Here is a 72,089-nt window from a genome sequence, read left to right on the forward strand (position 1 = left end):
CTGATTCACCTGTAGTGTACAGCATGGTCCTCCAAGCAATGTTAAAACCATGGTACCCCCCCCCCCCAAAGTTCTGTGCTGCTGCAATATGTCGATGATTTGTTACTGTGTAGCATGTCAGCGGAGGCCAGCATTCAGGATGATTTATCACTGTTATAATGATTGTCAGGATGTGGTCACAAAGTGACACTTAAGAAAATGCAATGGTGTAAAATGCAGGTTGAATACTTGGGCTTTGTCCTCACAAAAGGTGAAAGGAGAATCAGCGCAGAAAGAGTCCAGTCTATTGCGGGTTTGGTCACCCCGCACACCAGGAAAGAAATGTTGTCTTTCCTTGGTATGATAAACTACTGTAGACAATGGATTCCTGATTGCTCCTACTATGACAATGTTTTGAGGCAAGCCACTCTGGACGAAAATCCAGATTTGATTAAAAGGTCTTCTGAAATGTACAATGCATTTGATTATCTGAAATGTTCACTCATGTCAAGTCCAGGGCTGGGCCTCCCTGACTATAATATGCCCTTCTACATGTTTGCACACTAAAATTGTAAACCCATGGCGGGTGTATTGACACAAGAAAACGGAGGCAAGTTGCGTCCTTGTGCATTTTTCTCAAAGGTAATGCCCACCCCTGTTCAAGGGATGCCGGCATGTCTGTGTTCTCTTGCAGCCTGTGCTATGATGGTAGAGTTGACAACTTCTTTCACAATGTGACATTACACCATTTTGCACACCACTCATGATGTTGTGGGCCTACTCAAGGGCATCCACACTCAATACAGCAGGCAGCTGAGCTCATTGCACTCACTAGGGCATGTATTCTACATACTGATAGTAGGTACACACATGGGGTAGTGTGGGACCATGGTATGATTTGGCAGAGGAGAGGATTCACGGCAGCAGATGGTAAGGATCATGTCTGTGGCAAAACCAACCTTGCCACTGGGTTTAGGAGAGGCCTGTTTAAAAGCGTCTTGCCTCAGGATTATGGCCCATACTAACTTTTAAACCCCTGAACCTATTCAAGTGAATTTTGGATAGGTTTGTCCCCAAGTTATACTGGTTAAATTGATGTAAGTTATATGTATGGACAATGTAAACTCACAAAGTTGTAACAATTTATAATAAGTGTAACTTGTCAGCTTTGCTGATAGTTGAGTGGATAGACAGAGGGGAGGAAAATGCTGGGTGTGTCTCTATTGTCCCATTGTGTGTTTAAATGGTGATGTCTGTCCTGTTGTCTCCACATGTGTATTGGCGATTTCCCTTTGTCCTGAGAGATAATTGGATTGCTCCTCGGTTGTCTCCAGGACAGAGAGGAGGAAACCATGATGCATTGTGGGGATGTGTTGTATCTGTCCTGTGTCGCAGTCTCCCTTCTGGTCCTCTAGGGGGCGTGAACGATTGGTTGCTGTACTTACATTGTATGTGTTGTAATATACTGATAGGTTGTATTTCAAAACCCTGTGGGCAGTACTATGTTTGTGGTTTGTGAATAAAACAGGCTGTACTTGAAGTACAGTCAGTTCGTGTTTTACCCTCAAGGTGGAGCTTGGTCTCGTTATTGGGGGGAGGGGAAAGAGCGGTACAGGTACCGTAACAACTGGTGGCAAGCGACGGGATGATCCTCAGCGCCCAAAGAGACCACTACAACCAGGATCAAATGGAATTACAATACCAAAACCTGAGAAGAGCTACCCTAAAAGATTTATTAGAGCAAAGAGGCGGACAGGCCAGTAACCTCAGGAAGAGGGACATTATTGCGTTATTGCTGGAAATGGATGGAGTACCAGCGGCAGAGGGAACCAATGGACCCAGCACAGCTGACAGAAGCCCCGAGGAGGCAAGCTTTGACCGGGCGGTAAGAATCAGGCTGGCTCATTATGGTCCCAACCCATCTGCAGAGATCATCACCCAGGTCATGGCCGCTGTGGAGGCCAACCTGCTACGCCAAAACGGGGCTGCAGCAGCCCCAGTCACAGCACACCCGGAGGAAAGAAAGAAAGTGCCGTTTACTGCATTTAAAGCCTTCAGTGAGACAGAAGGAGAGATTGATGGGTACCTTGCTGATTTTGAGCGGCAATGTGCCCTGCACAAGGTACCCCTGGAAGACTGGGGTACTATATTGTCCGGCAAGTTATCCGGCCGGGCCAGCAAGGCTTTTCGGGCCATCCCTGATGAGGAGATCGGGGATTATGTGGCTGTCAGGGAAGCTTTACTCTCCCAGTATGCCGTTACACCCGAAGCATACCGGAGGAGGTTCCAAGACACTGTTAAAACAGCTGGGGACTCTTTCGTTGAATGGGCCTATAAGGTGCACCGCACAGCCGCCCACTGGATGGCGGGGTGCCAGGCTGGGTCCGGAGAAGAGGTGCTACAGATGTTTCTATTGGAACATTGTTTTGACAAATTACCAGCAGGGGTCAGAGAGTGGGTAAGGGACCAGTGTAGCGGATTGTATTTAGCCTGGCCTGTTTGGATCATGTAGGACGAAATTCGGTTGATTGTATGGCTATGTATTGTAAACTGTAATGTTTACTGTGTTGGATGCATTGCTTTTCCTGTGCCTCCTCCCCTCCCCCTTTTTCTTTCCTGTCCCATTCTTTTCCCAGCAGGGTGTGGTCTCAGGGACACTGGGAGACCAGTAATCTAGCTGTTCTGTCCCTCCTCCATCTCCCATCAGCCCTTGCTATTGTCTGTACCCACCCTTCCTTGTACCATGGTCATCTATGTGCCCCATTGTATGTAAATAAGGCTGTTGGGGGGTTTAAAGTGTGTGCCATGTCCAAATAAAGTTAGTTCTGCTCCTGATGCTGTGTGTCGTCCAGTCATTGGGATTGCTGTTGGGATATTATTGGACTATTTTGCCTGCTGGAATTACTACCCTAGGATTTATGATACTTGTTCCTGAGCCTCACTGGGATCTTAGGTGGAGATTGGCTGTGGAATATCAGCTCTCCGCTACATTGGTTGGCAGCGCTGGGATCCAGACTCACAGAGGAACAAGGATTAATGGAGATTGATTACTCCACTTTAAAACGATCCACACTTAAAGATCTTCTGGAAGCAAGAGGTATTTCAGCCAGCAACAAAACAAAGGCAACACTTATCTCTGAAATAATGGCAGAAATCCGAACAGAGGATGATTCGGTCACTGCACAGAGGAACGAGACAGACGGAACAGAGCAAGCAGAGTTTCAAAGGCAGCTCTTATTCAGATTGTCATTTTATGGGGAGAACCCACCAGTGGAAATTATCTCCAAGACAATGACAGAGGTTCAAGAATTTATAACGCGGCAAAGGAGACCACAAACACCAAGCCCAGCAGTGTCTATGGTGCAAGAGGGTAAGCCAAAAATTCCATACCAGGCATTTAAAATGTATGTAGAAGTGGAGGAAGATATAGATGCATTCCTCCAAGACTTTGAAAGACTATGCACGTTACATAAAATACATATGGAAGATTGGGTACCCATCTTAGCAGGACGGTTAACTGGGAGGGCAGCTGAAGCCTACCGTACGATACCAGATACGGAAATTAGGAATTACAGCCGTGTCAAAGAGGTTATCCTGGCCCGATATGCTATGACACCAGAGGCATACCGGAGACGGTTCAGGGAATTGAAAAAAGCTGAAAAAGACTCGCATGCAGAATGGGCTTGCCGTTTACAAAGGGCAGCCCTCGGATGGGTACAGGCGAACCAGGCACGGTCCATGGAGGACCTATTACAAATGCTGCTACTAGAACAGTTCTATGATGGGATACCCGCAGACCTGCAGTAATGGGTGAGAGACCGTAACCCCACGTCTATCACAGAAGCAGCTAAAAAGGCTGATGACTATTTGGATGCCCGCAGGCAGCACAAGCTCGTGGGTGTTAAACCAGCTGTGCGACCTCTAGGGGGAAACCAATTTTCAGCTAGCACCAACACACCACTGAGACCGCTACCCCCACCAGCTCCTACAGCGGCTCAACCGAGGTTTCGCCCACCCTCCTCTGTGCAATGCCACCAGTGCCAGAGGTGGGGACACTACAAGCGGGAATGCCCGGAGCTTAGAGACCGATCCACCTGGATTCGACCAGGACCACCACCGAGAGCAGCAGCACACCACTATCAGGAGGAGACACCCACCGCTTATGGCTCTGCAGTTCCAGTCACCACTATAGAACAGTGGGAAGTACTCCACGAAGCCAACCCACTACAAGCACAGGCGGATAATCGGCAGCACCACAGGCAAACAGTATACCTGGAGGGGAAACCTTTGCAGGGACTCAGAGATTCGGGAGCAACCATAACCTTGGTCCAAAGCCACTTGGTCGCGGACAAAGCTAAAACCAATAAGACTGTGGCTGTCAGGGTTGCTGGGGGAGCCGTATATCGGCTGAATACAGCAAGGGTTCATTTGCATTGGGGTGCGGGGTCAGGGACTGTGGAGGTGGGGTTGATGCCCCAATTACCCGCAGAGGTGATACTGGGAAATGATCTGGGAAAGCTCACATCTGCATTTGAGCCACAAACCACAACCACTGAGGAAGCACATCCAGTGGTCACCAGGCAACAGGCCCGCACCCAGGACTACAACACACTGCCAGAGGTCCAGGTAAGACAACCTTCCCCTTCCCTAGACTGTGTCCCTTGGGCCCCTCCTGACGAATTTGCGGCAGAGGTGATCACTGACCCTACTCTACAGGTATATAGAGACAAAGTCACCTCTGACCAACCGGGGGCGGAGGGGGAAAGATTTGTATGGGATAGGCAGCTATTATACAGGGAGTCAGACAAGCAGGTAGCTGGGTCAGACCCGATCATTATGAGACAGCTAGTTGTACCACAGAGGTACCGAGCCGAACTGCTCCGGATAGCGCACAATATTCCGTTATCCGGACATTTGGGGGTAAGTCGTACTAGATATCGGCTGACCCAAAGTTTCTTTTGGCCAGGAATTAGCCAGGGAGTACGCAAATATTGCAGCACCTGTGATACGTGCCAGAGGGTAGGGAAGAGGGGGGACCGGCGGAAAGCAAAGTTACACCCGCTACCTATAATTGAGGAACCGTTCCATAGACTAGCCGTAGATATAGTAGGTCCCCTCCGGAAACCTACCCCCTCTGGCAAGAGGTATATTTTGACGGTGGTGGATTACGCCACTCGCTACCCAGAGGCCGTAGCCTTGACAAACATCCACGCAGAAACCGTGGCAGAGGCCCTGATGCAGATTTTCTCCCGGATGGGATTACCCAGGGAGATCATCTCGGATCAGGGTACTCAATTCACTGCAGAGGTCACCCAGCACCTCTGGAAATTTTGCAAAATCAGACCTATAATCAGTGCCCCCTACCATCCTCAGACCAACGGGCTCTGCGAGCGGTTCAATGGCACCTTAAAACAAATGCTCCGAACCTTTGCTGAGACCCACCGAGACTGGGAACGATTCCTGCCTCACCTCCTCTTTGCTTACCGGGAGGTGCCGCAGGAATCCACAGGATTCTCCCCATTCGAATTGTTGTTCGGGAGGAGAGTAAGGGGACCGCTGGACCTAATTAGGGAGCATTGGGAGGGAGACAGGAGCACAGACGGCACCCCCATTGTACCATATGTGTTGGCGCTCCGAGATCGCTTGGAAGCTCTAACCAAGACGGTAAAGGAAAACCTCCAGGCGGCTCAGACGCGCCAGCGCACATGGTACGATCGGGGCGCCAGGGACCGTAGCTTCCAGGTTGGGCAGAAAGTTTTAATTTTGAAACCTGTCCGACATGATAAGTTACAGGCCGCCTGGCAAGGCCCTTATAAAGTAGTGGAACAGAGATGTGACACCACTTATATAATTGGCCCCTGCGCAGGGACCGGAGGGCGACGAATGCTCCATGTGAACATGATGAAGCCCTACCAGGAACGCTCAGAAGAGGTGACCGCTATTTGTGCACCCAGCTCTGAAGAGTTTGACAGTCTTCCCCTGCCGGATCTACTGGGGGACGGTCAGCTGTCTGGGGATTTAGAAGAAGTTGTACTGGGGGACCGGCTGAGCCCACAGGAACGTACCGAGGTACAACAGCTGCTAAGAGAGAAGCAGGAGACCTTCTCCAATGTGCCTGGGTACACTCCTCTGGCCACTCACAGAGTAGAAACCCCAGGGCAACTACCCATGCGCCAGACCCCGTACCGCATCCCTGAAGCGGTGCGAGAGAATATGCGTAAGAAGATCGACGAGATGCTCCAGCTTGGGGTGATTGAGCCCTCAGACAGCCCATGGGCATCTCCGGTAGTCCTCGTACCAAAGCGGGACGGTACAACCCGCTTCTGCGTAGACTACCGGAGGTTGAATGAAAAGACTGTATCAGACGCTTATCCGATGCCCAGGATAGATGAACTGCTAGACCGGATGGCCAGAGGCCAATACCTCACTACTATTGATCTGTGTAAGGGGTACTGGCAGATACCCCTGGCTCCGGACGCCATCCCTAAGTCAGCCTTTGTCACCCCATTCGGCCTATACCACTTTAAGGTTATGCCATTTGGGATGAAAAACGCTCCGGCTACGTTCCAGCGGATGGTGGACCGACTTCTAGATGGGTTCCAGGACTACACCTGTGCCTACCTCGACGATATTGCAATTTTTAGCAATACCTGGAAGGAGCACTTAACCCATATAGGAGCGGTTCTAGACAGGATTAGGGAGGCCGGTTTGACGTTGAAACCGGCCAAATGCAGTATAGGAATGGCCGAGGTACAGTACCTGGGCCATCGAGTGGGTTGTGGGAAACAGAAGCCAGAACCAGCCAAAGTAGAGGCTGTAGCCCAATGGCCTACCCCTAGAACTAAGACTCAGGTGTTGGCATTTCTAGGGACCGCAGGATATTACAGAAAGTTTGTCCCCAATTATAGCGCCCTGGCCAAACCCCTTACTGACCTGACCCGTAAGAACCTTCCCCGCCAAGTAACCTGGACCCCGGAGTGTGAGCAGGCCTTCCAACATCTGAAAAATGCACTTATTAATGCCCCTGTCTTGGCAGCTCCCAATCCAACTAAACGTTTTCTTGTTCACACAGACGCTTCTATGTTTGGATTGGGGGCAGTGCTGAGCCAAGTTGGGGCCGATGGCGGAGAACACCCCGTGGCTTACATCAGTCGCAAACTGTTACCCAGAGAAGTAAGCTACGCCGCCATCGAGAAGGAATGCCTGGCTGTGGTGTGGGCCCTAAAGAAGTTACAGCCGTATTTATATGGACAGGCTTTTTCCCTGCTCACGGATCACAACCCGTTAGTATGGCTGAACCGGGTGGCTGGGGACAATGCCAGGCTGCTGCGCTGGAGTTTGGCGCTGCAGCCTTTTGACTTTAATATTCAGTACCGCCCGGGCAAACAAAATGGAAACGCTGACGGGTTGTCGAGACAAACTGATTTGGAGAAATGATCCGTGAGCACCCCGGACATCCCCAAGCCGATCCGTGCTGGATCAGACTGTGTATGCCGGCTTGTGGGCAAGGGGGAGCAGTGTAGCGGATTGTATTTAGCCTGGCCTGTTTGGATCATGTAGGACGACATTCGGTTGATTGTATGGCTATGTATTGTAAACTGTAATGTTTACTGTGTTGGATGCATTGCTTTTCTGTGCCTCCTCCCCTCCCCCTTTTTTTTTCCTGTCCCATTCTTTTCCCAGCAGGGTGTGGTCTCAGGGACACTGGGAGACCAGTAATCTAGCTGTTCTGTCCCTCCTCCCTCTCCCATCAGCCCTTGCTATTGTCTGTCCCCACCCTTCCTTGTACCATGGTCATCTATGTGCCCCATTGTATGTAAATAAGGCTGTTGGGGGGTTTAAAGTGTGTGCCATGTCCAAATAAAGTTAGTTCTGCTCCTGATGCTGTGTGTCGTCCAGTCATTGGGATTGCTGTTGGGATATTATTGGACTATTTTGCCTGCTGGAATTACTACCCTAGGATTTATGATACTTGTTCCTGAGCCTCACTGGGATCTTAGGTGGAGATTGGCTGTGGAATATCAGCTCTCCGCTACAACCGTAAACCCTCCACCCTACATGAAGCAGCTCGCCTGGTGGATAAGTATACAGATGCCCGCAAACTGGACAGTTCAATCAGCAAGGCTCCCGCCAGAGTGGAATACAGGCCAGCAGCACCAACAGCAGCTACCATCTATCAGCCTCCAATGAATCGGCCATCAGCACCCCCTCCGTCTGCCCAGTATCAACAGCCACCCCGGTTTAACTCACGGGAGTACTCCCAACCCATTCGGTGCTACCTATGCAAGCAGCTAGGGCACAAGCAACCGGAGTGCCCGATGAACAGTGCCAACCAGAAGCAGTCCTGGAGGAGACCCGCAGGGGGCAATCCATGACCACCTCTCCCAGCAGCTCACTGTGTAGAGGAAGAGGAGTGCTGGGGCATCCTGCATGAGGCAGACCCCGTTCAGGCTGCCCACCGGGATAACAGACAGCACCACCGGCAATGTGTAAAGGTCAACGGGAAGGAGGTCAGTGGTCTACGGGATACCGGTGCAACCATGACTTTGCTCCAGAAGCACCTGGTATCCAGAGCCCAACATACCGGGGACACGGTCGCAGTGCGAGTAGCCGGGGTGCCGTGTTTCGTCTACCCGTTGCCCGGGTACATTTGGATTGGGGATTGCTGGACATGTAAATGTCGGGGTCATGAAGGATTTACCCGCAGATGTCCTCCTTGGCAATGACTTGGCGCCCCTCGTTTCAGCCTTCGCTCCCATGGGTCCTGCTGAAGTGGATGCGGTCACGACCCGTGCCCAGACCCGTGCCGCCGAGACCGGCCCACCTGCTGCTGAGACCCAGGTAAGACTCTCTACCCCAACTTGTACCTTAGATCAGACCCCCTCTCCCCAGCGGCAGCTTAACGCACCAGGGGGAGACAGTACTCCCCAGCGGCAGCTTAACGCACCAGATAGGACCGTGGTCTCTGCACTTACAGCACAGGGGGTAGGGACAGTCGGTCCTGTCCCCCAGCAACAGGGCTGTTTAGCCAAAGGGGAGACAGTCGGTTTCCCCCTCCAACAACCAGACTCCAACCAGGCTTCTTCCATGGTAGCGCTGGTACCAGGGCAGAGTACCGCTGATCCCTGCCCACAAAGCAACCTTCACTCCAAGCCAGGGAGCAACTCAGAGACCGGGAGTACCAGCTACCAATATAACCTTGGTGGATTCACTGGACAGAGACAGGCTACTAAATTCAACAGGTCCAGTATTTGGTTGTGGGTGGACTGCCAGACTAACTCAGGTACCGACCGGCCTGAGGTCAGGTATCTGGTTAGTCTTCCCTGGGAGGGGGAGATGTGTGGCGAAGCCAACCTCGCCACTTGGTTTTGGAGAGGCCTGTTTAAAAGCCTCTTGCCTCAGGATTATGGCCCATACTAACTTTTAAACCCCTGAACCTATTCCAGGGAATTTTGGATAGGTTTGTCCCCAAGTTATACTGGTTAAATTGATGTAAGTTATATGTATGGACAATGTAAACTCACAAAGTTGTAACAATTTATAATAAGTGTAACTTGTCAGCTTGGGAGATAGTTGAGTGGATAGACAGAGGGGAGGAAAATGCTGGATGTGTCTCTATTGTCCCATTGTGTGTTTAAATGGTGATGTCTGTCCTGTTGTCTCCACATGTGTATTGGCGATTTCCCTTTGTCCTGAGAGATTGTCCCTTTGGATTGTTCCTCGGTTGTCTCCAGGACAGAGAGGAGGAAACCATGATGCATTGTGGGGATTTGTTGTATCTGTTCTGTGTCGCAGTCTCCCTTCTGGTCCCCTAGGGGCGTGAACGATTGGTTGCTGTACTTACATTGTATATGTTGTAATATACTGATTGGTTGTATTTCAAAACCCTGTGGGCAGTACTATGTTTGTGGTTTGTGAATAAAAGAGGCTGTACTTGAAGTACAGTCAGTTCGTGTTTTACCCTCAAGGTGGAGCTTGGTCTCAAGGTGGAGGGGAAAGAGCGGTACAGGTACCGTAACAATGTCTCACAGGGCAATGCGCTGGCAGATGAGGTGGCGAAACGAGTGGCCAAATGCAACCTCACAGTTTTGTGTAACCATTGGGAGATGCCATGTCTGGCACCTCCAACCCCTGAGATGTTGCAAATGCTTACTGATCTTCAGTGGTATGCCACTGAACAGGAACAGTAAGACTGGTGTTATCCAGTATTGCAGAAAAATCCTAAGACAGGATTATTCTGCGAAGAGGGGAAGCTATGCATTCCCCAACACAGTGCTTCCATCTTAATAGCACATTTCCACGGAGTAGGACATAAACAGCATTGAGATACTCATGGGTAGGCCTTTCCCCACACCATGGGCAAGACGCCCCCTGGTAGTGCAGGAAGGGGACTTGGACCTGATCAGAGAGGAGTATGTTACTAATCTGATCAAGGTCCTCAGTAAAACTGAAGAAAAAGTTGCTTGTAAGTCTTCTTCTCTTTCACAGGAACCAACCCATCCATTCCGGGTAGGCGACCAGGTGATGATCAAGATCTTAAAGAAGGGAAAGGAACCAGGAAGCTTCACCTACGGACCACCCACCGAGGTAGTCGCGATCACCAGAACAGCAGTCCTCACTGAACAGTCGCCCACGTGGATCAACGCCACAAGGATTAAGTTGGTGAAGAAAAGAGAGGTGTTAACGGGGGCAGACAGCCCTGACCTCCAACAAGGCCCAGAGGTACTAAACGGAGGCAGACAGCCTTGACCTCGAAGAAGATACAGAAGAGGTACTAACGGAGGCAGACAGCCTTGACCCCCAACGAGATGACGAAGTCAGGAAAATTCCTTGAGATGGCTGAGATGCAGTGCCTTAATACTTGCAATTTTGTGTCTCCTACTTACTGTCCCACGACTGTGGAACAGACAGACATACTTGAAAACGGAATGCAGAGGGGAAGACAATCTGTGGAAGACAAAGGAGAACTTATAGCTGTACCTGGCCAAAACTCTGAACTTAACTGATTTCTGTCTCCGAACCACTTTATCTGCATCTAATATTTTGGAGACATGTCTGGAGGCAGTCCCCACCCCAGTATATGTATGGACGGGGCTCCTACGTTCCTAATGGAATGACACAGACTTGGAGGGTCACGATGTTAAATATGGATATGTAAATCCTTATCATGCTTGCTATAACTGTCCTACATATGAGACTCTGCAAAGTAATATGATAGAAATAATTACAGGTCTTGTTACAGCGGCAGAAATATGTTATAATTTCACCTGTGATGAGACACTATTGCCTCCCTGCATACAAGCAAAAATGCAGAACAAGAGTAAGCCAAGTATTTGTGATAGAGATCTAGGTAACTGTGAAAGGATAGTATCAGAAAAAAATATGCAATGTAATATTACAAAAACAGCACCATCCCTAGACAAACATGTACCTCTACTAACAGGATGGGTATTGACCTGTGGACATTCTAGTTACACGTACATACCGGCCAATATTACAGAGGGACCCTGTACAATAGCTAGGCTGACATTAGCAATGATACCACTATTCCCAGCAAAGCAGACACGACACACGAGAGACACTTCCCTATAGCTACCAGAAAATTGTGAATCTCCTCTCTAGAGCAGAATATATGGGTACCAGGGTTGGCCATATATAACCACAGGAAAATATCAAAACTTGCCTGTTTTATGGTAAAACAGATAAATGTCACTAGTGCAATTCTGCAGGATATGCTGTTAGATATACAATCATATAAAAAGGCTATCTTGCAGAATAGGGCAACTAGTGACTATTTATTGCTTCAACATGGTGTAGGATGCTCAGCGTTCGCAGGGATGTGTTGTTTCAATTTATCAGATCACTCCCGTGGAATAAAAGATAAAATAGGCCAACTAGAAGAGATGATTAAACATATAAAACAAGGTGTTGATCAAGGTTGGTGGGACTGGCTTTTTGGCTGGATACCTGACTTTGGTCAAATAAGGTATGTTTTAGGAGTGGCACTCGCCGTGGTCGCTGCAATAGTGTGTCTCTGCTGTTGTCTATAGTGTGTGCCCTCCCTTCTTGCTGTATGTAAAAATGTGGCCGAAAGAGGGGTACCCTCAACATTCCTCTATACTCCGGTAGAGGTAGAAGAGGTAAACACAACCCCAACAAAGCCTGAGTTTTTTTTTGTTTTTTCTCTTTGACGCACCACAGGTAGGGGGAGAGGGGAGGGGTTAGGGAATTGGGGTTGGGGGGGAATTGCATCCTTTTTTCTATTTGTAATGTTTTGATATATTAATTAATAAAGATAATCAATTTAAAAAACAAAACAAAAACAAAGCCTGAGGATTATACTCCTGAAGGGTATATGGAATGCCTAAAGGCTTACCAAGGGAGAACAGAGCAAGAACCATATAGTATAAGATATATATAGGTTCTAAAGAGGGGATTGATGGGGTATAAGTAACTCCATTTTGTCTTTAAGCAACGTGTATTATGATTACATCTGACCAGTACACTGTTTCAAGATCTCCCTTCCCCCTTTGGAATGTGAGAAACTTCCTGTGCGGTTTCAAGATACCCATACATTCCTAAAGTTTGTAGTTTGAACAAGTTTTACCTTATAGGGTCATCATGGCTCGAATGCATAGTAGCCGATGTGTCTATACCTGATTGGTCAAATGCTGTTACTATGAGTCATCTATTATGTTAATGCAGAGCTCATGTGTATACATACTATAGGTTGAAATAAATGCTAACATATGATTGGATGTAAAGAAAGTTCAACCCCCCCCCCCCCCCCCTTTATCAACTGTTTCCCCCCTGCAAATAAACCAGAGTGAATTGGAACAAAGCACGTGTTAGTCTTCATTCTTATTCACCCTCCTGGTACCAGTACAAGGCTTAATCCAAGCTTACTACCGAGGTCTTGTGTCAGGGACACAATAGGCAAGAGTCCATATTGCCTTACAGTCACCCTGCACCCTCATCTGTACTCTCCTTCTCTGTGGCCCATTGTCACCCTGCATCCTCACCTCTACTCCCCTTCTCTGTGGCACATTGTCACCCTGCATCCTCACCTCTACACCCTTCTCTGTGGCACATTGTCACCCTGCATCCTCACCTCTACACCCTTCTCTGTGGCACATTGTCACCCTGCATCCTCACCTCTACACCCTTCTCTGTGGCACATTGTCATCCTGCATCCTCACCTCTACACCCTTCTCTGTGGCACATTGTCACCCCGCATCCTCACCTCTACACCCTTCTCTGTGGCACATTGTCACCCTGCATCCTCACCTCTACACCCTTCTCTGTGGCACATTGTCACCCTGCATCCTCACCTCTACACCCTTCTCTGTGGCCCATTGTCACCCTGCATCCTCACCTCTACACCCTTCTCTGTGGCACATTGTCACCCTGCACCCTCACCTCTACACCCTTCTCTGTGGCACATTGTCACCCTGCATCCTCACCTCTACACCCTTCTCTGTGGCACATTGTCACCCTGCATCCTCACCTCTGCACCCTTCTCTGTGGCACATTGTCACCCTGCATCCTCACCTCTGCACCCTTCTCTGTGGCACATTGTCACCCTGCATCCTCACCTCTACACCCTTCACTGTGGCACATTGTCACCCTGCACCCTCACCTCTACTCTCCTTCTCTGTGGCACATTGTCACCCTGCATCCTCACCTCTACTCTCCTTCTCTGTGGCACATTGTCACCCTGCATCCTCACCTCTACTCTCCTTCTCTGTGGCACATTGTCACCCTGCACCCTCATCTGTACTCTCCTTCTCTGTGGCCCATTGTCACTCTGCATCCTCACCTCTGCACCCTTCTCTGTGGCACATTGTCACCCTGCACCCTCACCTCTACACCCTTCTCTGTGGCACATTGTCACCCTGCATCCTCACCTCTGCACCCTTCTCTGTGGCACATTGTCACCCTGCATCCTCACCTCTACACCCTTCTCTGTGGCACATTGTTACTCTGCACCCTCACCTCTACACCCTTCTCTGTGGCACATTGTCACCCTGCATCCTCACCTCTACACCCTTCTCTGTGGCACATTGTCACCCTGCATCCTCACCTCTACACCCTTCTCTGTGGCACATTGTTACTCTGCACCCTCACCTCTACACCCTTCTCTGTGGCACATTGTCACCCTGCATCCTCACCTCTGCACCCTTCTCTGTGGCACATTGTCACCCTGCATCCTCACCTCTACACCCTTCACTGTGGCACATTGTCACCCTGCATCCTCACCTCTACACCCTTCTCTGTGGCACATTGTCATCCTGCACCCCCTCACCTCTACACCCTTCTCTGTGGCACATTGTCACCCTGCATCCTCACCTCTGCACCCTTCTCTGTGGCACATTGTCACCCTGCACCCTCACCTCTACAACCCTTCTCTGTGGCACATTGTCACCCTGCACCCTCACCTCTAAACCCTTCTCTGTGGCACATTGTCACCCTGCATCCTCACCTCTACACCCTTCTCTGTGGCCCATTGTCACCCTGCATCCTCACCTCTACACCCTTCTCTGTGGCACATTGTCTCCCTGCATCCTCACCTCTACACCCTTCTCTGTGGCACATTGTCACCCTGCATCCTCACCTCTACACCCTTCTCTGTGGCACATTGTCACCCTGCATCCTCACCTCTGCACCCTTCTCTGTGGCACATTGTCACCCTGCATCCTCACCTCTACACCCTTCACTGTGGCACATTGTCACCCTGCATCCTCACCTCTACACCCTTCTCTGTGGCACATTGTCACTCTGCATCCTCACCTCTACACCCCATCTCTGTGGCACATTGTTACTCTGTATCCTCACCTCTACACCCTTCTCTGTGGCACATTGTCACCCTGCACCCTCACCTCTACACCCTTCTCTGTGGCACATTGTCATCCTGCATCCTCACCTCTACACCCTTCTCTGTGGCACATTGTCACCATGCATCCTCACCTCTACACCCTTCTCTGTGGCACATTGTCACTCTGCATCCTCACCTCTACACCCCATCTCTGTGGCACATTGTTACTCTGCATCCTCACCTCTACACCCTTCTCTGTGGCACATTGTTACTCTGCATCCTCACCTCTACACCCTTCTCTGTGGCACATTGTCACTCTGCATCCTCACCTCTACACCCTTCTCTGTGGCACATTGTCACCCTGCACCCTCACCTCTACACCCTTCTCTGTGGCACATTGTCATCCTGCATCCTCACCTCTACACCCTTCTCTGTGGCACATTGTCACTCTGCATCCTCACCTCTACACCCCATCTCTGTGGCACATTGTTACTCTGCATCCTCACCTCTACACCCTTCTCTGTGGCACATTGTCACTCTGCATCCTCACCTCTACACCCTTCTCTGTGGCACATTGTCACCCTGCACCCTCACCTCTACACCCTTCTCTGTGGCACATTGTCACCATGCATCCTCACCTCTACACCCTTCTCTGTGGCACATTGTTACTCTGCATCCTCACCTCTACACCCTTCTCTGTGGCACATTGTCACCATGCATCCTCACCTCTACACCCTTCTCTGTGGCACATTGTCACTCTGCATCCTCACCTCTACACCCTTCTCTGTGGCACATTGTCACCCTGCATCCTCACCTCTACACCCTTCTCTGTGGCAAATTGTCACCCTGCATCCTCACCTCTACACCCTTCTCTGTGGCACATTGTTATTCTGCATCCTCACCTCTACACCCTTCTCTGTGGCACATTGTCACCCTGCACCCTCACCTCTACACCCTTCTCTGTGGCACATTGTCACCCTGCATCCTCACCTCTACACCCTTCTCTGTGGCAAATTGTCACCCTGCATCCTCACCTCTACACCCTTCTCTGTGGCACATTGTCACTCTGCATCCTCACCTCTACACCCTTCTCTGTGGCACATTGTTATTCTGCATCCTCACCTCTACACCCTTCTCTGTGGCAAATTGTCACCCTGCATCCTCACCTCTACACCCTTCTCTGTGGCACATTGTTATTCTGCATCCTCACCTCTACACCCTTCTCTGTGGCACATTGTCACCCTGCACCCTCACCTCTAAACCCTTCTCTGTGGCACATTGTTACTCTGCATCCTCACCTCTACACCCTTCTCTGTGGCACATTGTCACTCTGCATCCTCACCTCTACACCCTTCTCTGTGGCACATTGTCACCATGCATCCTCACCTCTACACCCTTCTCTGTGGCACATTGTCACCCTGCATCCTCACCTCTACACCCTTCTCTGTGGCCCATTGTCACCCTGCATCCTCACCTCTACACCCTTCTCTGTGGCACATTGTCACCATGCATCCTCACCTCTACACCCTTCTCTGTGGCACATTGTCACTCTGCATCCTCACCTCTACACCCTTCTCTGTGGCACATTGTCACCATGCATCCCTACTCTACACCCTTCTCTGTGGCACATTGTCACCATGCATCCTCACCTCTACACCCTTCTCTGTGGCACATTGTTACCCTGCATCCTCATCTGTACTCTCCTTCTCTGTGGCACATTGTCACCATGCATCTGTAAGGTATGTAAAAAACTAGGCACCCCATAAAAATAAACTAATATAGATAACCTTTCCAGCTTCAACAAACACAGGAGACTGGCTGGAATAATTAGAAAATACAAATTCACGACATTTCTTTAAATAACCAGTAGATGGCAGCAGAGTGTTTAAAGCCTGAATAAAAGCACAGTTACTAATAACATAGGAACTTTAAAATACATATCTCTAGTTCCTAGGGGACAGGATAGACTGTTACCATCCTGCCTCTAAGGGTAATAAACAGGGTAAAATGGTTATATTCAGGTCCCTGTAATCAGCTACAGCTGCTGGCAATACAGTGTGAGTAGATAACACACTGCATAAATGTTAGTGAAGTACACAGACACGTCACACGGTACTAATGCATAGTGAATGAGATTGTTATAGGAGCTGATGCCCATATATATGATTATACTGCACTATTTGCTTATTGTGACGCAGGTTCAGTAATAACAGAGCTGCACATGATAATTATTATATCTTATAGGAAGGGTATAGCTGTTAATGTCAGTATTGAATAGATAGCTATACACTCACCTAAAGAATTATTAGGAACACCATTAATGCAATGATCTAGTCAACCAATCACATGGCAGTTGCTTCGATGCATGTAGGGTTGTGGTCCTGGTCAAGACAATCTCCTGAACTCCAAACTGAATGTCAGAATGGGAAAGAAAGGTGATTTAAGCATTTATGAGCGTGGCATGGTTGTTGGTGCCAGACGGGCCGGTCTGAGTATTTCACAATCTGCTCAGTTACTGGGATTTTCACGCACAACCATTTCTAGGGTTTACAAAGAATAGTGTGAAAAGGGAAAAACATCCAGTATGCGGCCGTCCTGTGGGCGAGAATGCCTTGTTGATGCTGGAGGTCAGAGGAGAATGGGCCAACTGATTCAAGCTGATAGAAGAGCAACGTTGACTGATTCAACCACTCGTTACAACCGAGGTCTGCAGCAAAGCATTTGTGAAGCCACAACACACACAACCTTGAGGTGGATGGGCTACAACAGCAGAAGACCCCACCGGGTACCACTCATCTCCACTACAAATAGGAAAAAGAGGCTACAATTTGCACGAGCTCACCAAAATTGGACTGTTGAAGACTGGAAAAATGTTGCCTGGTCTGATGAGTCTCGATTTCTGTTGAGACATTCAAATGGTAGAGTCCGAATTTGGCGTAAACAGAATGAGAACATGTATCCATCATGCCTTGTTACCACTGTGCAGGCTGGTGGTGGTGGTGTAATGGTGTGGGGGATGTTTTCTGGGCACACTTTAGTCCCCTTAGTGCCAATTGGCCATCGTTTAAATGCCATGGGCTACCTGAGCATTGTTTCTGACCATGTCCATCCCTTTATGACCACCATGTACCCATCCTCTGATGGCTACTTCCAGCAGGATAATGCACCATGTCACAAAGCTCGAATCATTTCAAATTGGTTTCTTGAACATGACAATGAGTTCACTGTACTAAAATGGCCCCACAGTCACCAGATCTCAACCCAGTAGAGCATCTTTGGGATGTGGTGGAACGGGAGCTTCGTGCCCTGGATGTGCATCCCTCAAATCTCCATCAACTGCAAGATGCTATCCTATCAATATGGGCCAACATTTCTAAAGATGCTACCAGCACCTTGTGGAATCAATGCCACGTAGAATTAAGGCAGTTCTGAAGGCAAAAGGGGGTCCAACACCGTATTAGTATGGTGGTCCTAATAATTCTTTAGGTGAGTGTATATTAATATGTGTTGACAGGATAGACTGTTACCATCCTGCCTCTTATGCTCAAGGTCATGTAATTTTGTCTTGCAGAAAATGTTCAATAAAAACACTTCTGGTTTCACCCAGCCCGTTTCCTTCGCACATTGGAATTATTAACCATACTTTCAGCATACGTGCAACAAAATTGGTGGCCCGTACGGGGAGCGGGTGAAGTAGATACGGTCCAGGAAGTGGAAAAATAGTGGTTATGCGAAGCTTAGAGGAGATATTAACCCTCACAGTACCGCCAGTGAACACCAATGGATCTAGAGAGACTGCAGGATGAAATCAGTGGACACCTGATCACCAATTCATCAAAGCCCCCAATGCCAGCATGGCGAAAGGAAAAAAACGGCGCCATTTTATGCGGATGATTAATGAGGTGATAGATGAACTGGTTGAAGCTGAATGTGAGGAAACGGTGACACCGTTTCTGCAAGCCACAAATAGATTCATCAGCGAGTTGGAGAAGAGGAGGGATAATGCGGAAGTCCCAAGCTTCAGTGAGGAAGACCCCCAACCAGGACAGCAATTGGCCGACTTAAAGCAACAGTATCACACTATGCAGGAGAAGTTCCAGGAAATTGGCAGAATAACTGAGGAACAGAATAAAGAGCTGGGTACCAAACATGACAGTTGTTCCTCAAGTGACAGTCAGCCAAAACCAGAGCCAGTTCCGCTTAGGCCTCATGCACACTACCGTTTTTTTTTACGGTCCGCAAAAACGGGGTCCGTAGGTCCGTGATCCGTGGGTCTTCCTTGATTTTTGGAGGATCCACGGACATTTCCGCCTGGCCGTGCGGAGCCAAACGGATCCGTCCTGAATTACAATGCAAGTCAATGGGGACGGCTCCGTTTGACGTTGACACAATATGGTGCAATTGCAAACGGATCCGTCCCCATTGACTTTCAATGTAAAGTCTGGAGTCTCTTTTATACCATCGGATCGGAGTTTTCTCCAATCCGATGGTATATTTTAACTTGAAGCGTCCCCATCACCATGGGAACACCTCTATGTTAGAATATACTGTCGGATATGAGTTACATCGTGAAAACTCATATCCGACAGTATATTCTAACACAGAGGCGTTCCCATGGTGATGGGGACGCTTCTAGTTAGAATATACTAAGAACTGTGTACATGACTTCCCCCTGCTGCCTGGCAGCCCCCGATCTCTTACAGGGGGCCGTGATCAGCACAATTAACCCCTCAGGTGCCGCACCTGAAGGGGTTAATTGTGCTGATCACGGACCCCTGTAAGAGATCAGGGGCTGCCAGGCAGCAGGGGGCAGACCCCCCCCTCCCCAGTTTGAATATCATTGGTGGCCAGTGTGCGGCCTCCCCCGGCCCCCCTCCCTCCCTCTATTGCATTATTAACATTGGTGGCAGTGTGCGCCCCTCCCTCCCTCTATGGCATTATTAACATAATGGGAGGGGGGCCGGGGGGATGCCGCACACTGGCCACCAATGATATTTAAACTGGGGAGGGGGGGGGGTCTGCCCCCTGCTGCCTGGCAGCCCCTGATCTCTTACAGGGGGCTATGATAGTACAATTAACCCCTTCAGGTGCCGCACCTGCCAGGCAGCAGGGGGCAGTCATGTACACAGTTCTTAGTATATTCTAACTAGAAGCGTCCCCATCACCATGGGAACGCTTCTGTGTTAGAATATACTGTCGGATCTGAGTTTTCACAAAGTGAAAACTCAGCTCTGAAAAAGCTTTTATGCAGACGGATCTTCGGATCCGTCTGTATGAAAGCAACCTACGGCCACGGATCACGGACACGGATGCCAATCTTGTGTGCATCCGTGTTCTTTCACGGACCCATTGACTTGAATGGGTCCGTGAACCGTTGTCCGTCAAAAAAATAGGACAGGTCATATTTTTTTGACGGACAGGATACACGGATCACGGCCTCGGCTGCAAAACGGTGCATTTTCCGATTTTTCCACGGACCCATTGAGAGTCAATGGGTCCGCGAAAAAAAATGGAAAACGGCACAACGGCCACGGATGCACACAACGGTCGTGTGCATGAGGCCTTATTCATTGTTTTTTGGGGGGAGGTGACTGAAAATGGCGAATTGTGTTTTTCCTTTTTTTTTCATTACGGCATTCACCATGCAGGAAAATATTATATTTTAATAGTTCAGACATTTTCAGATGCGGCGATACTAAATAGGTTTATTTTTTCTTGTTTATATATTTTTATATGTAAAATTGGGAAATTTAAATTATTAATATTTCGTTGGATTTTTTAAAACTTTTTTTAGTTTTTGCACAATAACCTTTAGCCCCCTTAGGGGGCTAGAACCTGGGATCTTTGATTCCCTGTCCCATTCACAATAATAGAGATCTATAATGGTAAATGGGACTCTGACACCGCTCCCTGCTGCGCTGTGTCTCGTGCACGGCGCAGTAGGGAGGTTACTATCACCGCTCTGGGAAGCCTCAGAAGGCGGTGATGGTAACCGATCAGACCCTCGCAATTCCACTGCGGGGGCTTCGATCGGAAGGCAGAGTTAGCCGCATCCCTCCGCCTTACCTCACAGATGCAGTGATCACTATTGAATGTGGCACCTGAAGGGTTAAATGATGGGTTATTATACAGCCAGCACCTACCATGTATGGAGCGGGCTCAGCACACATATACGACATTATGCATTAAGGGGTTAAAGGGAGGAGATAGAGTATAAGAGAACTACAACTCCCAGCATGTCCAGGCTATGTGTTTCAGAGGACATTACATGGAGGAGGTATAGGAGGAGAGAACTACAACTCCCAGCAAGTCCAGGCTATGTGATATCAAAGGACATTACATGGAGGAGGTATAAGAGGACTACAACTCCTAGCAAGTCCAGGCTATGTGATATCAGAGGACATTACATGGAGGAGGTATAAGAGGACTACAACTCCCAGCATGTCAGGGCTATGTGATATCAGAGGACATTACATGGAGAAGGTATGAGAGGAGAGAACTACAACTCCCAGAAAGTCCAGGCTATGTGATATCAGAGGACATTACATAGAGTAGGTATAAGAGGAGAGAACTACAACTCCCAGCATGTCCAGGCTATGTGATATCAGAGGACATTACATGGAGGAGGTATAGGAGGAGAGAACTACAACTCCCAGCATGTGCAGGCTATGTGATATCAGAGGACATTACATGGAGGAGGTATAAGAGGAGAGGACTACAACTCCCAGCATGTGCAGGCTATGTGATATCAGAGGGCATTACGTGGAGGAGGTATAAGAGGAGAGGACTACAACTCCCAGCATGTGCAGGCTATGTGATATCAGAGGACATTACATAGAGGAGGTATAAGAGGAGAGAACTACAACTCCCAGCATGTCCAGGCTATGTGTTATCAGAGGACATTACAGGGAAAAGGTATGAGGAGTACAACTCCCAACATGTCCAGGCTATGTGATATTAGAGGACATTACATGGAGTTGGTATAAGAGGACTACAACTCCCAGCATGTCCAGGCTATGTGATATCAGAGGACATTACATGGAGGAGGTATAAGAGGAGAGAACTACAACTCCCAGCATGTCCAGGCTATGTGATATCAGAGGACATTACATGGAGGAGGTATAAGAGGAGAGTACTACAACTCCCAGCATGTGCAGGCTATGTGATATCAGAGGGCATTACATGGAAGAGGTATGAGGAGAGAACTACAACTCCCAGCATGTCCAGGCTATGTGATATCAGAGGACATTACACGGAGGAGGTCTAAGAGGAGAGTACTACAACTCCCAGCATGTCCAGGCTATGTGATATCAGAGGACATTACATGGAGGAGGTATAAGAGGGGAGAACTACAACTCCCAGCATGTCCAGGCTATGTGATATCAGAGGACATTACATGGAAGAGGTATGAGGAGAGAACTACAACTCCCAGCATGTCCAGGCTATGTGATATCAGAGGACATTACATGGAGGAGGTATAAGAGGAGAGTACTACAACTCCCAGCATGTCCAGGCTATGTGATATCAGAGGACATTACATAGAGGAGGTATAAGAGGAGCGGACTACAACTCCCAACATGTCCAGGCTATGTGATATCAGAGGACATTACATGGAGTTGGTATAAGAGGACTACAACTCCCAACATGTCCAGGCTATGTGATATCAGAGGGCATTACATGGAGGAGGTATAAGAGGAGAGTACTACAACTCCCAGCATGTCCAGGCTATGTGATATCAAAAGATATTACAGGGAGAAAGTATAAGATGAGAGGACTACAACTCCCAGCATGACCAGGCTATGTGATATCAGAGGACATTACATGGAGTTGGTATAAGAGGACTACAACTCCCAACATGTCCAGGCTATGTGATATCAGAGGGCATTACATGGAGGTATAAGAGAGAACTACAACTCCCAGCATGTTCTGGCTATGTGATATCAGAGGACATTACATGGAGGAGGTATAAGAGGAGAGAACTACAACTCCCAGCATGTCCAGGCTATGTGATATCAGAGGACATTACATGGAGGAGGTATAAGAGGAGAGAACTACAACTCCCAGCATGTCCAGGCTATGTGATATCAGAGGACATTACATGGAGGAGGTGTAAGAGGAGAGAACTACAACTCCCAGCATGTCCAGGCTATGTGATATCAGAGGACATTACATGGAGGAGGTATAAGAGGAGAACTACAACTCTCAACATGTCTAGGCTATGTGATATCAGAGGACATTACATGGAGGAGGTATAGGAGGAGAGAACTACAACTCCCAGCATGTGCAGGCTATGTGATATCAGAGGACATTACATGGAGGAGGTATAAGAGGAGAGTACTACAACTCCCAGCATGTGCAGGCTATGTGATATCAGAGGGCATTACGTGGAGGAGGTATAGGAGGAGAGGACTATAACTCCCAGCATGTCCAGGGTATGTGATATCAAAAGACATTACAGGGAGAAAGTATAAGAGGAGAGGACTACAACTCCCAGCATGTCCAGGCTATGTGATATCAGAGGACATTACATGGAGTTGGTATAAGAGGACTATAACTCCCAACATGTCCAGGCTATTATGAGATGTCAGGGGACATTACAAAGAGGAGGTATAAAAGGAGCGGACTACAACTCCCAGCATGCCACCATTATTATGCGAGATCAGAGGACATTACATAGAGGAGGTAGAAGCGGAGAGGACTACAACTCCCAACATGTCCAGACTATTAAGTGGTATCAGAGGATGTTATAGGGAGGGGTTATGAGGAGAGAACTACAACTCTCAGCTTCCTCCATTCACACAACTGCTGACAATCAATAGAGGAAGGACCTGAACCTATTGACTCCATCCGCCCAGTCGCTCCGCCCCCTCGTGTCACATGATCATGACATCACCACAGGTCCTTCAGACACCACTTACACTTGTCCCTGCTGAACTCCGCCCCCTCAGACATCGATCACATGACGGTGACGTCACCACAGGTCCTTCAGCCGTTACACTATAAGGGGCAGAGAGCAGGTCTTGGTCAGGTAGGTGTGTCCGGCGCTCGTGTTCTCTGTTATCAGCCAGCAGGAGGTAGGTCGCGCATTCATGCAGAGTGCCCCCAGGCTACAGTCACAACTGCTATAAACACGCCAAATTAAAAAAACGCTGCTGTGTGTGAATACAGCCTTACACCATGCATCCCTTCTGTACTCCTCCCACATCCTGCTGGTAGTTATCCTTCTTATCACCATAGCAACCGTGTCACTCGGTGCTGGCATCACAGGGCGCAAAAGGGATGTCGAAGAGGTCACTACTGACCAGGGTATCTAAGGGGTTAAACTGCCGGGATTCTGCCCTCCTGTGGACGGTGGGGGTCCAGATTCTGCACCGGGAGAGATTTACTAAAGGGGTTGTGCTTAGGACAGGTCGCCAGCACCCCACCGATCAGCTGTACCAGGAGCCCGCAGCGCCGCGCAGTGCGATTACTGCTCAGCCGCCCCATTCAGTCGCTGCACATGTGTACACGTCTCATCCGCCCAGTGCAGACGCCTGTGCCTGACATGGGACTCTTAAAGGGGTGTCAGAGGTACAAAGCATTCGGGAAGTCTTTACACCCTCCCCGTGTCCAATCGCTCCTTGTGCCATCAGTTCCCCCATCAGTCTGCCCTCAGCCCCCAGAGTGAGAAAGGTTTACTGAGAAGGAAAACCTAAAATATTGTATTAACAGAAGTCTTCAGCCCCTTTACTCGGGACATAAGTCTTCAGCCCCTTTACTCGGGACATAAGTCTTCGGCCCCTTTACTCAGGACATAAGTCTTCGGCCCCTTTACTCAGGACATAAGTCTTCAGCCCCTTTACTCGGGACATAAGTCTTCGGCCCCTTTACTCAGGACATAAGTCTTCGGCCCCTTTACTCGGGACATAAGTCTTCGGCCCCTTTACTCGGGACATAAGTCTTCGGCCCCTTTACTCGGGACATAAGTCTTCGGCCCCTTTACTCGGGACATAAGTCTTCAGCCCCTTTACTCGGGACATAAGTCTTCAGCCCCTTTACTCGGGACATAAGTCTTCAGCCCCTTTACTCGGGACACAAGTCTTCAGCCCCTTTACTCGAGACATAAGTCTTCAGCCCCTTTACTCGGGACATAAGTCTTCAGCCCCTTTACTCGGGACATAAGTCTTCAGCCCCTTTACTCGGGACATAAGTCTTCAGCTCCTTTACTCGGGACATAAGTCTTAAGCCCCTTTACTCGGGACATAAGTCTTCAGCCCCTTTACTCAGAACATAAGTCTTCAGCTCCTCTACTCGGGACATAAGTCTTCAGCTCCTTTACTCTTGACATAGGTCTTCAGCTCCTTTACCCGGGACATAAGTCTTCAGCCCCTTTACTCGGGACACAAGTCTTCAGCCCCTTTACTCGGGACACAAGTCTTCAGCCCCTTTACTCAGAACATAAGTCTTCAGCCCCTTTACTCGGGACATAAGTCTTCAGCCCCTTTACTCAGAACATAAGTCTTCAGCTCCTTTACTCGGGACACAAGTCTTCAGCCCCTTTACTCAGGACATAAGTCTTCAGCCCCTTTACTCGGGACATAAGTCTTCAGCCCCTTTACTCGGGACATAAGTCTTCTGCCCCTTTACTCGGGACATAAGTCTTCAGCCCCTTTACTCGGGACATAAGTCTTCAGCCCCTTTACTCAGAACATAAGTCTTCAGCTCCTTTACTCGGGACATAAGTCTTTAGCCCCTTTACTCGGGACATAAGTCTTCAGCCCCTTTACTCGGGACATAAGTCTTCAGCCCCTTTACTCGGGACATAAGTCTTCAGCTCCTTTACTCTTGACATAGGTCTTCAGCTCCTCTACTCGGGACATAAGTCTTCAGCTCCTTTACTCTTGACATAGGTCTTCAGCTCCTTTACTCGGGACATAAGTCTTCAGCCCCTTTACCCGGGACATAAGTCTTCAGCCCCTTTACTCGGGACACAAGTCTTCAGCCCCTTTACTCGGGACATAAGTCTTCAGCCCCTTTACTCAGAACATAAGTCTTCAGCTCCTTTACTCGGGACACAAGTCTTCAGCCCCTTTACTCAGAACATAAGTCTTCATCCCCTTTACTCAGAACATAAGTCTTCAGCTCCTCTACTCGGGACATAGGTCTTCAGCCCCTTTACTCGGGACACAAGTCTTCAGCCCCTTTACTCGGGACATAAGTCTTCAGCCCCTTTACTCGGGACATAAGTCTTCAGCCCCTTTACTCGGGACATAAGTCTTTAGCCCCTTTACTCGGGACATAGGTCTTCAGCTCCTTTACTGTTTATGGTATTGGGCAGGTGATGAGCGGCGCCTGGTTTGCTCCAGACATGATGCTTAGAATTGAGGCCAAAAAGTTGAACCTTGGTTTCATCAGACCAGAGAGTCTTGTTTCTCACATTCTGAGGTATTTTAGGTGCTTTTTTGCAGGCTCCACTGCTTTCATTTGTCTTTTACTGAGAAGAGGCTTCTTTGTGGCCACTCTGCCATAAAACCCGGACTGGTGGCAGCTGCAGTGATGGTGGACCTTCTGGAGGTTTCTCCTATCTGCACACAGGATTTCTGGAGCTCAGCCAGAGGGATCATTAGGTCCTTGGTCACCTCTTTCACCAAGGCCTTTCTCCCTGATTACTTAGTTTGGTGGGACGGCAGCTCTAGGAAGAGTCCTGGTTGTTCTTCTTCCATGTAACAATTATGGAGCCCACTGTGCTCTTGGGAACTTTCAATGCAGCAGAAATATTTTTGGCTCCTTCTCCAGATCTGTGAATCCACATATCAGCTGTGCGATCTTCTATAGTAAGGGCTGAGTCTTTCCAAACCTTGTCCAATCCATTGGACTTTACCACAGGTGACTCCAATCAAGATGTAGAAACCTCTCAAAAATGATCGAGAGAAATGGGAGACCCCAGAGCTAAACGTCAAGTATCAAACATCCTGAAGTTGATTTGCATAATACTTGTTTGAATACTGTTTGAATACTATATATACGAGCGCTCAGTACAGTATTAGAATGTATTGGCTCAGATGAGCCGAAGTTATTACTTCTTGCGAAACTTCTCATAATAACTTCATAAATTAATTTCTACTGTAAAAAAACATTTCCCGAACTCGGGTTCAGTTCCAAGTGGTACAGTAGAAATTAAGTTATGAAGTTATTATGAGAAGTCTCGCGAGAAGTAATAACTTCGGCTCATCGGAGCCAATACATTCTAATACTGTACGGAGCACTCGCGATATACAGTATTAAAACAAAGTATTATGCAAATCGACTTCAGGATGTTTCATATACCTGTACTAATGGTAGACTGCATGGCTAGAGGCTGGATGTTATACACCTGTGGTAATGGTAGACTGCATGGCTAGAGGCTGGATGTTATACAGTGTGGTAATGGCAGACTGCATGGCTAGAGGCTGGATGTTATACACCTGTGGTAATGGTAGACTGCATGGCTAGAGGCTGGATGTTATACACCTGTGGTAATGGTAGACTGCATGGCTAGAGGCTGGATGTTATACACCTGTGGTAATGGTAGACTGCCTGGCTAGAGGCTGGATGTTATACAGTGTGGTAATGGCAGACTGCATGGCTAGAGGCTGGATGTTATACACCTGTGGTAATGGTAGACTGCATGGCTAGAGGCTGGATGTTATACACCTGTACTAATGGTAGACTGCATGGCTAGAGGCTGGATGTTATACACCTGTGGTAATGGTAGACTGCATGGCTAGAGGCTGGATGTTATACACTGTGGTAATGGTAGACTGCATGGCTAGAGGCTGGATGTTATACACTGTGGTAATGGCAGACTGCACGGCTAGAGACTGAATGTTATACACTTTGGTAATGGTAGACTGCACAGCTAGAGGCTGGATGTTATACACTGTGGTAATGGTAGACTGCATGGCTAGAGGCTGGATGTTATACACTGTGGTAATGGCAGACTGCATGGCTAGAGGATGGATGTTATATACTGTGGTAATGGTTGACTGCACGGCTAGAGACTGAATGTTATACACTTTGGTAATGGTAGACTGCACAGCTAGAGGCTGGATGTTATACACTGTGGTAATGGTAGACTGCATGGCTAGAGACTGAATGTTATATACTGTGGTAATGGTAGACTGCATGGCTAGAGGCTGGATGTTATACACTGTGGTAATGGTAGACTGCATGGCTAGAGACTGGATGTTATACACTGTGGTAATGGCAGACTGCACAGCTAGAGACTGGATGTTATACACTGTAGTAATGGCAGACTGCACAGCTAGAGACTGAATGTTATACACTGTGGTAATGGCAGACTGCACGGCTAGAGACTGGATGTTATACACCTGTGGTAATGGTAGACTGCATGGCTAGAGGCTGGATGTTATACACTGTGGTAATAGCAGACTGCACGGCTAGAAACTGGATGTTATACACCTGTGGTAATGGTAGACTGCATGGCTAGAGGCTGGATGTTATACACCTGTTGTAATGGCAGACTTCAGTGCTGGAGGCTGGATGTTATACACCTGTGGTAATAGTAGACTGTATGGCTAGAGGCTGGATGTTATACACTGTGGTAATGGTAGACTGCATGGCTAGAGGATGGATGTTCTACACTGTGGTAATGGTAGACTGCATGGCTAGAGGCTGGATGTTATACGCTGTGGTAATGGTAGACTGTATGGCTAGAGGCTGGATGTTATACACTGTGGTAATGGTAGACTGCATGGCTAGAGGATGGATGTTCTACACTGTGGTAATGGTAGACTGCATGGCTAGAGGCTGGATGTTATACACCTGTTGTAATGGCAGACTGCATGGTTAGGGCTGGATGTTATACACCTGTGGTATTGGTAGACTGCATGGTCAGGGCGGATGTTATACACCTGTTGTAATGGCAGACTGCATGGTCAGGGCGGATGTTATACACCTGTTGTAATGGCAGACTGCATGGTCAGGGCTGGATGTTATAAACCTGTGGTAATGGCAGACTGCATGGTTAGGGCTGGATGTTATACACCTGTGGTAATGGCAGACTGCATGGTCAGGGCTGGATGTTATACACTCTGGTAATGGCAGACTGCATGGCTAGAGGCTGGATGTTATACACTGTGGTAATGGTAGACTGCATGGTCAGGGCTGGATGTTATACACCTGTAGTAATGGTAGACTGCATGAAACACCTGAATTCAGTGATTAAGACGTGGGGCGCTGTACTTTTCTCCATATGCTGTATGCAGACCCTATAAGAATAGACAGGACATGTGCTGCTGGTAATTGCTATAGACCTCTGCCGGGGCACGTCATATCAGTACAGTACGGTATTTTACTAAAGGAGATGCCTACATTTCAGGATGAAAACCCGGAACTGATCACATGGAGAGAGGAAAACAACCAGAAAGCATTGTGCCTAGGTAGTCATCCACATTCTGTGTGTGGTAGACGCCTTCAGCGGGTGAACCCTACATTCATCTTTGTGTTTGCTTTTTGTGGAGGTGGATGAGCAATAAACTGCAGTTTAGGCAGTAACATTACCACCGCACTATACGTATTTCACACCGACAGCCGAGAGGACCCTGAATAGACTTCCGCAGATGGCGGACCATCACAAAACCCACAGTCCCGGGGAACTGATGAGGTGACAGGTAGAGCCCCCCCTCCCTCTGTATCCTCTCATATGGCATGGTCATTATTGATAGCAGCTTCCAGGGGGTTCCTCCGATCCCAGCCATTAGACAGGAGTGTGGATGTCATCAGACAGCTGAGCACTTCCTCCAGGTGTCCAGGACAGTAACAACTTGCATCCCCCATTCAATAATTCTGCGGCACCCGACCTTTTGACTCTATGTTGTGCTATTCCTTTATTATTCCTATCTGGCATTTCTGAATGAATTACTATATGGGTGTTACCAGTTGGGGGGTGTCCCTGCGCAGTCGGACGTTATCTAAGCAGTACATCGCCCAGCTGGTAACGACCAATTGGACCCTTATTGATGGAATAATAGCGGACCGGCACAACATAAAGCGATAAGAATGGATGCCCCAGAATTTTTATTATGTGGGGGGTGCAAGTAGTTACTAAAACTGACATGTCAGGAGAGAATCTGAAGAAAAACACAACATTGCAGTGTGCGTACCTGACACTACTCAGAGGGCAGCACGGACCTCCTGACCAGCACCGTTTAACCCGTGTGGTGGAGGCTCTGAGAAGTGGTGCCTCCAGGCCCAATATGTGCGGTTCTGGAGCTCATATACGGTCCTGTCCCCTGGTGATTTCCAGCCTCTCTTTTTCTACTAAAGGCGCCTGCTGTACTAGAGGCCTCCAAGTCAACCGGTTTTCTCTTCTTCTCCCGAATGACCTACCAAGGATGGACAAGGACAGGAATGAGATTTCCAGAAGAATATTAGGCTTCACCCTGGAGATCATCTCCCTGTTGAGCGGAGAGGTAAACTTTCACACGTTTCTATCTTTATTGTATTATTTACCATCAGGAGGTAAGATCATAATAAGAAGTGATAGGAAGAGTCCAGTGTCCTGCATCATGTCTTCCAGACCTTCGAGAAAACGTGAAGACCAGTCAACAATAGTCGCTAGATACAATGGTAAAGAGGGGTTATCCTTACCAGCACTACTAATGTGATGTTTGCTTATGTTACCGTTTTCCCTCTTGTTACTGTGTATAGCGTTTATACAAACCGGATTCCAAAAAAGTTGGGACACTAAATAAATTGTGAATAAAAGCTGAATGCAATGATGTGGAGATGGCAAATGTCAATATGTTATTTGTAATAGAACGTAGATGACGGATCAAACGCTTAATCCGAGTAAATGTATCATTTTAAAGGAAAAATACGTTGATTCAAATTTTCACGGTGTCAACAAATCCCCAAAAAGTTGGGACAAGTAGCAATAAGAGGCAGGAAAAAGTAAATTTTAGCATAACGAAGAGCTGGAAGACCAATTAATATTAACACTAATTAGGTCAATTGGCAACATGATTGGGTATAAAAAGAGCTTCTCCGAGTGGCAGTGTCTCTCAGAAGCCACGATGGGTAGAGGATCACCAATTCCCACAATGTTGCGCAGAAAGATAGTGGAGCAATATCAGGAAGGTGTTACCCAGAGAAAAATTGCAAAGACTTTGCATCTATCATCATCAACTGTGCAGAACATCATCCGAAGATTCAGAGAATCTGGAACAATCTCTGTGCGTAAGGGTTAAGGCCGTAAAACCATACTGGATGCCCGTGATGTCCGGGCCCTTAAACGACACTGCACCACAAACAGGAATGCTACTGTAAAGGAAATCCCAGAATGGGCTCAGGAATACTTCCAGAAACCATTGTCAGTGACCACAATCCACCGCGCCATCCGCCGCTGCCAGCTGAAACTCTACAGTGCAAAGAAGAAGCCATTTCTAAGCAAGATCCACAAGCTCAGGCGTTCTCACTGGGCCAGGGATCATTTACAATGGAGTGTGGCAAAATGGAAGACTGTTCTGTGGTCAGACGAGTCACGATCCGAAGTTCTTTTTGGAAATCTGGGACGCCATGTCATCCGGACCAAAGAGGACAAGGACAACCCAAGTTGTTATCAACGCTCAGTTCAGAAGCCTGCATCTCTGATGGTATGGGGTTGCATGAGTGCGTGTGGCATGGGCAGCTTGCATGTCTGGAAAGGCACCATCAATGCAGAAAAATATATTCAGGTTCTAGAACAACATCTGCTCCCATCCAGACGTCATCTCTTTCAGGGAAGACCCTGCATTTTTCAACAAGATAATGCCAGACCACATTCTGCATCAATCACAACATCATGGCTGCGTAGGAGAAGGATCCGGGCACTGAAATGGCCGGTCTGCAGTCCAGATCTTTCACCTATAGAGAACATTTGGCGCATCATAAAGAGGAAGGTGCAACAAAGAAGGCCCAAGACGATGGAACAGTTAGAGGCCTGTATTAGACAAGAATGGGAGAGCATTCCTATTTCTAAACTGGAGAAACTGGTCTCCTCGGTCCCCAGACGTCTGTTGAGTGTTGTAAGAAGAAGGGGAGATGCCACACAGCGGTGAAAATGGCCTTGTCCCACCTTTTTGGGGATTTGTTGACACCATGAAATTCTGATTCAACATATTTTCCCTTAAAATTGTACATTTTCTCAGTTTAGACTTTTGTTCCGTGATTTATGTTATATTCTGAATAAAATATTAGAAGTTGGCACCTCCACATCATTGCATTCAGTTTTATTCACGATTTGTATAGTGTCCCAACTTTTTTGGAATCCGGTTTGTACTGTAATATTAGTTATCTCCACTAGATGCCCTGCCATACAGGAAATGGACAAGAGGAGGTGATATGAGGTAGCTGATAGCAGGAAGTGCAGTCAGTGTGTGGCTGAGGCCACATTGTAGTGCCTGGTAAGTATGGCGGCACAGTCAGGAGTCTGTAGGACCCAGGGAACAGGCTCAAGTAATGAAAGTCATGGCCTGGAGGGTGTGTGGCAGGGCCACATGAGATTACTGAGGAGCCTGTTGATGATGTGAGAGCAGGGACTGACCTTGTCTGCCAGTGTTGGTGGGCAGGAAGCTGGACCAAGGGACGGTGGGCAGCAGATCTCCTATACTTGAAGCAGAGGACAAGAATTTCCAGTGTGATATAGCACGGCAAGGCCGGAGTGTAAATGTATTGCGGACTGTGCGAGATGTCATTGGGCTCACGAGACCTTGGCTATCTTCACATAGGCTAGGTGTTTTCCTCTGTGTAATCCACCACCATCAACAGCTTCCTATTGACTTCAGTGTAAAAACCTCAAGCATATACACACCTTGTGCACGCCCATGTCTTTATTTTTGCAGCTGAAATGGAGCTGATTCAGTGGTGGTTTCCCATAGAAAAGAGATGCAGAAAGCCTTGCTCAAAAACTGTGGTGTACGAAACCTCAAAGCCACCAAGAACATGGAAAGAGCCTGTATGACCACCCAGTGGTCTGAGACTGTAATCCTGTTGTACAGGGGTTTGGGTGATGTTCACGTTTGCACGGTCATGACCAAGGGTGGTTGGGCTTAAATGGGTTGTCTCATCATGGGCAATGGGGGCATATCGCTAGGATATGCCCCCATTGTCTTATAGGTGCAGATCCCACCACTGGGACCCGCACCTATATCAAGAACGGAGCCCCGCAAGGTGATGGCTGGAGCACTCCAGTCTGGCCACCACCAAGCCGGCCCCCTATACAAGTGAATGGGAGTGTACCGTGCATGCCAGCGCTCGGCTATTTTCGCTGGCCCCTTGGGGGGCTTCGTTCTCGATATTGGTGCGGGTCGCAGCTGTGGGACCCGCACCTATAAGACAAAGGCTCATCCTAGAGATATGCCCCCATTGTCCATGATGAGACAACCCCTTTAAATTCCATGAAAGTTAGAAATCGCGAGGACACATGAAAGTGCAGGGCCTTACAAAATGACTGTTGTGACCCCATGGGAAATGCATAGGCGGAGCTGTGGGCAGGGAGTAACCTTCTAGGGAGTGTGGGTGAGGGACGGCAACCACTGTGGGCACAAGCTGACTCTCAGAGAACTAGTGGATTATTGCTGGTAGAGGACGACTCAAAAGTGAACAAGTGAAAACGTTCTGCAACATTCAAGTGTGTGATACCACTAAATGTTACCTGCAACCACCAAGCTTGTTGTGCCTTTGTGGTGTTTGTAACCATCAAGCATCTTCAGTTTAACCTTTATCTTCTATAATCATTCCTAAGGTCAACCAATATGCAAGCCAAACAAGTAATGTTATAGGTCCATTGAGAATAGTAAGTGCATTTAACAAGGAGGAAAGGACCCACCAGGAGACAGAAATGACCTGGGTTTGACTTGGAGGCCAGGGTTATAACTGATAGTAGTGAAGGAGGCATGCTGAGTTTAGTTCCCTAAGTGTCTCTCCATCCACAGGATTACACAATCGTGAAGAAGACATCGGGGGACTGTATGACTCCCATCATCCATCTCCAGGAGTCAGGAGGGCGGAGCAGGACCCCTCACCCCATCACAGAGCCTCCCCCTCACCCCCTGATACATGAGCAGAAGATCCTAGAACTTACCCACAAGATGATTGAGCTGCTGACTGGAGAGGTGACACTGCTGGGAATGGTGGGAAATCCTCCAGTAACAGCACTGGAGGGGTCTGGGTGATGACGGTGTCATTGTGTTGTCAGGTTCCTCTAAGGTGTCAGGACGTCACTGTCCATTTCTCTGTGGAGGAGTGGGAGTATGTAGAAGGACACAAGGATCTGTACAAGGAGGCCATGATGGAGGAGCACCAGCCTGTGATATCACAAGGTGAGAAGAAACATATATATATTACTGTGGGCACAAGCTGGCACTGGCAGCCATGTTGATGCCTTAAAGGGGTTGTCTGGGTTCAGAGCTCAACCAGGACATAATCAATTCTTCATCCCTCCAGCCGCTCTGAGTGGAGCATTTCATGCTCCGATGCTGTCCCTTAGAGCACATTCACACGACTGTAGTGTTTTGCGGATCTGCAAAACACGGATACCGGCCGCGTGTTTTCCGCAATTTGCGGACCTCACATGGCCGCAACCATAATAGAAAATGCCTATTCTGCCGACAAGAATAGGACATGCTCTGTCCTTTACGTTGAGCCGCGGAACGGAACCACTGTGTGCTGTCCGCATCTTTTGCGGCCCCATCGAAATGTATGGGTCCGCACTCGTTCCACAAAATAGCGGAACTGGTGCGGACCCATTCAAATGGGCCCCTACCCTTAGCTACTTCGTGCAGGGTACGGGCTGTTTGTTTATATTTTTTACACTTCTAGGCCGAGGCTCCCGCCTAGCAGTGATCCTGGTGACATCACCAGCACTAATGAGTGGTCTTTAGCGTTGCCCTAGGCTGTTTTACTGGTGTGTTTCTTGTGGACACATCACCGCTGAAGATCAGGTGAGCACGCCCATGCCAGGGAGGAAGAAAACAAACCCTGGAGTGGAAGATGGAAACATGGGAGCCAACGTGGAGGACGGAAGCAGGGCCGGACTGGGACAAAAAATAGGCCCGGGCATTTTTGACTGAGCAGCCCAATCACATGACCCACAACAGGCCCCACCCCCTTGCAGTCTAGGGGCGGAGCCAAAACCGGAAGCACAATTGAGAGGCAGGGCCAGCCACCAGTAAGATAGGAAGGCTTCAGCCAACACACAAGGTTCTTTGGGGGTCCCCAGGTGACATTAGGGGTCTTAGTACGATCCGGCCACCTAATCCGGCAGAAAATGCAAGGAATCGACTGGACACAAAGCACAGCATGCAGCGGTTTATGTCCCGCTGATTCTCTGCATTTTTCCCAGATTGTGGCCGATCTCTGCCGTACCCCATTATAGTTAATGGGACTGGCGGGCGTTCTGTCTGCATCCAGCAGTGCCGGATCCAGTGAATTCTCAGCTGGAACAGCCGCCAGGATCACTATCGCAGTAGCCTCATACAGCGGCCCATACCTCTTATATCCAGTGAGGTCTCCTCTGATGTAGATGTTCTCTTTCTTCATCTTCTCCATTCAGACCAGACCGCCATGATCACTTCTCTCAGCCATCTCACGTCTCTGCAGAGTTTGACAGACATCTTAGTTTCCTACTTTTCCATCATCCTCCAATTAACATCCCATCATGCACCCCCAATACTGAGAAGCTGTGCTCCCCAAAACTATACTGCAAAAAGAACTGTGCTAAACTGATGCTGTGCCAGGTGCCCCCACAGTAATGGTGCTCCCAAAGTCAGTAATGTGTCCCACAAGTAATAATGCTCCCATAGTCCCCCAGTTGTAATAAAGCCCACCATAATGCCCTGATAGTAATAATTCTCTTTATAATGTGTGATAGTAGAACCCCCCCCCCCCCCCCTATAATGTGCACCAGTACAAAAAATGCCCCGTTGTGTGGCAGTAAAAAAAGAAACACCTCCTCTGAGTGCCCCCAGTAGAGCCAATGTCCCCAGAGTGCCCTCATGTTTTGCAATGACCTGCACTGTGTGCCACTACAAAAAACACTTAGTGCCCAGTTGAGCTTAGGTGCCCATAGTGACCTTATAATTTGTGCCTGTATAAAATACTCCTATATAGTCCCCCCAGAAGATGCCCCCATAGTGCTCCTTCCCCGTCTCCATAGTGCCCTCCATAATGTGGCACTATAAAATGCCCCACATAGATACCCCCATAATGCTCCTTTCCTCCCTTCCCCATAGTGGCATCAAAATGGGTGCCAGTATTAAATGCCCCTATATAATGCCCTCATAGTGCTCTTGTCCCCCACTTCTCCATAGTGCCCACCTATAATGCGTGCCAGTATATAGGGCCCCCAGTAGATGCCCCCATAGATGCAGTCATACACGCACTCTCCACATACATGGACGCAGTCATACACGCACTCTCCACATACACGGACGCAGTCATACACGCACTCTCCACGTACATGGACGCACTCATACACGCACTCTCCACATACATGGACGCAGTCATACACGCACTCTCCACGTACATGGACGCAGTCATACACGCACTCTCCACACACATGGACGCACTCATACACGCACTCTCCACGTACATGGACGCACTCATACACGCACTCTCCACATACATGGACGCAGTCATACACGCACTCTCCACGTACATGGACGCAGTCATACACGCACTCTCCACACACATGGACGCACTCATACACGCACTCTCCACATACATGGACGCAGTCATACACGCACTCTCCACGTACATGGACGCAGTCATACACGCACTCTCCACATACATGGACGCAGTCATACACGCACTCTCCACACACATGGACGCAGTCATACACGCACTCTCCACACACATGGACGCACTCATACACGCACTCTCCACATACATGGACGCAGTCATACACGCACTCTCCACGTACATGGACGCACTCATACACGCACTCTCCACGTACATGGACGCAGTCATACACGCACTCTCCACGTACATGGACGCAGTCATACACGCACTCTCCACATACATGGACGCACACATACACGCACTCTCCACGTACATGGACGCAGTCATACACGCACTCTCCACGTACATGGACGCACTCATACACGCACTCTCCACATACATGGACGCAGTCATACACGCACTCTCCACATACATGGACGCAGTCATACACGCACTCTCCACACACATGGACGCAGTCATACACGCACTCTCCACATACATGGACGCAGTCATACACGCACTCTCCACGTACATGGACGCAGTCATACACGCACTCTCCACATACATGGATGCAGCCATACACACACTCTCCACACACATGGACGCACTCATACACGCACTCTCCACGTACATGGACGCAGTCATACACGCACTCTCCACGTACATGGACGCAGTCATACACACACTCTCCACATACACGGACGCACTCATACACGCACTCTCCACATACATGGACGCAGTCATACACGCACTCTCCACATACATGGATGCAGCCATACACACACTCTCCACACACATGGACGCACTCATACACGCACTCTCCACGTACATGGACGCAGTCATACACGCACTCTCCACATACATGGACGCAGTCATACACACACTCTCCACATACATGGACGCAGTCATACACGCACTCTCCACATACATGGACGCAGTCATACACGCACTCTCCACATACACGGACGCAGTCATGCACGCACTCTCCACATACATGGACGCAGTCATACACGCACTCTCCACATACATGGACGCACTCATACACGCACTCTCCACATACATGGACGCAGTCATACACGCACTCTCCACATACATGGACGCAGTCATACACACACTCTCCACATACATGGACGTAGTCATACACGCACTCTCCACATACATGGACGCACACATACACACACTCTCCACATCCATGGACGCACACATACACACACTCTCCACATACATGGACGCAGTCATACACGCACTCTCCACATCCATGGACGCAGTCATACACACACTCTCCACATACATGGACGCAGTCATACACACACTCTCCACATACATGGACGCAGTCATACACGCACTCTCCACATCCATGGACGCACACATACACACACTCTCCACATCCATGGACGCACACATACACACACTCTCCACATACATGGACGCAGTCATACACGCACTCTCCACATCCATGGACGCAGTCATACACACACTCTCCACATACATGGACGCAGTCATACGCGCACTCTCCACATACATGGACGCAGTCATACACACACTCTCCACATACATGGACGCAGTCATACGCGCACTCTCCACATACATGGACGCACTCATGCACGCACTCTCCACATACATGGACGCAGTCATACGCGCACTCTCCACATACATGGACGCAGTCATACACGCACTCTCCACATACATGGACGCAGTCATACACGCACTCTCCACATACATGGACGCACTCATGCACGCACTCTCCACATACATGGACGCACTCATGCACGCACTCTCCACATACATGGACGCAGTCATACACGCACTCTCCACATACACGGACGCAGTCATACACGCACTCTCCACATACATGGACGCACTCATGCATGCACTCTCCACATACATGGACGCAGTCATACACACACTCTCCACATACATGGATGCAGTCATACACGCACTCTCCACATACATGGACGCAGTCATACACGCACTCTCCACATACATGGATGCACTCATGCACACACTCACCACATACATGGACGCACACATATACAATACACATATATAGACACCCAGCTTTCCTGCTGTGCCTCTCCCTCATACTCTAATGCCTCTGCACTTGTGCCATGCAGGATAGCAGGGAAGCTGGATGACATTTCATGATATAATTCACCCAGCTTTCCTACTGTACTGCAGGTCACATGTGCACAGTCTGGGAAAGCTGAATATAACCCCAGTTCCCCTGCCACTCACATCACTGGTGCAGTTAACTGGTGACAATCCAACTGGTGTTCAGCATGCTGCTGGGCAGGAAAGGTTCAGGCTGCAGGAATCGCTTCGCGGGTAGAAAAGGGGCGGGGCTATGATAGCTCCGCCCACATCGGGCCGTCCTGTTGCTGGCTGCTGCCTGCCACATTAATAAAAAAAAAACGGCTGATTGTGTTCGGCCCGGCCCACCAGGCGGCCCGGCCCACCGGGCAAATGCCCGGTCTGCCCTATGGCCAGTCCGGCCCTGGACGGAAGCAGTGGGGAGTAGGTAAGTATGGTCCTTTTAGTACAGGAGGCAGACTGACAGCACCTGTTAGAATTGATTTATTCCTGAAATGCCCCTTTAATACTGTCTGCTCCCTCAGGATTTGGTAATGGCTGAAAGTCTGGATAGGTTGAACCACGTCCTGCCCCTTCATGTCGGACATGCCACTATCCATGAGTGTGAGAAAGGTCCAAGTGTTCCCCCAGGATAGCTATGTCAGGGCTCCCCTACAAGTGCGGACATAACAGTGGAGAGTAAACATGGTAGGTGTTAGTGATCTGCACAATTATCCACTTACTGTAAATGTCAGGGAAGTTTAACAGGGGGCACCGTTAGCCACCTATCGTAAGAGGGCAGGGCTTCGATACATTATTAGGTCTGCAGTGGGCCTCTGCCTATTAGTCCATTGTTTCATTAAAGGGATTATTTGCTTTCATAATGATTTTTTTTTTACTCTGCCCAGAGTACCCCAAACAGGGCATATTTTAGCCCCATATATGTAACAGTTTTTTTTATGTCACCACTTTCCTTCCCCTGTTCTCAGAATCACTGCATCCTGGCAGAATGTCTACATGAAGAACTTCCTTCATCAGCTTCCTGCTGGATTTGCTAAGCTAGCCTGCTTAATGTTTGATGAGTGGAGGTGTAGAGGGCATGACTACTGCAGAAGGTACAGTGCGGTATGGAGAGGAAGTCCTGAGAAACATTACAGAGCAAAGCATGCTGGGACTGGGAAGTAAACCCGGCAGGAAGCTGGTGAACACAGGAAGTTCTGACTGTAAACATCCGGCTGGGATGCTGAGAACGGAGGAGCAAAAGAGCTGGCATGAAAAACAGGTATATAGGGAAAATACAGTGTTTGGGGTACTCTGGGCAGATAAAAACATCTTTATGGGACTGGAGAACCCTTAAGAACAATTTTTAAATATAGTAAAATAAATGAGGTAATACCAGAATCTTTGTGTCTCCACAGATGGCTGCAGTAGGAAAGCTCCTCCAAAGAGATGTCCCCATCCTCTATATTCCCAGGAAAGTCCAGAGGAAACTCGCAATGTCTCAGAGAATAATCAGGTAGATGGAGCTAAAGTCTCTCCAAAATCTGACCATAAAGTGACCAAAAATCATTTTACATTTGTGTCTCATCTGTCTAGGCTCAGAATCTAAATGATATTAAGGTTGAGGTTATAGATGAAGAGGAGATGGACGTAATGGCCAATCAGCAGTGTAAGGAGGGGAGACCTATTGATTTTAATGAAAAATCTAATACTACTACTCCCATCGTCCGATAACTACATGCGATAAATCTATCTCATCACTGGGTGTTTCTTACAGATGGACTCATAGAGAGCAATTCCCCAGATAGATGTCCTCCTCCTCAGCGTTCCCAGGACTGTCCAGAGGAGATGTTCAATGTCCCGGAGGATCATCAGGTACATGCATGATACACGTCTACATGGGGGTCACTTATGTGGATCTGTTAGACTTCCCACCTGTCTTCTGTATCGTACTGAATTATTACAGGTGTCAAATCAAGAGGAAGATCTGACTTATATTAAAGTGGAGGATGCATCAGAGAGGTTGGTGGACGATCCCCTGTCTAAGAGTGAGGTGGAGGAGGACGTGACCACAGGTATGGAATAGTGAATGTGGAAAGTTACTTCCGAGGTTTCTTTCATTAAAAATAAATTACAAAATTCAGGAAGGGTATAGGTCATCAGTATCTGATCGGTGGCGGTGTGACTCCTGGCACCCCCGCTGATCAGCTTGTGCGAGCGCTGCTTCTGCTTGTAGAGACCAGGCAATGTAATTATAATACATTCACTTAAATGGGAGGAGCAGCTGTAATTACACTGCACCGCCACTAGAAGCGGCACGAGCTGGAGCCGCCCTCACTGGAGCTGCTCGGCGGGGTGCCAGAAGTCATACCCCAAGTGATCAGATATTGATGACCTATACTGAGGATGTACCCATTGCAAAACCTCTTTAATTGTTGTATAAGAGAATTGCATTATGAGCAATTAATATATATATATAAGGATTAAGGATGCCAGTGCTATGGCAAGAGAACTCCTTTATGAAGTTCACATGCTGTGTCCCAGACTGCACCTCTGATATCATTAATTTACTCAAATACATATTGCAAATGTAAAAAAATAAATAAAATAAAAAATAAAAAGTGCAAACATGGACAAAAAACTTTGAGAGGGTTTAGTACAACAAGTCACAGGACATAAGTGAAGCAAAAACCACTTGTACAAAAAAAACATTTTGTTTAGTTAATAGTTAGGTGCCATCTTGGTATAAAGAGAGAACCAACTTTTACAGATATACACAACTGGTAACCTTAAAGGGTTTCTACCACTTAGGTGTCACATATTTAGCTGTCAGACACTAGCGATCCGCTAGTGTCTGCTCTGCCCAACCATCCTAATATAATTGCTTTTGGTGCAGCCGTTTTGCTAAAAAAAATAACTTTTATTAATATGCTAATGAGCCTCTCGGTGCTATGGGGGCGTCATTAGCACCTAGAGGCTCCGTCTACCTTCAGAAACTGCCGCCGCCCAGCGCGTCCCTCCAGCCCGCCCATCTCTTCCTGAATGCGATCCTCCTTGTGAGCGCCTGTATTCTGCGCATGCGCAGTGAATGTCTGACCGCTTCCTTGCTCAGACATCTCCACTGCGCCTGCGCGATGACGCCATAGTGCTCCGAGGAACAGGCGCAGTGGAGATGTCTGAGCAGGGAAGCTGTCAGACATTCACTGCGCATGCGCAGAATACATACGCTCACAAGGAGGATCGCAAACATCGCATTCAGGAGGAGATGGGCGGGCTGGAGGGACGCGCTGGGCGGCGGCAGTTTCTGAAGGTAGACGGAGCCTCTAGGTGCTAATGACGCCCCCATAGCACCGAGAGGCTCATTAGCATATTAATAAAAGTTATTTTTTTTAGCAAAACGGCTGCACCAAAAGCAATTATATTAGGATGGTTGGGCAGAGCAGACACTAGCGGATCGCTAGTGTCTGACACCTAATTATGTGACACCGAAGTGGTAGAAACCCTTTAACATACAGCGCCATCTACTGGTCAAGTGATATTACTACACAACCCTGTATATGGCACATGCTGTTGCATCCCCAACAGATGTGACCTTCACACATGTGTCGTGTCAACGGGGGAATGTCTATAAAATTGAGATTTGGTGCTGACGAGGCTATACAGCTTTTTCTCACTGCACATTATCTGATTAAAGGTAAACTGTTGCCAAGATGAGGTTGAGGTAGGTTTTTGTATTAATGTGATGCTTGATTCTCAGACAGGTTGTGCTTTAGTCTTGGTTTATGTAATAAAAGAGGTCGCCAATGTAGACCAGAAGTTGGTCATTGGTAGGTGTTAAAGGGGTTGTTCAGTTTTAGGGCTCATGCACACAAATGTATTTTCTTTCCATGTCTGTTAAATTTTTTTGCGGACCGTATGTGGAACCATTCATTTCAATGGGTCTGCAAAAAAACTGAAGTTTCTCTGTGTGCATTCCGTTTCCGTTTGTCCGCATGTCCGCTCCTCACAAAAATAGAACATGCCCTATTATTGTCAGCATAACGGACAAGGATAGGACTGTTCTATTAGGGGCCAGCTGTCCCGTTCCGCAAAATACAGAATGCACGCGGACATCATCCTTTTTTTTTTTTTGCAGATGTGCATGAGCCCTTTGGAGGAAACTGGGCGGTCCTCAGGATCAGCCTGCAGTAGATTACTGAGAAGTACTTACCTTGCCGGTCCAGCGCCCCTGCTCTGGTTTACTCTACTGGACTGTATTTACCCAGCTTCATCCAGTCACTGGCGTCTTCAGTGCTAGTGATTGGCTGCAGTGGTCACCTGTTGTCAGCGTGAAGTCACTGCTGCAGGCGAGTAAATAGAGCCCAGTTGGGAGAACCAGCGCGTTGGTTCTGGATCTTTTAGGAAGGCACTAATCAGGTCTTTATTACAGGCTGATCCACGGGGTTGTCACATTTTCTTACTGAAACCGGACAATCTAAACTTTTTGTGGCAGATTTTAGTGCAGTTTTTGATGCAGCTTTTCAAGTCAAAGTCATGAGAGAGTTCAAAGTATGTGAAATTATTTATTAAGCACGTACCTGATGGATCCACATCTGACTTTGGTGCAAAAAACGCACGAAGTGCTGTATCTTATTTATACATTTGTCTGCTTTGTGGTTTGAAAACAAAAATCATGAGATCCATTTTTACTCCTAACAGAAAATCCCAGTAAGAACTCTACAGGAAACTTAATGTTATGGCTGAATTATAAAGTAGAAGATCAAGGTATCATACAACACTCTTCAGGAGAAAACCTCATCACCCTTAATCTGTATCCAGGACTTCACATTACAGATTTATCAGATAACCACCCAAGTCATGGGGAGCCTTCTCCTGAACAATCGCAGATTGTTACTACAAGCACAGGCCAGAAACAGGGGAAAAGGTTTCACTGTGGTGAATGTGGAAAACAGTTTATGAAAAGCTCAGATCTTGTTACACATGGAAGAATTCACACAGGGGAGAAGCCATACTCCTGTTCTGAATGTGGAAAATGTTTTACATCGAAATCAAATCTTGTTACACATGAGAGAATTCACACAGGAGAGAAGCTGCATTCATGTTCACTATGCGGAAAATGCTTCACCGATAAATCAAGTCTTGTTAGACATGAGAGAAGTCACACAGGAGATAAGCCATATCCATGTTCAGAATGTGGGAAAAGTTTTGTGCAGAAATCAGATCTTGTTAAACATCAGCGAACTCACACGGGAGAGAGACTGTATTCATGTTCAGAATGTGGGAAAAGTTTTACCTCGAAATCAAATCTTGTTACACATGGGAGAATTCACAGAGGAGAGAGGCTGTATTCTTGTTCAGTATGCGGGAAATGTTTTACATCCAAATCGAATCTTCTTAGGCATGAGAGAAGTCACACAGGGGAGAAACCTTATTCATGTTCGGAATGCGGGAAGGGTTTTATTACTAAAGCTAAACTTAGGGATCATCAGAGAACTCACACAGGAGAGAAGCCATTTTCATGTTTGCTGTGTGGGAAAAGTTTTACAAATAAATCTATTCTTGTGATACATGAGAGAAGTCATACAGGAGAAAAGCCATTTTCATGTTCAGAATGTGGGAAATGTTTTATTAGTAAATCCAAACTTAAGGATCATCAGAGAAGACACACAATGGGGAAGATATTATGACATTCACTCATCAGAGAAGACACACAAGGGAGAAGATATTATGACATTCACTCAACTCATCAGAGAAGACACACAGGGGAGAAGATATTATGACATTCACTCATCAGAGAAAACACACAGGGGAGAAGACATTATGACATTCACTCATCAGAGAAGACACACAGGGGAGAAGACATTATGACATTCACTCATCAGAGAAAACACACAGGGGAGAAGACATTATGACATTCACTCATCAGAGAAAACACACAGGGGAGAAGACATTATGACATTCACTCATCAGAGAAGAGACACAGGGGAGAAGACATTATGACATTCACTCATCAGAGAAGACATACAGGGGAGAAGATATGACATTCACTCATCAGAGAAAACACACGGGAGAAGATATTATGACATTCACTCATCAGAGAAGACACACAGGGGAGAAGATATTATGACATTCACTCATCAGTGAAGACAAACAGAGGAGAAGATATGACATTCACTAATCAGAGAAAACACACAGGGGAGAAGATATTATGACATTCACTCATCAATGAAGACACACAGAGGAGAAGCCATCTTGACATTCACTCATCAGAGCAGACGCAGAGGAGAAGACTTATGGCTTTCACTCATCAGAGAAGGCACAGAAGAAGAGCCGTTTTACAAGAAAATGAAGTTTAGACACTCATCAGAGAGGCCACATAGAACAGAAACCATATTCTTGTTTCTGATAAGGGCAATGCTAAGCTAAGCCTTTACGTGTAATTGGCTTGGATGTGCCAAGCACCCAAATTATATTTACCGAGGGTCAGCTGTGACCGGAATCCATAAAGGAAAAGCCTTGTAGATATGAAGAGACTCCTTAACATTTACAGCAGTGAAGCAGAATTGTCATCATGAACTTTGCGTCTTGTTATTGTATTCCTACATCAACCCTCACTGCAGTAAATTTTATTTTTAATGTATGTGGACATACCAGGTGTTTTACCTTCATTCATACGGTATATAAAGATCATGGAATTAAACAAAAACAATTAAAATTTAGAAAGACTCTTAGATCTGCCATTTTCTTCTAAGGCTCAAATACCTGGTACTGCCCCTTTAGCAAAGACAGCCTCCAACAGACTTCCATTATAAGGCCTCACCCACACTTGTGTATTTTTGTCAAGCTAGTAGATCCAACTTTTCTGTGTTGTACTTCTAGTTTTGGGTAGAATCCATATTTGACTTGAACATTAAAGAATCCTCCTGATTTTTATCTACCCAGCTATCCCTTGATGGGTTTACTGGTATGTGGAGAACCATTGCCATGTTGCAAGGTCTACTTTGAGCTCATTATCATCAAGCGAACTCTGGTACAATGAAGAACTCATAGTAGATTCCATGATGAGGAGCTGCCCATGCAGTAAAACAGCCCTAGACCATAACAACTTCACCACCATACTCTCAAGCCGGTGTATTTGTGTTACAAAGTGGATGTGGACCCACTGTGTACTGAATAGATTTGACTTCACAATACCCCAAATGGTACTATTTAAGTGGCCTACCTTGTCTTCACACTTTAACTCCTATACAGGCATCTGGCTCAGCTGCAGGGGAACCACCTGGCCGCTACCTCCTGTAGTAAGTCACTGCTGACCCATGGGGGTCAAGATATACAGTACAGACCAAAAGTTTGGACACACCTTCTCATTCAAAGAGTTTTCTTTATTTTCATGACTATGAAAATTGTAGATTCACACTGAAGGCATCAAAACTATGAATTAACACATGTGGAATTATATACATAACAAAAAAGTGTGAAACAACTGAAAATATGTCATATTCTAGGTTCTTCAAAGTAGCCACCTTTTGCTTTGATTACTGCTTTGCACACTCTTGGCATTCTCTTGATGAGCTTCAAGAGGTAGTCACCTGAAATGGGTTTCACTTCGCAGGTGTGCCCTGTCAGGTTTAATAAGTGGGATTTCTTGCCTTATAAATGGGGTTGGGACAATCCGTTGCGTTGTGGAGAAGTCAGGTGGATACACAGCTGATAGTCCTACTGAATAGACTGTTAGAATTTGTATTATGGCAAGAAAAAAGCAGCTAAGTAAAGAAACACGAGTGGCCATCATTACTTTAAGAAATGAAGGTCAGTCAGTCCGAAAAATTGGGAAAACTTTGAAAGTGTCCCCAAGTGCAGTCACAAAAACCATCAAGCGCTACAAAGAAACTGGCTCACATGCGGACCGCCCCAGGAAAGGAAGACCAAGAGTCACCTCTGCTGCGGAGGATAAGTTCATCCGAGTCACCAGCCTCAGAAATCGCAGGTTAACAGCAGCTCAGATTAGAGACCAGGTCAATGCCACACAGAGTTCTAGCAGCAGACACATCTCTAGAACAACTGTTAAGAGGAGACTGTGTGAATCAGGCCTTCATGGTAGAATATCTGCTAGGAAACCACTGCTAAGGACAGGCAACAAGCAGAAGAGACTTGTTTGGGCTAAAGAACACAAGGAATGGACATTACACCAGTGGAAATCTGTGCTTTGCTCTGATGAGTCCAAATTTGAGATCTTTGGTTCCAACCACCGTGTCTTTGTGCGACGCAGAAAAGGTGAATGGATGGACTCTACATGCCTGGTTCCCACCGTGAAGCATGGAGGAGGAGGTGTGATGGTGTGGGGTGCTTTGCTGGTGACACTGTTGGGGATTTATTCAAAATTGAAGGCATACTGAACCAGCATGGCTACCACAACATCTTGCAGCGGCATGCTATTCCATCCGGTTTGCGTTTAGTTGGACCATCATTTATTTTTCAACAGGACAATGACTCCAAACACACCTCCAGGCTGTGTAAGGGCTATTTGACCATGAAGGACAGTGATGGGGTGCTGCGCCAGATGACCTGGCCTCCACAGTCACCGGACCTGAACCCAATCGAGATGGTTTGGGGTGAGCTGGACCGCAGAGTGAAGGCAAAAGGGCCAACAAGTGCTAAGCATCTCTGGGAACTCCTTCAAGACTGTTGGAAGACCATTTCAGGTGACTACCTCTTGAAGCTCGCCAAGAGTGTGCAAAGCAGTAATCAAAGCAAAAGGTGGCTACTTTGAAGAACCTAGAATATGACATATTTTCTGTTGTTTCACACTTTTTTGTTATGTATATAATTCCACATGTGATAATTCATAGTTTTGATGCCTTCAGTGTGAATCTACAATTTTCATAGTCATGAAAATAAAGAAAACTCTTTGAATGAGAAGGTGTGTCCAAACTTTTGGTCTGTACTGTACCTGTGTGGAACACCAAGAGATCAGGCAGGATTCCTACCATATTTAGTTGGATTGAGCTTTGACACCAGCCCTAACCACAGACTTTTGAGAATCTCAGTTTTGTGTTTATAAAGTTCTGAATCTCTAACCAGCATTGCTTTTTTTTATTTTTTATTCTGTTTATTTGAAGCAGATTCACAAAGGAAAACAAAGCAAGGGTCACGTACCCACATATCATACAGTATACATACTTCCCCCACGTGCCCTGAAAAAGGAGCCGAGGGGTCAAATATAGCATCATAGGGATGCGAACCCTGTACATGCGAATCTGACTGCATTTTTCAGTTAAATTCAAAATAAATAAGACAAAAAATTGAAAAACCAGGGAGGGAGGGAAGCATAGGGGGGCAAGGGAAAGGCAGGGCTACACTGCCAGGGGACCCAAGGTAAAACCTAGAGATGCTTTAAGATACCAGGAAGTGTACCGAAAGGGTTTGACCAACTCCTCAATCTCCACTGGACTAAAGTGTGCGGCAATACAAATGCGCCATTTGTCAAAGAATTTGGAGGCTGAACCCTCTTTGTGCCTTGATGCCTCTATCCTTTAAGCCCAACAACACTTTTAACTCAGAGACCACAACTGAAACCTCTGGCATGGCATCCATGAGCCATCGTTGAAGCAGGACTCTTTTGGCCACCAGCAGAACAGAGTGTAAGATTATCGGGATCTGAGTTGGATTGTCAGGCTGACCCCCTTCAAGACGTATGTAATGGAAGACCAGGGCCTGGGGTTCCATAGAGAGTTCCAACAACCAGTGTGTCTTGACATAGTCAATCACGGTGACCCAAAATTTGACTACCTTAGGACATGTCCATATGCCATGCCAGAAATCCGTAGCGACCATTTTACAGTTTGGAAAATGGGTGATGCGATCCAGGAACTGGGGCGAGGCTGGAAAATTAAAACCATAAATGGCACGATGCATCATTTTAAAATATGTTTCACGCCACGTCTCACCGATTACACACTGGCGGACCTTGCTCCAACCTTCCAGGATCTTTTCCCCAATCTCATCATCCATGGTGATGCGCTCCCACTTCTTAAAAAGGGTGGACACCTTGGCCTTCGTGAAATTGCCTCAGAGAGCCCTATACAACCTAGAGAGGGAAACTGTCTGAGGAGAGAAACTGAGGATCTCGTTAAAGGAATTAGTGTTCCCTCCTTTGACAGATCCCGCAACCTATGCGAACAGAATCCCACAATCTGCATTATTAGCAGGAAATGGGAATCCGGTAGGGCATATTCTTCCTTAAGTTCTTTCGGGGTCAGCCAACGCCTTTCCCCTTGGTGCATCAGATGTTCCGCCCTTGTCAGCCCTCTAGACACCCACATCTCAGAAGCTCCCAAGGTAATTCCTAATGGGAACTCAGGATGACCCCACAACGGCATCCATTTAGAAACTGCATGAGGCAAACCTACTGTCTTCCTGATCGCCTTCCAGGCTGCTATCGTATACCTCAGTAAAAGCAAAGATTTGATATCCTTGGGTAACGAGGCCAGGTTAGAGTGTAGGCACGTTACTAAATTCCAAGGAGTCACTAGGTTTTGTTCCAGCTCTCTATTTGAGAAATGATCAGTATTGTGCACCCAATCAGATATGTGACACATAAGACAGGATAGATTATATCCCTGTATGTTCGGGAATTTCACTCCTCCCTCCGGTTTCCATAACATGAGCTTCGAAAGAGAGATACGAGGGCGCCTACCGGACCACAAAAACGTAGTAAACGCTTTATTCAGAGCAGCGACATCAGTATGTTTCAATAAGATCGGAAGCGTTTGGAGGGGGTAGAGCAACTTAGAGAAGCTCATCATTTTGATGAGCTGACACCTACCTAGTAGAGACAAGGGGAGTGAATGCCATTTCTGTAATTCTGATATTATTTTTGCTATGAGGGGAGGGTAGTTTAGCAAGTACAGTGACCCCGGGAGCTTATCAATTTTAACCCCTAGGTAAGTGATAAATTTCTTAACCGCTGTCAAAGAGAAACCCAGATCCGTCCAGAACTGCGGGGGATTAGTGGCGTGCAACTCCAGTATCTAGCTTTTGGACAAATTTATTTTATAGCCCGAAAAGGACCCAAAAAGACTTAAAAACTCCATTGGGGACCCAGATGCCGTCGAGGAGTGTCCATAAAGATCAGAAGGTCATCGGCATACAAAGCCAGTTTGACCTCTTTCTTGCCTATAGTGATACCCGAGTACAAGTCAGAGTCCTCTAAGAATCTAGCAAGGGGCTCAATGGCCAGGTCAAAGAGGAGGGGGGAGAGCGGACACCCCTGTCTAGTTCCCCTCTGGAGGGGGAAAACCGGGGATAGAAAACCTCCCATGTCTATGCGCGCCGCTGGGTTGGAATAGAGACCCTTTAGGAAAGTACGAATATCCCCATATATCTTGAATCTATTCAGCACCACCCCCAGCCAGTCCCATCACAGTGAATCAAAAGCTTTTTCTGCGTCCAAAGCCAACAAAATCCCTTAATGAAACCAGCTTGTGAAGGACCTATCAGGGCGGGCATTAGGAGGCTCAGTCTGTCAGACAGTATTTTGGTCAAGATCTTGAGATCCTGGTTAATGAGCGAGATCGGGCGGTATGAGCCAGGATCCTGTGGGTCTTTATTGGGCTTTAATATCAGTTTAATGTAGACAACATTTACATGGGCGGGGAAACTACCCATGTGCAAAAGGTGATTAAAATATTCCACTAGCGTGGGGGCAAGATTGTCTTGTAGCATTTTATAAAATTCCCCCGAGAATCCGTCAGGGCCTGGCGCCTTCCCATTATGTAAAGAATGTATTATTTGTAGTACTTCCTCAGCTGTGATTTCCGCATTCAAAGACCCCCTTTGATCCTCAGTCAGGGATGGCAATTTGATGTCTGATAGGAAACACTCGCCCTCCCCGGGTCCACCGGGGGTGTCACTGTAGAGTCGCTCATAGTATTTACCCAGCAAGTCATTAATCAGCTTAGGATTTGTTAGGACCACTCCATCCTCCCCTTTCAGAGCTGTGATGACCGTAGGCGCCCTCCTACCCCTCGCTAAATTCGCCAGCATTTTGCCCGACTTATTCCCAAATCTGAAAAGATCCGCCTGGAATTCTGATCTGTGCATGGCCTCCCGTTTATCCACCCACAATTCAAAGGTGTTTCTAGCTGCAATCCAGGCCTCCTTGTGCTGAGTGGAAGCCACCTGGAGAAACCTTGTGTATGCTTGTTGAAGAGCCGAGCTAGCCTCTTGATACTGTTTTGCGACCACCTTGCATAAATTACTGACATAACTGAGAATTTGACCCCTCAGGACCGCTTTAGCAGTCTCCCAGTGGGTCGAAACATCTGATGCACCTCGAGGATTGTCCCCCTGAAATTCCCACCACCAACCTTGCAGTGTATCCTTAAAATTGTCATCCTTGGCCAGAAAAGAAGGAAAACACCACAGAAAATCAGTTCCTCTAGGGTAAGTATCCTGCAGGGAAATGGAGATAGGTGAGTGATCAGATATAAGTAAGTCATGGATTTCAGCGGAGATCACCCTAGGAGACATATGCAAGGGTAGGAAGAGGTAATCAATACGGGACTACATATTGTGTACATGTGAAAAATGTGTGTACTCCTTGTCATCAGGGTGTAAAGAGCGCCAGGTATCATACAATCCCGTAGAGGCTAAAAGGGGTGGTATGACCTTGTTAGAAAGCCGCTGTGTACCAACCATCCCTTCAACCCTCTTCCGGTCTTCCAGAACAGATGCGACTGAGTTAAAATCACCACCCACAATTCTATTATGGGTTTCATCCACATGCAGCCTGTTCTCCAGAAGAGCGTAAAAGGGCGCATTAGCATCATTTGGGGCATAAACATTGTGAATGCTATAAGATGTCCCCTCAATTTCCACCAATAGCCTATGCCACCTATTATCATTATCATGAGATTCTGACAGTACCTTCCCCGAGAAATTCCTATGGAGCATTGTGAGTACTCCTGCTTTGTGTTCCCTGACCGAGGATCTGTATACAGAGCCTACCCCAAAAATTTTCAAACAAAAGAAATCTTTATCCTCCAAGTGCGTCTCTTGCAGGAGAACCACGTCAGGCTGAAGACGTTTCAGGTGGTGCAAAATTTTAGACCGCTTTTGTGGGGAGCGTAAACCCTTGACATTCCAGGAGATGATTCGCATGTCAGCTCTGATATTCACGGATCCCTGGACAGAGAAAGCCAAGGGAGAAGGGAGGGGGAGAGAAAGAGAGGAGGGAAGGAAAGAAAAACTAAAACAAAAAACAATACAAGTATGACAAAAGAACACTGCCTAAGTATATGGCAGCAGGCAGAAACCCGCTAGGCAAAATGCGGCTAGATGGTGTCAGCCGCCCCTAAACCTAGTTTTTGACTTTCCTTTTTTCCGCCATGGCAGAACTCCCGTATACCTAGCCTAACCAAACTGTAAGGCTGAACAATGAAGAGCCCTAAAAAGAAATATAGAGCAAGATAACATAAATCCCTGATCTGGGGCAGCCGAGCAGCTCCAAAACAACTACCCCCCAGGATTGAGTCCCATCAACAATTGAGTAAAGCTAATCAGCGTCCCCTTCTGGAGTGTCTGTCTGAGCCATTCTGCGAACGGTCGTTCCCTCTGCGAACAATTGGTTCCGGTGGACTCTTCGGAGTGGGCCGCTGAGGAGAGAGGGCGACATCACGCGGCTCTGAATCAAAGATCTCGTCTAAGAGGGGGATCTAAAAGTGACAGTCCCTCCATGTGCTCGATGAATCTTCAGAACCGCAGGAAAAAGTAGTTGATAACGAATGTCCCTTTGGTAGAGAGCGGTGCAGACAGGGCTGAAAGCCTTGCGTTTTTTCACCACCTCAGCTGAGAAATCCTCAAAAAGTAAAATTCTGTGACCCCTGATGGTTATCTGATGCCGTCTCTTGCGAAAGCTGCGGAGCAGGGCCACCTTGTCATTAAAGTCCAGCAGTTTAAAGATGGCTTGACGAGGTTGTCCATGCCCACCGCGGGGAGACTGCATCTTCGAATCAATTGTGGCGCCTTTTTCCGGGCCAATCCTGTGGGCGCGTTCCACCCGACAGAAAAAGTTCAGACCAAGGCCTTAGGTAATTCCCTCTCGCATAGATCCAGAAGGTCTGGTTGTTTAATGGACTCAGGCAGCCCCACCACCCTCAGGTTGTTGCTGCGGGACCTGTTTTCTAAATCATCCACCTTAAAGCTCAGATACTCCAGGGCATGCTGCTGCGATTTCACGACAGATTCAGAGTCCCCAACTTGCTGCTTTAAAGAACGCAGCTCTTTCTCCAGGGCCTCCACTTGGATGCTGGTTTGATTTACTTCCTCCCTGAGGGAGTTAAGAGAGACCATTATTGTAGTCTCCAGTGTTTTCTGGATGTCCGGCATGATATTGCCACTTCTACGGCCAGCTGTTTATAGTCCAGTGGGACCGAGCTACCCAGGGGGGACCCATCTCCCTGGGTACTTTGGGAGCCCTCCTCCCGGAATATCAGCAGCTGGCTATCCGCCATCTTTGCCGCGTCCTTCGAGGCTGCTTGCTGCGCACCTGTAACTTTCTGCCCACTCCGGAGGAGATACCTTTCCATCGGCGCCCCGGTGCAGGTAAGTGGTGCCAGCCGGACTTCCCTCAGGGCTGGAAAGGAGCTCCCTGCGCTGCAAAGTGGATACGGTATTTGGCGGTAAACGGGAGCTCTGTGCGCTGCGTCCTCACATGGCGGCGCCGGAACCGGAAGTCCAACCAGCATTGCTTTATAATGGGACAAGACCATATCATATCTGTGAAAGAGTCTTACATACATATGAATTGGTGGTGGGATTTCTGCTCAATCAAGATTAGAATAGATGGAGGAGACAGGCATCTGGAGGTCTGCCAACCGGGCCACCATTTCTACAAGGCCGCAGTCCAGTGAGAGAAGTCAATTTGCTAGTTTTTGTTTGGCTTCATCACCTTAACATTTTTATATTGTCTGAAAGAAGATCAATTATTGAATGTGAGGTATACCGACGTTTCTACGTGACTGTTATTGGAGACCTAGACACTAGAGGCTCCACAAATATGCAATTTTTAATGGACAAGAGAATGATTTTAAGTAAACCTAATATGTATATCAGGCATGCATGCATTTTTACATGACTAGTGTCCACGACTAAATGTTCTAGTTGTGTTAGCAGCCACAGAACAAGATTTGTGCAACTGTTCCTTTCTGCACACTTCTGTGCAGTGATCTCCCACCGTCCCCCGTCCTAAATTGTGTAAAGTCGTGATTTTTTTTTTGTTTTTTTATAATAAAGTGTTTTTTCTCACTGTGTCTTTTTTTGTTACACTCTGGATTTGGCAAATGTCCTTTCCATTCAGCCAGTCAGGGAGGGGGAGAAAATCTGAAATCTGTGGTCCATTATTCTTAGAGATGATTCATCATACTTCTGCTTTCACAAGAACCTCTATAGCCACTAGTAAACATGTCACTTTCATTCATTGTCTCTTAGATTGACGCAGAGAGATTTACTATAAAAAGTTTAAGGATCTGCTCCACTTCCAAAACCTTTGTAACTCCCTTTTACATGGAGGAACACTTCCTTTTTAAGGAAGGAAAAGACATACAACTATGTAGCAGCTTTAGACCCATTTCACTTCTCAACTGCAACCTAAAGTGGTGGGCCAACCTGCTGGCCTCCTTTTTATCTCTGCATGAACCTGACAAAGAGGGGAAACATAATACCTGTCCTTAGTCCTTCTTGGCACAGATACCAGGCAGGTCTCTGGTAGTGTTAACTGGTTATATATAAATTGTGTACTGGAAAAACTGAAATTTCCGCCTTTATTTGTTCATACAATCTTTACTTTTTACCTTTCCCCTTCTGCTAGAATGCAAGTGAATGGCACTTTGAAACTTTTTGACATTGTAACAGCACCAGATAGACATGTCCTCTTTTCTCAGACCTTTTTCATTCTAATTATGAAAACCCTTATCCAGACAGGATCCAAATATCCACAGTTGTACAGCAGGGAACTTCACTCACCAGACTGCGGCATTTGCTCAAGACTTAACCTTAAACCTAATGAAACCAGACATTTCTATCCCTATTGTAATGGGTATTTTTTAGAACTTTGGACGTGTATCAAAATTTCATATTAACTACAATAAATCTGAGACTCTCAATATCTCCATTCTTCCGTCTTGTCTTAAACGACTCCCTCCAAATGGCTGTCTACTTCCTTGAAGTATCTAGGTATACAATTGACAGTAAACCCAAAATGTCTCTTTTCCCTCAACTTCGACCCTCTTTTACAGCAAATCAACACTAATATCACTAAAATTAAGATACCTTATATTTATTGGATAAGTAGGAAGGATCTCTTAATGACCTACTGTTACATGCTTTCGCAGATATTCCTCATCCCTACTTATCCTACTTAATAAATTGAAAACCATCTTCTCCAGTTTCTTATGGAACCACTTCAGACCTCATATTGCATATAAAATGCTCATACAATGAAGAAGGCAGGGTGGTTTCAGACTACCAGATGTGTTCATCTTCGACCGGGCCATTCACTTAAGCAGGTGGTTACATCTCACCCAATGTACATCTGCACTTATTCACATTGCCTTAGAAAAACATCTTCTTGGAGAGGATAATACCACATTTCTCTGGAATCCGTTCCATCCTCCCCACACCTCTAACATTATCAGTAGGCTTACTAGAGAAACGGTAAAGACATATTATAACCTTCTTCTTATGCAGAATTCGCTCGACTCTATTTTTCCTCACGCCTACTATTGTACAAAATAGGCATCTTAGAACTCTTTCACACTGGACACCTCTGAAAAAGACTCCCATGGCTTTGGTTATAGATGACCCCAAAATTTCAAATGTATCTATCCTCCTTGGCTTTTTAGGCCTGTTTCCTATACCTTCTTTCTACAAATGGGACTTCACTGGCACACTTAACAAATTAGGACCCACATTTTCAGCCAACTGTGGCAAGGTTTACTCCTTGAACATGCCGTAGCTAAAGAAAGGTTTCCAGTGGCATGGTTAAAAGAATTGGATGTTTCTTTAAGTAAGGAAGAGTCCATGTCCTATCAAGCTTGCATGGTTTCACTTGCTGTGTCCGCAAACAAGAAGACAAATACAAATTAGTACATAGGTGGTATCGAATGCCCCAATTTGTAGCCAAAATAGGTGTTGTCCCACTAGAAACTTGTCCTACAAGCATTTATCGTGACCTTAATTTTGTATACATTTATTCAGCCTTATTCAACTCAACTAGTTATTTACAGCCTAATAGCCATGTACATATAACAGTCAGGAGGGATGGGATTGCAGGATGGGAGCAGGGATTGGAGGTCAAACACATTCTTCGTTTGAATTTCTTTACGTTTTGTTAGGAGCTTCAGGCATTTCCCTGTTGCATCATGTTCACTTAGTTACTAATAACTTCGTTATAAGTAACCTGAAACTGAGTTTTGTTATAGCCTACCCTGTCCTTGTTAATTAGTGTGGAGTTGCAGATTGTTTAGCCTTTTTACATCTAGGCTTTCCTCAATTCAGTTTTTTGAGTATAGATTGTCATCTACATTTCTTCCCAAATTTTGCTGTCCTAGATTAATGTCTTTGCTGTATATCCTGCATTCTGTAGTCCAACTACTGTGTTTTCATTCTAATCTGGGATCTGTAGCTATATAGAGCAGCTACATAGTGTGTTTTCTGGGTATGCTGGTGTCAGTAGTTTCAAGGAGTCTAATGCATTTTCTCATAGGGTTAGTTCAGTATTGTTCCCACTATTGATATCTGCCTCTATGCTATACCTCTTCCATGTACTCCATTACTGGATCATGTCCTCCTTCCATGACACTCAGAATTCTGGATCCTGTCATCTATCTGTGGGTTTAGATTCAGAACCTTTTTTTCTGCCAGTATCGATAGGTGCTTCATATGTGTTGTTTTTGTAACTGTCCAGTTGTTTTACTGTTCAGTGCTACTGTAAGTCCTGGGGTTTTCTGAGTACCAAGAGACTTACTTAGTACTTGGGAAAGGCGACCTATAGGTGAAGTCCAATTCTGCAGTCTTATGCACAAACAATGTGGTTACTCATTTATTTATGCTTGACATATTACATATTAAAAAATTTATCACTAATCATATGGTTACATAGTTAATACGGTTGAAAAAAGTCCATCAAGTTCAACCGAGGGATGGGTGGGGATGCGAATCCCAGAAAGGAAGTGAGACTCCGATTTCTACACCTTTTCATAAGCATTAATGTTGTTTACTCTTAAGAATTCATCTAAACCCTTTTTAAACCCGTCCACTGTTCCTGCTGTGACCACGTCCTGAGGAGTCTATTCCACAGATTCACAGTTCTTACAGTAAAGAAGCTTTGACTCTTCTGGAGACTGAATTTTTTCTTCTCCAGTCGGAGGCAGTGCCCTCTTGTCTTTTGAGGGCATTTTACATGGAACAGTTCTTCCAACGATTGAAACGTTTTCAAGAAATCTACAGTACGTCCAGTTGCCTTGATTTATTCTTTACAGATATACCATGACCTGGATAAATGAGAACCTTCACAGACATACCAAGATGCTGAACTTTACATTTATCCACATTGAGCCTGAAGTTGATGCCCAATCACTCAGAGTGTCCAAGTCCGCTTGTATTTTATGGACATCTTCCATAGACTGCACAGTACTACATAGCTTAGTGTCATCTGCAAAAATAGAAATGGTGCTATTAACCGCATCCTCTATATAATTATTAAATAACAGAGGACCCAGCACTGAACCTCGGGGTCACCACTTATAACCCGGGACCATTCTGAATAGGAATCATTGACCATAACTCTCTGGACACGGTCCTTCAGCCAGTTTTCAATCCAATTACAAACTATACTTTCCAAGCCTATAGACCTTACTTTACCTATTAAACATCTATGATGGACAGGATCAAATGCCTCTGCAAAATACAGAAACACAACATCTACTACTCACCTCCTCATAAAAACAAATCCGGTTAGTCTGACAACTTCTGTTTTTGGTGAACCCATGCTGGTTATCACTTATAATATTATTTACAGTCACATACTCCTGTATATAGTTAGGAATTGTATCTGACCACCAAATCCCGGACATGATGTGCAGAACATCCTTAATAACTTTACTTATATCTCCACAAGAGTCAAAAACTTGATAACCCAGGGTGACATTGGGGAGGAGATCTAACCTCCGGTTAACTTCATCAATGGCAAAAATAAAAGCCATCAGCTGCTCGTATTCTCTGTTATGTACACTGCGGGCAAAAGAAGGTTCACGTCAGATTGGAAACACATCCATACCTAAGGAAAGGCTAGACTTATCTTGTACTTGCACTTTTATGCCATCTGTAGATGAGAAGAACATAGTATATACCATAGTGCCGATACTGAATGGCCAATATTACCCCCTGCACTTTAATCTGTTTTGTCACATATTCCTGATGACAGGATCGGGCAACCATAAGGTGCTGGCAATGAGGGTATTTTCAAAGTGAAGGTATGCTCATGGGGTTATTCCTTCCATGGAGGTAGCACCACTGTTATAGCACATCAGGATTAGGGCAAATAACATATGGCCATTCTGGACACAATGAAGTACACAATTGCATATAGACTATGACATCCTGCAACTTTTAACCTCTTCCGGACACATGACATACCGGTACGGCATGATGTCCCGGTACTTAAGGATACGTCATGTGTATTTCCGATAACCGCCAGCCGGCGGGAGGTGATCGGAACAAGGTGCCTGTTCAAATCATTGATCAGGCACTTTGGGTCAATGCGGCGATGGCCCCATGTCGGCGATCACCACAAACCGCAGGTCAATAAAGACCTGCAGTTTGTGGCTTTTACAGGTGGCGGCAGGCGGCGGTGCCATCGGGTCCCTGTGCGGCTGTAGGGGGGACCCGGTGGCATGGAAGGCAGCGCCTATGCCTTCCTTAGGCATCGGCGCTGCCTTCCTGTGACGAGCCTGTGAGTTTACGACCACATATGGGGTGTTTCTGTAAACTACAGAATCAGAGCCATAAATATTGAGTGTTGTTTGGCTGTTAACCCTTGCTTTGTAACTGGAAAAAAAATATTAAAATTGAAAATCTGCCAAAAAAGTGAAATTTTGAAATTGCATCTCTATTTTCCATTACTTCTTGTGGAACAACTAAAGGGTTAACAAAGTTTGTAAGATCAGTTTTGAATACCTTGAGGGGCATAGTTTCTAAAATGGGGTCACTTTTTTTTGAGAAATGCTAGCACAGGCTTCCAGTATCTGTAGTTTCAGCATATGCTGTGAAGATACGAGATGTGCAGCACCTGAAACTACGGATACTGGAAGCCTGTGCTAGCATTTCTCCTGCTGGTGTTGCTATCAGTGTGTGAAGACTGGGAGAAGAGGGTTGCATTGACAATCCAACACAATGGGCAGCACATTGAACACATTTTATAAGTGGTCAGGAACTTGTAAATAACTCATGAAAGAATAAAGTTACATTAAAATCAAGCACACCATTGTTTTGCTTGTGAAATTCCCAATAAGTTTGATGTGTCACATGATCCTTTTCCTATTGAAAAAACAAAAGTTGGATTCAAAATGGCCGCCATGGTCACCACCATCTTGAAAAGTTTCCCCCCTCACATATACTAATGTGCCACAAACAGGAAGTTAATATCACCATCCATTCCCATTTTATTAAGGTGTATCCATATAAATGGCCCAACCTGTATAATCAAAACTGTTTAAGTATGGACTTAGTTAATGAGTATCTGTAAAAACGTGGTATTTTACTAACAACCAATTAACCGTTGGTGTAGCAGAAGAGGCATGGATATTTCTGAGAAAACAAGGTTTATTCATAGTATTATCGGTGTTATAATTTAACAACGTGAGAAACATTCAAATGGCATTTAAATGGCGTCTGTTTCAAATTGGTAAGAAGTGTCAAAATTAATCAGTTAGCTTTTAATCTTCCAGATGTCAGGTGTGTGTAGTTAGGATGAAGTCAGACATGCATAGTTAACTCTTTAGGGCATGATGCTTATGACTTATACAACAGTGCCACCTAGGTATGAGTAGGTAACACTACACTAGTAGCAAAAGTGCATTCTGGGTAGTGTTATGACGTCACATTCCTTATCAATGTATACACCTATCCGACAATGACAACTAGGAAGGTGTGTTTATCTGATAACTTTTTGGTTAAAATACCAGATACAAGTGGTAAGAAAAAAAAAAGAAGGAGGAAAAAGCAAAGAAAGAAAGGGAGATCCCTGGAAAAGATCTGGATTATTGGGAAAACTCTTGAGAGCAGAGTTCCCCAAGACTCTGCACATCACTTGACCCTTCGGTAATGTATATTTTTGTTTTAAGTAGTATTGGTATAAATTAATTGGCTTGATACTTAGCCAAACCCTGCTTATTGCTGACGTATAGTGTTAGTACCACATCAGTGTCAGTGACATTCAGTGAAAATGCAGATCACTGAACACAAGATCTGATATTGATAACAAGAGAGCTTCTCTGTTGGGAATCTTTATATTCCCTAGTTTTATATCAAGCTGATAATTTATAAGTTTCATTGCAATACTACTTATACAATCTCAGATTGGTCATCGTTTTGGGCAGAGCAAGGGCTCGTATCTGTCTTGATTGAGTTTCTGTGCATCATCAATTGATATATATCTCTCATAATTTTAAGCAGCATTGCATTCTTGTACTGCTTGGATAATAGATTGCGAGACGCTGGTCTTGGTGTTATTAATGTACTGTTGGCACCATCTAGTGGCAGATTTTGGGTATTACAGTTTTTCTGCATATCTTTGTATATCTTTGAAATTTATATTTATTAATTTTTTATTGTATTTTAAATTATTGTATAATAAATAATTAATATTTTTGCATAGACGCTTGTACCCTGTTTTTACTGATTGCACAAAAAAATTAGGTTCTCGATCAAACTCTTGGAGGTGTTTATATATGTCCACCACGTGGGTCAATATCATTTGCATAATTTTTCTTTTGATCCATTCTTTTTTAATTTTTTTATATAAAGCAATTGCTTTATATACTCGACAGAGTCCAGCATGCACCAGTCCGTTCCATAAATTACACCAGTCCTCAGTCAGTTTTGTGCAGTACCTATGCCAGCCTGAAATAAAGGCAGGCAGATATGAATGTAATTTGTAAGGCCTGTTTCACACAACCGGCACAGTACCGGTAGAGAACAGCCTGCTGGAGCTGTCTCATAATGCTAGATCACCCTCTAGATCAGACACTAGATCTCGGTATCCTGACAGAAGGAGTATAATCATACACACAGGCTTCAGCAAAATGGCTACTAGAGCTTCTCCGAACGTCTCCACCTAACGTTCCCCCTAGTGCTTGGAGCATCACTCACATGCAATTTATTGCCTTTCTGACATCACTAACAAGTCTCTTCCAAAACAATATCTGTGGATGTGCCGTGAAAAGCTTAGTAGCCAATGCAGAGGATGGGGGTGGTAGTGGCCCTGATAAGGTGTTGTGTCACGGTATACTCCGTCAGGCTGTTGATCCCTGGGTAACTATGCAGTAGAAATGTAATTTGAAGAATCATGCCAGAAGTTAACGTATAACAGTCTCTTTTTACTTAGTGCAAAATATAACGTGTGGTCCATCCAGCAGCAGTAAATGCAAAGTGCAGTTTCTATGGCACCAGATGAGGAGGTATGGAGGCAGGGTGGATGGCAATTGATTGGCTGCAGCAAATGTCCACTGTGTTACAGGTTTGATGTTTGTCTGACCTAGTGGTTTAGGTGATGAGAGTCTGAGCCATAGTCCCTCACCTGCAGCAGTGTCTGTATAGCTGTATTTCGCTGATCACTATGGTGGCTTGTTGCACTGATGATTTCTGGAAGCAGTGTTCTTGAGTTTTGATTGTCCTTCTGGAGTGTTGGTCTCACAGGAGAATTATGTCTCGCATGTGTTTACTCTCCCTTTGTTCTCTGGGCTGGAACTATCCCTCCTCGCAGGAAGTAGGACCAACCCACTCCTACCAGGAGGGGAGGAACAAGGTGGTTAGCCCTGTTCCTGTCAACCATAAGCTCCTCTGCTGGAATGAATAGCCAAAACAATAAAATATGTAACATTACAATAAACAACCATATATAATTGCAGATACGCCCAGGTGTGGGGTACTGCGATTACTGCCCTGTGGATGACACTCACGGTAATGAACCAGATTGTGTAAAACTGCAGAAGGAGACTGACCAGGAGATCTAAGAGTGATGATGACCACCTCCTTCTGCAAATGAATCAGATTCCCTGTCAAGGGCATAAATAGAACCAGCAAAAATGGTCCCCCCCCCCCCAAGCAACTTCCACCCAACCCTTCTCAAACGACCAATGAAGAATGTAACACTTTCCAACCCCCCCACCCACTCATTAGTTATGCCTTCTTAGTGCCTCCTCATAATAATTATGCCCCCTTACTCCATTCTTATAGTAGGCTCTCCCTTACTGCCCCCACACAGTAGTACTCCCCCCCCCTAAAATAAGTAAAGGCCGCCAGTGGTGTAAATAAAAAAAATAACTAGTAATTCTCACCTAGCCCCGTTCTCCCGATGAACAGAGCACATCCTGCTCTCCCCAGGAAACGGGCTGCAGTGAGGTAATCGCTGGGACGAGTAGATGAGGACAGGCCGGAGATCATCCTCAGCCCTTCCAATCTTCTACTCAGTCCGGCAGATAATGTCACTGCATCACGCCTGCTGGACAAAGCACGACCAGGGAATGAGGCCTCGGCCATAATGGATGACGGAAACCCATTACAGTCTGGACTTTGCCTGGGTCGCACACACAGTAGTCATTATTACTTTGTGTGTACTGGCAGTAGGGGACTACTTTCATAATCCAAAAAAGGAGGACATCACACCCACAAAACATTATACCTGGTACAGTAGGTGATGATACCACACACAGAAAGGAAACCAGATGGCACTTGCACATGTAGCGGGATATGCACAGATTACTGCACGGAAAATCCGTGGCGGCCCATTGTAGACTTGACTATTCTTGTCTGCAAAATGGACATGAATAGGACATGCTATATTTTTTTTGATGGGCCTCGGAACGGAGCAACGGATGCGGACAGCACGCGGAGTGGTGTCCGCATCTTTTGCGGCCCCATTGAAGTGACACAAACAACGGCCGTGTGCATGAGGCCTTAATTCCTTTTTCCAAAACTAGCCTAAAACTCTAAACCTCCTTATATGGGCTAAAAAACATCCGAGGCTACAATCTTCAGCTATGACTCCAAATTGGAAAATGTGTTGTATGGGTCTCCCAGATCTACGAAAATATTATTACTCTACAATCCTAGATCAGCCTAAAATGGTTTTCCGATAATTTAGTGGTCAGCCTTGGAAAATCCTTTTAAATGTTGGTGGTCCAATTCTCATTTGAAAAACTGGTTCTTTATCAAAGAATAATAACAAAGGAAAATAAACTATCTCTGTATTAACCCCTCTGCTACCAGTGGCATCCATGTAATGTGCTGGGGGAGTCTTTAAACATGGCGCCCGATGGCGTGTGCATCGGGCACCATAGCCCGCTAGGCCCGCGGCTAATGTCTGTGACTGGCAATAATGCCGATCGTGGAAACTACAGCCTTTAGATGCCATGATAAAGTAATTAATTCTAATAGGCTGGGTCTCTCTGACGAGACCCAGCGTATTATTATACCTGCAATTCCTATGATGACCAACATAAGACATCAGCAATCCACATATTGCTATACTGCTTTTTGCTGTATGGTAATATTCAATAAAAAAAAAAAAAGTTGTGGACATGGTAGTCTCCTAAAGAGGCTTCAAAAATATAAAAAAAATGTAAAATAATATAAAAAAAAATAAAAAAATTCAAATCACCCCCTTTTCTTAGAATAAAAAAATATAAACAGCATGGCCATCACTACGTCCAAAAACACCCGTACTATTAAAATATCAAAATATTTCTCCAATACAGCAAATGATGTAACAGAAAATGGTATCAAAATTGCCTATTTGAAATTTTTTTCATCGCTACTCTTAACCCCAATTTTTTTAAATAAAATGTGATTAAAAAACACACTCCAAAATGGTATCAATAAAAACTACAGATCATCCCGCAAAAAAATGAGCCCCCACACAGCTAAGTAGACATAACTATGAAAAAAGTTTTAAAGTTCAAAGTTTTAAGTTATCCAAAGTTTTAATGAGATATTTAGACATATAAAACCTATACACATGTGGTATCGTTGTAATCGTACTGACCCAGAGAATGAAGAGTATAGGTCAGTTTTGCCGCAGAGCGAACGCCGTAGTCCCTATGGAGGAATTTTTTTATTTTTTAATCATTTCGATTTTTTTTCCCGCTTTCCACTACATGGTATGCCATATTAAATGGTGGCAATAGAAAGTACAACTTGTCCTACAAAAAACAAGCCCTCATATGGATATGTGAACAGAAAATAAAAATTTTATGGCTACAGGAAGACAGGGAAGAAAAATGAAAACGCAAAAAATGAAAAAACAAAAACAAAGGGTTGTTATCCTAAGGGTTAAACGTATCCAAAAACATTAAAACACATTCCCCCTTCACTTTACTAGGTGCCAAAGCCTCATGTACAGCTAGGACATATTTAAAGCAAAACACCCTTGAAGAAAAACTACTTAATTTTGGAATCTGCAGGAATTAGTAAAATAATGGATTTATTTGACGGCCATAATTTACTACTGTTCTCTCCACTGCAATCACATTATCACCTCCAAAAAAAGATATTAAATATTTTTCAAATCAGACATTCCCTTATTCATAACTCACTAACATTCCCCAAATCTGCATTCATTTTTGTAATTTTCCCTGCCAAAACAAAAAATTAACCCCTTCTACCCTGACCAGTTTTCACCTTCTTGACCAGGCCATTTTTTGCAATTCACCAGAACTTTGGAAAAATTTGCAACTTTATTTCTCTGCTTTTAAAGGCACACGAACGTATTTTCTTTCTGCTTCTATTCCGTTTTTTTGGGGACCATATGTGGAACCATTCACTTCAATGGGTCTGCAAAAACAATGGAAGGTACTCCGTGTGCATTCCGTTTCCGTATTTCTTTTCTGCAAAAAAGTAGTGCATGTCCTATTATTGTCCCCAAATCACGGTCCGAGGCCCCATTCAAGTCAATGGGTCTGCAAAAAAAACGGAACGCACACGGAACACATCCGTATGTCATCCGTATTTTGCGGATCCATACTGTAGAAATGCTATGCCCAACCCATATTGCTCATGTGTTTGGTGATTAATAAGTTACTGTTTCCGTTTCTTATTAATCGCTTATGGAAACCATAAGGATATGTTTTGTGGAATAACAAAAGGGATAAGGATTAAATCAGAGAAAAAAACCTCAGATACGGAACAATGGATCCGTGAAAAACGGACTGATCAGGTGCATGAGCCCTAAGGCAGATAGTAATACCTCATAAAATAGTTATTACTTTACATTTCCCATATGTCTACTTTATGTTGGAATCATTTTCTAAATGTAATTTAATTATTTTTTGGGATGTGTGTTTTAGATGGAGTACACTTTTAGACGCCATTTTTAAAATTTGTACGAAAATTTGCAAAACCCACTTTTTTAAAGGACCAATTCAGTTATGAAGTCCCTTTGTGGGGCTTACATAATATGAAACCACCCATAAATTTTATAAACTACACTGAACAAAAATATAAACGCAACACTTTTGGTTTTGTTACCATTTTGCATGAGCTAAACTCAAAGATCTGAAACATTTTCTACAGACACAAAAGACCCATTACTTTTAACCCTTTAAGGATTTCACCTTAAGGACCAGGCCAATTTTTGCAAATCTGACCAGTGTCACTTTAAGTGCTGATAACTTTAAAACGCTTTTACTTATCCAGGCCGTTCTGAGATAGTTTTTTCGTCACATATTGTACTTCGTGACACTGCTAAAATTGGGTCAAAAAAGTAAATTTTTTTCCATAAAAAAAATACCAAATTTACCCAAAATTTCGAAAAATTTGCAAATTTCAAAGTTTCAGTTTCTCTACTTCTGTAATACATAGTAATACCCCCAAAAATTGTGATGACTTTACATTCCCCATATGTCTACTTCATGTTTGTATCATTTTGGGATGTTACATAGCTTAGAAGTTTAGAAGCAAATTTTGAAATTTTTCAGAAATTTTCCATATCCCACGTTTTATGGACCAGTTCAGGTCTGAAGTCACTTTGTGAGGCTTACGTAATAGAAACCACCCAAAAATGACCCTATTTTAGAAACTAGACCCCTCAAGGTATTCAAAACAGATTTTACAAACTTTGTTAACCCTTTAGGTCTTCCACAAGACTTCATAGCAAATGGACATAAAATTTAAGAATTTAGATTTTTGGGGAAAATTTTCCAATATAATCAATTTTTTCCAGGAACAAAGCAAGGATTAACTGCAAAAACTCAATATGGGTTGCCCTGATTCTGTAGTTTGCAGAAACACCCCATATGTGGTCGTAAACTACTGTTTGGCCAAACGGGAGGACATAGAAGGAGGGGAACGCCATATGGGTTTTGGAAGGCAGATTTTGCAGGACTGGTTTTGTTTATACCATGTCCCATTTCAAGCCCCCCCCCCCCCCTTGCACCTCTAGAATAGAAATTTCAAAAAAGTGACTCCATCTAAGAAAGTACACCCCTCAAGGTATTCAAAACTGGGTTTACAAACTTTGTAAACCCTTTAGGTGTTCCACAAGAGTTAATGGCAGATGGAGAAACAATTTAGGAATTTCTATTTTTTGGAAAATTTTCCATTTTACCAATTTTTTTCCATTGATAAAGTAAGGGTTAACTGCCAAACAAAACTCAATATGGGTTGCCCTGATTCTGTAGTTTGCAAAAACACCCCATATGTGGTCGTAAACTACTGTTTGGCCAAACGGGAGGACATAGAAGGAGGGGAACGCCATATGGGTTTTGGAAGGCAGATTTTGCAGGACTGGTTTTGTTTATACCATGTCCCATAGAAGGCTTGCATAGTAAAATATACATTTTTACAGCTGAGACTAAACTGTGTAAAGTAATTAACACAGAAGAGGACAGTATACTGTATATTTACTACAGAGGACAGTATACTGTATATTTACTACAGAGGACAGTATACTGTATATACACTACAGAGGACAGTATACTGTATATATATACTACAGAGGACAGTATACTGTATATATACTACAGAGGACAGTATACTGTATATATATACTACAGAGGACAGTATACTGTATATACTACAGAGGACAGTATACTGTATATATACTACAGAGGACAGTATACTGTATATATACACTACAGAGATTTTGACATCACCATATCCTGACCACCATAACTTTTGTATAATTATGTCTACTGAGTTGTGTGGGGGCTCATTTCTTACAGGGTGATTGATTGATAGCATTTTGGAGTGTATTTGTCTTTTTGATCTCATTTTATTACATTTTTTGGGTAAGAGAAGTGATGAAAAAAATGGTGAATAGGCTATTTGGATACTTTTTCCATTACGCCATTTGCTGTATTGGAAAATATTTTTATATTTTAATACTACTGGCGATTTTGGATGCGGTAATGCCCATGATGTTTGATGATGCCCATTTTTTTTATATATTATTTTACTTTTTTTTTTAATGTGTAGCCTCTTTAGGATGCTACAATGTCCACTACTTCGTTTTTTTATTGAATATTACTATACTCCAAAAAGCCGTATAGTAATATGTGGATTGCTGCTTTCTTATGTTGGTCTGCCACCTGCTGGCCAGCATAGGTATTGCAGCTCTAATATGCTGGGTCTCTTCAGAGAGACCCAGCCTATTAGAATTAATTACTGGCATCCCCAATTGCAGGACTGGGATGCCGATATTATTATGATCATGGCGTCTAAAGGCTGTAATATCACTGAACAGCATTATTGCCGGTCACATGCATGAGCCACAGAGACCTGCCAGTTATGGCGCCATGTTTAATGACCCGCTGGTAGTGAAAGTGTTAATACAAGACAACATTCTGTTGGCCTTAGAGGCAGCTGACTGCCATTGCACGCTGTTATTTAGTCTATGATCTACTAATACACCCAGATCCTTCTCAACCAGTGACTCTCCCAGTGTTACCCCCCCAGGACATATGCTGCATGCAGATTATTACCCCCCAGGTGCATAACTTTACATTTACCTATATTGAACCTCATTTGCCAAGTGTAGGCTCAAACAGTAAGTTTGTTCAAGTCAGCTTCTAACTTATTAACGTCTTCCATAGACTGGACCATATTACAAAGTTTGGTGTCATCTGCAAATATAGAAACAGCACTACTACTCCCATCCTCTATGTCATTAATAAATAAGTTATATAATAGAGGACCCAGCACAGAAACTTGGGGTACACCACTTATAACCGAGGACCATTCAGAGTAGGAATCATTGACCACAACTCTTTGGATACGATCTTGAAGACAATTTTCAATCCAATTACAAATTATATTTTCTAAACCAATAGACCTCAAATGGATGGAAAGAAAACTCTGGGAAAGTTGTCTTTTCCCTGTAGACAACCAGGCAGTTATTGAGGCTTAGTTAGCAGCAAGCTGAGGAGCTTATTCAAACAAGGGCTGAACTCTTCCAATATGGCCCCCAGTCTGGCAAAGAAACAGGCAGTGCCGAGGCCTGTAGGAGTCGCAGCACCAGACGTATGGTATGAACTAAGACTGAGAGTGTTTTGGGGAGACTGGGCGGCAGGGTGGATTTGATTTAAATCCAACTGATTTATATCACATTTAAATCACTAGTCAGTAAGGCTTGATTTAAATCATAGTTTTCTACATAAAGACTAATTATAATAGGCAAGTAGATGAAGATTTTTAGAATAACAACTTTTCATATAAGTTCTTTTTATCCCCAGTTTAATAGGTTTAACAGAAAATTGGTTTTCTGTTGTACTTAGGAAGGAGAAAAATATATTACATGATCCACCCTGTCCGATAAAAATAAAATACAAACTGTGTAAATAAAAAAGCAATTTTTTGTCACCTAACATCACATAAAGTGCAACACCAAGCGATCAAAAAGGCGTATTCCCCCCAAAATATCACCTCATCCAGCAAAAAAATGAGACCCTAACTAAAACAATCAGTCATAAAATAAAAAAGCTATGGCTCTCAGACTAAGGAGACACTAAAACATAATTTTTTTTCTTTCAAAAATGCTATTATTGTGTAAAATAAAATAAATAAGAAAAAGTATGCATATTAGGTATTGCCACATCCGTAACGATCTGCTCTATAAAAATGCTTACATGAACTAACCCTTCAGGTGAACGCTGTAAAAACAAAAAAACTGTACTTAAACAACCAATTTTTTGGTCACCTTGCCTCATAAAGTGTAATAATAAATGATAAAAAAATCATATGTACCCAAAAATTGTACCAATAAAAACGTCAACTCTTCCTGCAAAAAATGAGCCCCTGCACAAGACGATCGGCAGAAAAGTAAAAAGAATATGGTGTTCAGAAATTGGAGACACAAAAACATCATTTTTTTTTTCAAAAATGCTTTATTATGTAAAACTGAAACAAGCAAAGAAAGTAGACATATTTGATATCATTGCGTCCGTAACATCCTGCTCTATAAAAATAGCACATGAGCTAACCTGTCAGATGAATCTTGTAAATAATAAAAAAAAAACTGTGCCAAAACAGCCATTTTCTTGTTACCTTGTCTCACAATAAACGTAATATAGAGCAATTAAAAATCCTATGTACCCCAAAATAGTACCAATAAAACTGTCACCTTATCCCCTAGTTTAGAAAATGGGGTCACTTTTTGGGAGTTTCTACTGTAGGGGTGCATCAGGGGGGCTTCAAATGGGACATGGCATCTAAAAATCAGTCCAGCAAAATCTGCCTTTCAAAAACCATACGTCGCTTTTTTTCTTCTGCGCCCTGCCGTGCGCCCTTACATCAGTTTACAACCATATGTGGGGTGTTTCTGTAAACCGCAGAATCAGGGTAATAAATATAGAGTTTTGTTTGGCTGTTAACCCTCGATGTGTTAGAGTAAAAAATTTACTAAAATGGAAAATCTGCCCAAAAAAGTGAAATTTAGAAATGTCATCTCCATTTTTCTTTAATTCTTGTGGAACACCTAAAGGGTTAACAAAGTTTGTAAAATCAGTTTTGAGTAACTTGAGGGGTGTAGTTTCTGAAATGGGGTCATTTATGTAGGGTTTCCACTAAGTAAGTCTCACAAAGTGACTTCAGACCTGAACTGGTCCTTAGAAAGTGTATTTTGCTTCTAAAATTCTAAGCCTTCTAACATCCTAAAAAATTAAAATGACATTTACAAAATGATGCCAGTATAAAGTAGACACACGGGGAATGTTAAGCACTAAATATTTTCAAAATGTTTTAAAAAGCAGAGAAATTGAAATTTAAAAAATTGTGAATTTTTCAAAATGTTTGGTAAATTTAGGATTTTTTCATAAATAAAGGTAAAATATATTGACTTAAATTTATGACTATCATGAAGTACAATGTGTCACGAGAAAACAATCTTAGAATGGCTTGGATAAGTAAAAGCCTTCCAAAGTTATTACCACATAAAGTGACGCATGTCAGATTTGCAAAATTAGATTTGGACATGGGGGTATTAATGACCCTTGGTCATGAAAGGGTTAACAAAGTTCAGGTTCAGATTATTCATAATGTAGGGATATAATAGGGAAGCTTTATCCACACTATAGGGAGAGAGCAGGGGCCAACAGAACAGTGTACAGCCTGGCTAATAGGAGCTATTCTATTATACCTTGTTGCACTAATTGGGGTTAAAAAGTGTTCTAATACTGCTTATTTTAGTTTTTTTGCATTCTTTTATACATAGTAGCTTGATACTACATATTTTAGGGGGTTCACATTATTTTATACATAAGTAAAACCGTTAATCAGGATAGGACATCAATATCAGATTGGCGCAGTGCGCACGTGACTTCTCCCTTTTTTCTTCCTGTCCACTGCTGCTACCTATGGTCTTTGCCATAGACGGCAGCGGTGAACATGAATAGAGAAGGGAAACGGCACATGCGCACTGAGCTCCGTCTATTCATACAGCTGATCGGAGGGAGTGCCGGGTGTCGGACCCCCGCCAATCTAATATTGATAACCTATCCTGAGCATAGATCATCAATAGTAAAAGCCCGGACAACCCTTTTAATTGTATAATTAGGGTGAAGTTGCGGCCTAATACTACAGATTTTATGGCGCTCACGTTCATTTCTACATAGATCAATCCGTTAATACTTTATTGTTTAATTGGGGTAAAATTGCAGCCTGATACTACAAATTTTAGGGCGCTCATGTTCTTATATGTAAGTAAATCCATTCATCCTTGTTTCTGGTCTGCTACTGAGGAGCCTAACTGTCTGGAAACAACTAGCGGTGCACAGATTCACAGAGGCCACGTCAGCACGCAGTGGTGGGGGGATAAGGCCATACTCGCCAGAGAACGTCAGCATGGTCATGTGTAAAATCTGTGGGCAGAAGGTAAAGTGTGGCCAGAGTGCCAATGTTTGCACCATGGCCCTAGCGTCAACACATGCAGCGTCACCATAAAGTGGCCTGGGATAACCGTGGCGCTAATGTAGTGGTACAGCCTGACGCAGCAATTGCTGCCTCTCCCATTTGCTTGCACCCCTTCTCCAGCCCTCAAGGCTCCAACACCTCAGCAGAAGGGAGCTGTTTCCTTCCCATCATCTACTGGTCCTGATGCTCTTCCTACTCCTCGTCATTAATTTCGCCAGCAATGGATCACTGAGGCGGTGCAAAAAGACAACAGTATGCAAGCACTCATCCAACGGCCCTGAGGCTGGACATGCTCCTGGCCAAGTTGTTGGTACTACAGTCCCTCCCTTTCCATGTGGTTGACTCTGCACCTTTCAGAGAACTGATGACTGGTGCCGAGCCAAGGTGGAGAGTCCCAAACTATCATTACTTCTCCAAAAACGCTGTGCCAGCCCTGCACATGTATGTTGAACAGAAGGTGGGCCAGTCCTTGAGCCTGTCGGTGTCAGGTAAAGTTCAAGGCAACGCCGTGTGGAGCTGTAATCACGGTCAAGGACAATATATCACAGCCAGCTTCTCACACAGCAAGAGTTTTCACCAAAAACAGCAAGCCTCACACACAGCCTGTCCGGGAATTCCCCCAGCTCCTGCTGCTAGAATCATTATTCACCAGAGACAGGAGCTGAAGAGACATTCACTCCACTGAGAGCTGAGTTTTATGGGAACAGAGGCCAAAATAGGTATTTAAAACAGTTATATAATGTTCATATTGTTAGTATTGTGTTTAGAACTGTATACTGAACTAGATATATATGTGTTTACTTACAGT

General features: G+C 45.5%; 1 protein-coding gene and 1 long non-coding RNA gene across 2 annotated transcripts; both read left to right on the forward strand.

Annotated features, from left to right (window-relative positions):
* Positions 1 to 23,760: 23,760 nt before the first annotated feature.
* On the forward strand, positions 23,761 to 33,806 carry LOC122925428. The gene is made up of 3 exons (XR_006387630.1): positions 23,761 to 23,822; positions 30,101 to 30,246; positions 33,748 to 33,806. It is a non-coding gene; the product is annotated as an uncharacterized LOC122925428 (long non-coding RNA).
* A 269-nt stretch (positions 33,807 to 34,075) lies between these two features.
* LOC122925500 (zinc finger protein OZF-like) lies at positions 34,076 to 45,923 on the forward strand. Its single transcript, XM_044276888.1, has 6 exons — positions 34,076 to 34,134; positions 40,021 to 40,118; positions 40,199 to 40,271; positions 40,380 to 40,477; positions 40,569 to 40,677; positions 43,301 to 45,923. The coding sequence occupies exons 1-6, from the start codon at positions 34,101 to 34,103 to the stop codon at positions 44,287 to 44,289; spliced, it is 1,401 nt and encodes a 466-aa protein (XP_044132823.1). The 5' UTR covers positions 34,076 to 34,100; the 3' UTR covers positions 44,290 to 45,923.
* Positions 45,924 to 72,089: the final 26,166 nt, after the last annotated feature.

Source organism: Bufo gargarizans, chromosome 1, assembly GCF_014858855.1.
Source record: "Bufo gargarizans isolate SCDJY-AF-19 chromosome 1, ASM1485885v1, whole genome shotgun sequence".
Lineage (NCBI taxonomy): Eukaryota > Metazoa > Chordata > Amphibia > Anura > Bufonidae > Bufo > Bufo gargarizans.

Bases quoted from the DNA above. Each gene is read 5' to 3' on its own strand.
- LOC122925500 (XM_044276888.1), top strand. From the start codon at position 34,101: ATGATGGAGGAGCACCAGCCTGTGATATCACAAG. The intron at 34,135-40,020 runs GTGAGAAGAAAC...GTGTCTCCACAG, and splicing joins CCAGCCTGTGATATCACAAG to ATGGCTGCAGTAGGAAAGCT. The intron at 40,678-43,300 runs GTATGGAATAGT...TACTCCTAACAG, and splicing joins GGAGGAGGACGTGACCACAG to AAAATCCCAGTAAGAACTCT.